General features: G+C 39.1%; 6 protein-coding genes and 1 long non-coding RNA gene across 8 annotated transcripts; 2 read left to right on the forward strand and 5 right to left on the reverse strand.

The window, feature by feature from the left end:
• Positions 1-1275: 1275 nt before the first annotated feature.
• LOC103974998 (lysM domain-containing GPI-anchored protein LYP6) lies at positions 1276-4921 on the reverse strand. Its single transcript, XM_009389909.3, has 5 exons — positions 4019-4921; positions 2165-2282; positions 1916-2077; positions 1803-1834; positions 1276-1701 (listed from the first exon to the last, which is right to left on the reverse strand). Exons 1-5 carry the CDS (start codon positions 4668-4670, stop codon positions 1439-1441), a joined length of 1227 nt encoding a protein of 408 aa, XP_009388184.2. The 5' UTR covers positions 4671-4921; the 3' UTR covers positions 1276-1438.
• A 4450-nt stretch (positions 4922-9371) lies between these two features.
• LOC135649154 (separase-like) lies at positions 9372-42078 on the reverse strand. The gene is made up of 27 exons (XM_065167271.1): positions 41248-42078; positions 40983-41160; positions 40785-40892; positions 34321-34455; positions 33753-34246; positions 33474-33588; positions 33250-33375; positions 31435-31731; positions 31232-31351; positions 30918-31139; positions 30688-30798; positions 30399-30545; positions 29914-30285; positions 29724-29813; positions 25767-26024; positions 25566-25689; positions 24586-25473; positions 24197-24437; positions 23996-24098; positions 23661-23849; positions 13855-13910; positions 13527-13756; positions 13187-13433; positions 12559-12952; positions 11764-12003; positions 10257-10344; positions 9372-10137 (listed from the first exon to the last, which is right to left on the reverse strand). The coding sequence occupies exons 1-27, from the start codon at positions 42027-42029 to the stop codon at positions 9617-9619; spliced, it is 6876 nt and encodes a 2291-aa protein (XP_065023343.1). The 5' UTR covers positions 42030-42078; the 3' UTR covers positions 9372-9616.
• Positions 42079-46791: 4713 nt separating this feature from the next.
• LOC135649557 (nitrate reductase [NADH] 1-like) lies at positions 46792-50257 on the forward strand. The gene is made up of 4 exons (XM_065168033.1): positions 46792-47885; positions 47979-48119; positions 48428-48660; positions 48753-50257. Exons 1-4 carry the CDS (start codon positions 46886-46888, stop codon positions 50061-50063), a joined length of 2685 nt encoding a protein of 894 aa, XP_065024105.1. The 5' UTR covers positions 46792-46885; the 3' UTR covers positions 50064-50257.
• Positions 50258-52572: 2315 nt separating this feature from the next.
• LOC135648767 (uncharacterized) lies at positions 52573-54475 on the forward strand. The gene is made up of 2 exons (XR_010501059.1): positions 52573-53003; positions 54127-54475. It is a non-coding gene; the product is annotated as an uncharacterized LOC135648767 (long non-coding RNA).
• An 891-nt stretch (positions 54476-55366) lies between these two features.
• LOC135648391 (thaumatin-like protein) lies at positions 55367-56425 on the reverse strand. Its single transcript, XM_065166048.1, has one exon. It carries the CDS (start codon positions 56279-56281, stop codon positions 55526-55528), a length of 756 nt encoding a protein of 251 aa, XP_065022120.1. The 5' UTR covers positions 56282-56425; the 3' UTR covers positions 55367-55525.
• Positions 56426-60001: 3576 nt separating this feature from the next.
• On the reverse strand, positions 60002-63183 carry LOC103998007 (uncharacterized). 2 transcript variants are annotated; one of them, XM_065166743.1, is made up of 8 exons: positions 63075-63183; positions 62556-62753; positions 62385-62440; positions 62213-62291; positions 61996-62134; positions 60936-61049; positions 60333-60568; positions 60002-60244 (listed from the first exon to the last, which is right to left on the reverse strand). In XM_065166743.1, the coding sequence occupies exons 2-7, from the start codon at positions 62726-62728 to the stop codon at positions 60377-60379; spliced, it is 753 nt and encodes a 250-aa protein (XP_065022815.1). In that variant the 5' UTR covers positions 62729-62753; positions 63075-63183; the 3' UTR covers positions 60002-60244; positions 60333-60376. The 2 variants fall into 2 exon arrangements, with proteins under 2 accessions (XP_065022815.1, XP_065022814.1); XM_065166742.1 differs by having other exon boundaries at positions 62213-62294.
• A 5790-nt stretch (positions 63184-68973) lies between these two features.
• Positions 68974-70949, reverse strand: LOC135650056 (auxin efflux carrier component 1a-like). Its single transcript, XM_065169144.1, has 6 exons — positions 70076-70949; positions 69780-69996; positions 69610-69695; positions 69346-69503; positions 69141-69217; positions 68974-69043 (listed from the first exon to the last, which is right to left on the reverse strand). Exons 1-6 carry the CDS (start codon positions 70947-70949, stop codon positions 68974-68976), a joined length of 1482 nt encoding a protein of 493 aa, XP_065025216.1.
• Positions 70950-71091: the final 142 nt, after the last annotated feature.

Raw genomic sequence — 71091 nt, forward strand, 5'->3', positions numbered from 1 at the left:
GAAAGATCATATATTATAGTTATTTATTTATTAAGGTATTAATGAAAAAGTATAAGGCGAAAAATAAAAATCTATGTTTGATTTTTATTAACATAGCGAAAGCAATTCCTAAAGATTTATTATAGTATATTTAAAAATATATATATCCACTAATTATATTGATATTATATATATATATATATTTATTTATTTATATATATATAGCTATTAACATTAGAGTTATATGGAGTATATCTAGTAAGTTTTTTACTAGTATAGGATTACACTAAGAATTCTTAAAGTCTTACTGTTTCATATTGATAATGGATAAATTTACAAGTCTCTACTGTTTCATATTGGTAATGGATAAATTTATAAGTCATAGTGTATGTATGTTATTTGCTAATAATATTATATTAATTAATAATAATTAAAAAAATTAATTATAAACTTAAGTTATGAAGATAAACCTTAGAAACTAAAGATCTTAAATTAAGTATGATCAAAATTTAATATATAAAATATAATCTTAATGATTCCGAAGATAGATAGGAGAATACAATTAAGTTGGATAGATAAAAAATTCTTTTAAATAAAAACTTTTGATATCTTTAATCAATTATATAACAAGATGAATAGATCAATAAATATATTATTTATAAAATAAAAATAAGATATTTAACATAACGAAGGACATAAAAAATCTTGTGTGATCTTTGAGTTTAATTTTTTTTTTTATATAAAACAATTATAAAACCAATAATACTTTATGGATCTAAATGTTAGACAAAAAAATAATACGTACAAAAAATTTGTATTATAAAAATAAGAATGTTAAGATGGGTGTATAATGTTGAAAAAATAAAAAAATACTTCTATTTGTGAACAATTAAACATCATTTCGAATAAGATAAAAATCATTTAAGATAATATAAACATAATATTAAAAGATTCTAAATACGATGATAAAAAAAGATAAAATGATTAATATTAATGATAAAAAAAAAGTAAAAAAAATACATCAAAAGATTTTAATAAAAATTATAAATAAAAATTTAAATATTTTAAATTTAGCTAAATATATTACAAAATGCATGTGACCGATACCAAATAGTTAAGACTCACTATTTTGTTATTGTTGTTATATCAAAAAAACAACAACTCTTCTTCATATTTACTAGACGGAATACAATGACAATATCAGCCTCTTCTAGTCTTTTTCTGCAACCTGATCTTTCTAATCCACAAGATTTCAGACTGTAACCTTTGACTATAAATACTCGTTACAATAAGAGATGGAAAAATTAGGCAGTAGACAGCTTGAGAAGAATGGTACAACCATCTGTTCCAGCTACATGCAAAAAATTAGGTCTTGGAAAGTTAAGATAAATCATACAAGCTCGCCAGTGGACCAAGACACGGCAGTACTGACATATTAAATTAAAAAAAAAACAACAATTTAATATAGGAAGTTGAAATGAACCAAAGAAAAGGCAAACAAACATAAAATACAGCAGAATGGACTAACGATAGAAGCCTCAGATGTGCTTCCAGCAGGACCAGAGGCAGGAGCAATACCAGGGAGGCCAAATGTTCCAGGCACGGAAGACCTTGGATTTGTAACTGTACCACCAGCTTGGGCTGGCGATGGTGATGGAACAAGAAACGAATCATGCAGTACTGTTGTCGGTGGGGGTATGACTGGAGGAAACTGATGTTTTCCTGAGCAAATAAAACCAATCGCAATATTATGCTGCATCAGCACTTCGAAATCAAATGTAAAATAGTGTATAAACTTTAAAAACGGAAGTAAAAAAGATTACCTGGACACTGAGGTTGAAGAGATGTGGTTAACCTGCTCGATTAATCAAAAGTCACAACACACATCTTGAAAAAAGAAGATTAGCAAGATTAAAGAATAGCAGAAGCTGCTTACCTAGTGACAATAGACCCATTTACAAAGCCACCATAATTACAAGAAGTGACACTACAACCAGCACTAGTTTGTTGGGAAGTGAAATTTCCAAGCATAAGATTGCTGTTACTACACTGCATGCTCGAACATGATACTGCTAGGGAGGCTGGTGTGCAGTACAAACTGCAACAATTTACAGTTAGCTGGAAGTGAATCAAAATTAAGAAACATAAAATGCATTAATGGGTAACAAAGCGAGTTAATGATTACTTGAGATTTCCTGGCCCACAACTGCATTGGACACAGTGACTAGCAGTAATGGCATAAGTCCCATTAGCCACAATCATACCATAATCCGAGGCGCTATTGGGAAACATTGAAGCACATGCTATACAAAGGGGAAAACAAGTCACAAGCTTTAGCACACTAAAAAGAGTAATAAAAACATCTTCTGAAAATGTTTGATGTAAGGGCAACCACATTGAGTATAAATTTACAATTGGGAACTCGTAAAATTTCTTGGAGATCTTTGATTAGTAAAATCAAATATCACTGGGTTGTCAGACAGATATGACATGTTTGATTTTTCTAATTTGGAATTGTTAAAAAAATAGACCACAATCATAGGTTATACTACCAATAAAAACATTTTAAATAACCAAAGATACATAATATTTGTGTTATGTATGATGCGAATTATCACATGTAATATGTCATCTAGCATGCCGAAATCTCGGTCTGTGTTAACTTTGGTTAACAAAGTTGTATCATATTGTTTATACCCTTGCTTGTTAAATTGGATCTACTAAGTTTTTATATTTTTGTGATATCCTGTTTTTACAACTTTTTTCCTGCATAACAATGTATTATGGAACTCACATTACACAATGTCAATGTTGTCAAAAACACTAGGCACTAAAAGGCGTCGAGGTCTCAAATCACCTGAGGTGCCACACACTCGCCCAAGCAAAGCAAGGCTTTTACTTTTTATTCATTTATTGACCAAAACTTTTGGATTATAATTCTTACACAGGTGTGTCCTTTGATGGTGCCCTTTTCCTTCTTGCACAACAATAAATAAGAGCAAGATTAATATCTTAAATATCAGTCCTAGCAAGCAAATAGGTATTTTACTACAATATGACCATTATTGATAATCTTGTTAAAATCATAAAATACTTCTGATGATGTCTAGTTGTGATAAGTCTACATTAGGAGGTTTTCCTTGACAACTATAACAGTAACAAAGCTGTGGCAGTCACCATTCCAAGTAATTCCAAGTACTTGCGGAAACACATAGAGATAAGTTGCCAACAGTGAATATTGAAAAATGAACACCAACAGGCAATAGATTATCCCATGAGAACTAGGTTTGATCATATTAATACTGCCCATAAACCAATTACATTTCGACCAACTTTCATGAACAGAAAAAACTCGATAGAGAAGACTGCTTTACCATTAACATTAATTGAGAAGCATAAACCAGTAGAGTCATTTTTCAAGATTCTGGATACATGTGGCAGGCATTTAATATCTACTTCATTAGCAACTTCAACAATTCCACCGGGAAATTCTGGTTATTAATTAACCAATCATATAGCATTCAAGAGTCGTCACCTAGAAGGTGGCGATCATCAACACAGCCCCACTGGATCAACTCTAACGAGGTATATAGATGGGTACTCGTAGTAGTTCATTTAACTTTCCACCAATAGCCTGTTTTTACTCACATTTATTCTAAGTCTTAATAGGACTCTAAGCATTGGACGATCCGGTTAGACACATTGCATGCCTCTCCTGTTTCTTTGGAGGTCAGGGCTCCGTGCTTCAAGTTGGCCTACGGTGTAGCCCTTATTGCAACATGGTGCTTGCTTGATCTAAGGACAAAGGGTCAGGTTGAATCTAGCAGCTCATATCAGCCCGATGACCAGAACGAGCATCATCATCAAGATACTAGAATGATCAACCAAGCAACCAACTTGAAAGCAACTCAATTGAAACTCAACTTAATCACACGCAGCAGATGATCCATAGAGGCACAAACAACAAAAATTAATAGGCTGGTTATAGCAACGATCTGCATCCCCCACTATAACAACAACAACAAAACAGAATTAGTACCTGGCAGCGGTACGGCAAGTATGTCCCCTGGCCGGATCGAAGGGCTCGCCATGGCGTTCACGGTCATAATGTCTGTCACAGTGGTGGCGTAGCGGGCGGCGATGGCCGGCACAGAGTCGCCCTGTTGGACGACGTAGGAGAGGTAAATGGCAGGGAGGAAGTTGTCGGTGGAGTTGAAACAGGTACAGGGGAGGGGGATGACGAGGGTGCTGCCGGCGTCGAGGTCGGCAGGGTCGGGGATGTCGTTGGCCTCCCGGATCTGGTCGGGGGACGTGAGGCCAGCGTAGACGGAGCCGGCGATCGATCCGAGAGTGTCGGCGGGGCGGACCGTGTAGCTGGTGGAGATGGAGCGGCGGATGCCGCCAGAGCAGGAGCAGGAGGCGGGGACGCGGAGGAAGAGGCCGGCGGGGAGGATGTGGTTCTCGGCGTCGGGGACGGCGATGTCGATGGCGTTGGCGGCGAGGAGGGCGACGGGGTCTGTCTGGAAGAGGGCGGCCACCTCGGCGACCTTGAGGTCGGCGTAGAGGGTGTAGCCCAGCAGCGCGGGGCAGGCGTCCGTCCCGGTGCACGGCTCGATGGTAGACTTCGCCATGGCGGCACCCGCCAGCAGCGAGAGCGAGATGAAGAGGAGCAATAGATGCTTCTCCTCCATCTCTTCTTCTTCTTCACCTTCTTACCTGTAGCGCTATAGGTTTCCCTGCTCCTTCTGGGAAGCCAGACCGTGGAAGCACAGTTTCTCTTCAGCAGCAGCGACGGATATAGAGAGAGAGAGAGAGAGAGAGATGGCCGGAATGAGAGCGACGAAATGTGGGCTTAGCGGGGAGTGGAAGAGAGGCAGAGAGGAAGAGGGAGACAGCTACAGAGTTGAGGGCTTTTCTGGGTGCAGCGCCAGATCCCATTTTCCACTGAAAATAAAAACGAAAACTACTTTTGGCGCTGTTTCTCCGGTGGTTTTTCTGCATAGTTTTGAATCATAATATGACATATATGTCCCCCTAAATTGCAAGATCCAAATTAGACACGATCAATATGAATATATTAAATTGAGTAAACAATATAATATAATAATAACATTTAAGATACTATGAATATATATATATATATATATATATACATAGGAGTGATATGTATATATATATGTAACTTTAGAGGGATGGATATGTAAAATTACTCATTATTTTTTAAGGATAATTCATGACAAAAGTACGAGTGATGGAAAGGGAAAGAGGAGTCGACAAAGCCGAGTGCAGGGATTTGGAGTTTTGTGAGACAGGTGGGGACGGGTTTGGCATCTCGGAGTTGTTCTCGTGATGCCTCCGATCCGCGGATCAACACCCGTTATTTGGATGCTAGACGGATCCGATCAAAATCCGACCCAATAGCATCTTCATGTTTGCTATGGTAATTAGAGAGGATCTCGGTCCTACGTGGACACACCAGCACAATTTCTGATTGTCATGACTTGATTGGTTGATGAGATAATTAATTCACTAATTCTATTGAGATGCTTTGATATCATAATGTGGATTCATAGTACTTACACTAAGTGAAGGTGGAATCATTGTAATCACTCATTCCCTAATAATTACTATATAACTACATTGAATCATTTTCTAAAACAAATATATTACTAAAAACAAAGGGGACCTTTTTGCACTGAACTTTAAGAAGCTATTTGTATAGAATAAAAATTGCAAAAAAAAAATAAATAAAATTGGGCAAAACCAATTGTTTCATGCATATTTACTAATATCAACTCAGTAATTGTTAGATTTAAATGGTTCCATTGTTATCTTGATTCCAATCCAAGGACTTAATAGATCATACTAATTTAGATCTAAGCTTTTATTTTTTTTTTTTATAATATCTTAATTAGTCTCAAATAAAAAATAAATAAGATTCGACTTATAAAATTTTGATGGGTATATTATTATTAACTTAAATATAAGTTATTTTGATTAGTAGTTTAAGTCAAATAAATTAATGGGTCTATTAACCCATTAGGTTCGAATTATGACATTTGATACCAAAGTTGATATAATGTTTAAGCACAATAAGAGAGTTCAAGTAGAAAAAGATTATTCGTAAATAAAATCAACTCATTATAATTGTAAAACTATCGTTAGACTATGTTTCACAAACATAATGTTATTTGATTTGGATTATGTTGGATTTTAACATGAATATTTTCGAAAAAAAATATATATATATTTTTTATTAGTCAAAAATAAATAAAATTAAGATTAACTTATAAAAATATTATAATCAATTTAGGTTAAATAAAATTGATAGGTCAATCAATCCATTAGGCTCGGGTAGTGACATATATAATAAAAAAAAAATTCATACTTTTAACGTATTTAAAGCTCAATTTATAGATCTTCCCATTTGATAAATATGATAATTGAAAATGTTTCTAAAAACAAAAACAAGTTGTTTGTTAGTGTTTATAAACATTAAAAGAACAGATCCTTAGTTCTTTAGTACTACTATTCACACTGCTTGCAGCCGATGAGACTGCAACAAAAGAGCACAATAAATGTCATCGTACAAGCTCGCATGACGGGCGAGGGTCGCCCTTCTCGAAGCCGCAGTTGTCCGAACGCTGCCCGACGCCTGACTTAGTTCAACTCCCCATAAGCCTCCTATCACCATTAATGCCGCCTCAACCCTCTCTCGCTCTCGCACAGAAACAAATAGCATAGCAAGTAAAGCTCTGAGAACAGTTGTAGAAGGTCAAGGAGCAGTGACTTGTTTATTTGACGGCCTTGCCTTCTGTTGTTGGAGTTGTGTGTTTGATGATATCAACTCCCATAAAGTCATAGGCCAACCATGATGTGCTACATCATGAAAGTGGGGCTAAATCTGTGCCACGGCCAGCTGCCATGGCTTTCCAGAGCTATTTCTGCTATTGCCATGGAAACATGTTCATGGTTCTTTATAGCTCTAGTAAATGCATGCACCGTTCCATCTCTCTCTCTCTCTCTCTCTCTCTCTCTCTCTCTCTCTCTCTGGAGTAGTAATCTCAGAAGCAATTTTGAATGCATGTTATTGATTTTGATGTTTCTTGTGGGACTTTGTGGTGCAGCTATCACAGTGACTAAAATGACTCGGAAGAGAGAAAGCAGCTTCCTTATCGTGAAAAATCTATCTATGGCATCTCCATTCACTCTGCCCACATGAACACTGCGTCAGAAGAGCATTTATGAGAGCCCATATAAAATCCAAAGCTCATTAATTTACGTCAGTTACGAATAAGAGCTTGAGAAATATGAATCACGTGAGAAAGAGAAGAAAACAAAATGATCGCGTAGTTAGTGCTAATGAAAGCAAATGTTAGGAGAGAGTCGAGTTGACAGTGGAAGAAAATGGCAAAGCTGTTCTGAGATAAAAGAGGCTCCGACATGGATTTGCCGGGATCTAAAGTCTATGTTGGGGGTGGAAGAGATAAACCTATACTAAGTAGAAAAAGAAATCAAGCAGCTTACATTTGAACAAACAAGAAACCCAACATGGAGAAAGAAAAGCTTCGTCGACACATGTTTAGCAGCACCCCATCGATGATTTTTGTAGGTTTCGATGACTTCTACCCCTTGAGCACAAGAAAAGTAAACAGGTGGTGGAAATGCTTACCATCAGGCTGTCAAGCTTCAATGCAGGGCAAATGTTGGCTGAGAGGAATGAAGCCTGGTCCGAGTTCACTTAGCCTCGGCTAAGAAGGAGGTCTACTGAGTCAGGAGACAGCATGTGTGCCTAAGTGACCTCGAGCCGGGCAACATTCCCCTTAACCTAACCTCGCCAAAGTGCTAATTCCTACGAACACATCAACATCGAGAAGTTCCACAGGAACGAAGCGCAGTCCTATGTCTTCACACCTTCGGTAGTAAAGATAAGAGGCAGAAGAAGAAGATATAGAGGAAAAGAGAGAGAGAGAGAAGGGGGATGAGGTGATGGGGAGAGTGAGAAGTGGTTGCTAGTGCTTGAAGAGACGCAAAGGTAACTGCACAATTAAATAACGTTCCCATTTGGCACGAACTGCCCAACTCACCATTAAATATCATTGCAACTGGTTCCTCTCTCTCTCTCTCTCTCTCTCTCTCTCTCTCTCTCTCTGAGTGAGATATAAACCAAGCCATTAAACTGTCTTTGTCTCTCTCTAAACCCCAGTTACTGAGACTATCTTTCTTCCATTTCCCAGGAGGAGGCTATGGACTCAGTTACTGTTCCCGGTTGGTGTCAACAGGTGATACCTAATATGCACGCTTTTTCCCCATAACCCGACAAGGGACTGTAGCACACATTGTTGCTTCTCAAACTCCGCAAGCCTTTCATCATTGCCTTATTATTTGTTCCTTCAACCATCCCACTCCCCATAAGTACACGTCTTTGACTGTTCCCGCTCTTCTTGGATCTTAGGCCGTGGGTTTGTTGTCTAGGGTTTAGGCTGTGAGTGCTCTTTTTCCGATAAAGAAAGAAGGGTGGGGAGTTCTGTGCTGCTTAACAACCACATCACTCGTAAGATGAGACTCATCAGATCGAGTCCTGTGAATGAACCTGTCTCCTGGACTGCAGTTTGGTCAACAGGATCCACTTTCGACTGTGGGTCAAACATATACATCTTGTCTCGTGGATATAGGAGAGCAGCATTCGGCTATAGGTTGTGACACTCTTCCCCAAGCCATCCTTCGAGAATGAATGCATGAGGTCTCATCTTACTGTCTCTGTCAACGAGGAAAAGAAGAATAGGAATTAGTCCGCACAGATGTTCTTTTTCTCATGAAGAAAAACCCGGAAAAAAGTCATTTAAGAGACACATAAATGTCTCAGGGCTCAAAAACATATTCACCAATAATTTGCTGACTCCAATGATATAATTTATCTTAGAACTACATTAAAAGGACATCCTTGTTATATTAAAATGTAAGGACAAATACATTGCTTAGGAACTTTGCAAAGATAGATTCATATTAATCCCTATCTTACCACTAAAATATAAGTAAATGTACTTTGTCTTGACTCATTAGTATTAAAAGTTTCCTATACAACCACAATTCAAATTTTTTTTGTTATATTCTCCAATATAAGTGAAAAGACCAGATAATGGCATCTTAGTCAATAGGAAAAACTAAGTCAAAGAAAAGATTAAAAAAATCCTAATGAACATTATTCTTGTGGCTCTCGAGCCTGTTGTTTTATAATGCCCCGTTGCATGATTTCATTGTTGTAGCAGAAACTCTAGCAAGAGATTTATGATGGCATTTCATTTCTAATACCTGTACAAAGATACAAGGGATATGTTCCAAATTAATTTTCCTAAAAACATGAAACACCAGATGGATGTAGGAAGCAACAATAGCACCTTCTATACAATTCAATGCAATATGCTACAATTATCGTAACATGCTTTAAGTATACAAGGGTATGTAAAATTTGAGTGTGCTAGGGTGCATACGCAGGAGTCTTTTTTTTGTCTCAGTGCCGAAACCAAGGCGACTGCTTAAGTTGATACGGCTTGAGACATACAATGCAGCATCCAAATGGCTAGGCTTGCCTGGAATATTCCTTCATGTACAAGGGCGATATTGCTCGGAGACCACTTCATGATGGTGATTTCTTCCATATAACTGTTGGTACTCCATAACAAACAGGAGATGCTCCAATCAGCATAGGGAGTTTGCATGAATCTCGTGCTTGGCTCATGAATGACGCAATCCTGTTTCTCCTGCAACCCCGGTTGCTGCCATCAGATAAATTACGCAACTTTCCATCGGACACTTTCCTTCTAGTCTTGACAGAGGTCAAAGTGACATCGTCGTCCATGCTCATGCAACTAAACTGTTGCACTAACTGACCATCCCTAGTGGAATTGCTAAGGGCAACTAATTCTTCGTGCAACCATGACTTAAGCAATGCCTTTCCGAACCGGTCAATATCCTTGTCTGTCACATCCCAAAGGTTCGCAATGACAGAAGGCGAACCAGCAAACAAATAGGAGAGAGGAGCACCTTGAGGAGCATAACACCCTCTATGCAGAAGTGAACCGCTGCTACAACCCATAAGAAGAGTGGCTGCACAATGATGCAATTTCTGAACTTCTTTTTCTGGAATATACTGGGTACCTGCATAAAAGAAGTTTTCAGGAATTAAGTCATTAAAGTATCCACCCCAAAAAGCTGGGGACCTGAAGGACTGTTATTGTAGTAATAGTAGTCATTGATGTAGTCTCAAATCAACATACCACTTCCATGACCAAAGTAAAGGAACAGATCATGATTTTGCAAAGCAATAATTAGCTCTTTAGTATCAGGAAGGTTTCCAGCTTTCCCCTGTAGCAAATTTATATGACAAAATTCTTGGATTACCAAACATAAAAAATCATGTAGACAAAGTACAACATGATAAATGATTGATCCAATACATGAGAGACCATAAGAAGTTTAATGATATTTTGGCCTGAACTTTATCGTTGGTCAAAAGAACAAACACAATGCAGCGGAAAAAAGGCTCCAAACCAACAAAACAAATCCATATCTGGAAGAAGTAAATTATGTTTTACATGTAATCTAAGTTCCACAATCATTCTAGACACAACTTAATTGAGTGCCAATTAAGCAATCCCTATTCATTTTGCTGCATCTACAAGCAATTATTTTATATGAAAAAAATCAAAATATCTACATGTTTACTTCCACTCATTAAAAAAAGATGCCAAAAAAATTTAATTCAGCCACATGTATGTCTTTTGCATTCAACATAACCAAATCAAACCATTGTAGTCACTAGAGCATAACACCAATGATATGGACATCGAGGCTATCAACTTCCTTGTGCAGCTCAACTGAGCCTCAAACAGCAAAAAATTGGCTGATTGCACAACATGGGTGAATTTCACTCCATTGCACTAGAACACAGTTTTTGTAATCAGGGTATGAAACATCAATATGACCTAAACATGAAAAACTTGTTTCAATGCCAGTGCATATGGAGTTGTTCTGGCCTCAATTCCAATGTCACAAAGGTCTTATGGATCTTCGAAGGAAAGAGGCTCAATTTTACTGATCTTCTTTATTGCATAATTTATTCTATACTTCATTAGAACAGAAATCCTTTTACAATTAGGATTTGTATTTTTTTTCTATAAAAAGAAGGCCAAGCCCAAGTTTTACGATTAAATTTTCATATATATAGTATCATTTTTTTCTCCCTATTCAAGTATTCATGCCTCTTCTCTCCTCTGTTTTTTTATGTGTGGGGACTAGAGCGAAGTCAGTAGGCATCAGAACGAATATTTGAAACTTGTGGAGAGGTTTTTTTATGGTGTTTTTATGCCTCTTCTTTCCCACAGTGAGCATATTTTACATTGTGGTGAGATCAATGAGTTGACACAGATCAGGAACTTCTGTGAAACTAGCATAGCCATCGCCAAGAAGAGGGTTAGTTACCAACAGTGTGAATTTGATGTTCCAGAAATGATATGCATAACAGTTAATTGTAAGAATGCATAACTATGCCACATGGATTTAAAATTTGATATAAATAATGTTTCCCAAAAGAAAAGGACAAAAAACAAATGTTTATGGCTCCCTAGAATATCAAATATAGTGACAAAAATCTGTCAAGATTACTGGAAAATAGAAAATCTTTTCTATTTTTCTTTGCAGTGCAAGGTAGGGCTCAGTAGGCATTAGTTAAATTTCTGAATGAACATGTGAAATCAAAAATAGAATAAGATTTGATCAGATTACCTCCAACTCTTGGTTTCTGAACCATTGCTCAAACTCCAATTGTGTATCATTGAGATCTCCACTAGGGTTTAACAAGTAGTAAGCATTTAAAGGGTCAACAGCAGGAATGATGGTGCCAAATCCGCTGTCTCTTTTGTGATGGGAACAGCTTTTGTCAAGTGTTAAAAAGATACTGCTTACGGATGGCATGCGATAAACTTCCTGACTCCTCAATATTGGTAGGTTTTCCCATGGCAGCATCTGCAATCATTTGTCAAGTGCCATCCAGCTTAAATTATTAAAAACAAAAACTGTCATTGATAAAAGAATAAGTTTATGAAGTCATACAACGAAGTGGAGTCATGTAAAAGTTTGCTGATGGATACTACAAAAGGTGCATCAATTGTGAAACAAATAAAGTTCATGGACACTTTTAATTAGTAAAATGTACAAGTTAAAAACAAGTATAAGAAATGCTGTTATTGCAATATTTGACGATGTTGCACAGGTTTGTATCCAGCTTTTACTGGTTTAATGAACAACCTGTTGCTGAAAGTTCCAAGAGTGCTAAAAAAAGAAGCATTCCTTTTGGACAGTATCACAAACATGTCCTTTGAAGATATAAGAGGTGCTTAATCTGCAGCTCTATTCTGAAGCATTTTAACCAGTAAACAGTATTTTATAGGGATAGGGCTCATGCTCAGGAGACAGCACAGAATTGAGCTTTCAAGATTGAAACTAGACAAGGGTCGATGCAAGAGAACATTAACTCACAAATCTCTTATGTAAGAAACAATTTTTATTTAGATGAGTCACCTGAACATCTGAATCCAGTACTATAATTACTGGCTCTCTTGCAACTTGTTCTGCATATTCAGCTAATGCTTCTTTTATTAAATCATGAATGAACTCAGTTGCAAGTCCTGTCTGTGCAACAGCAGAGAAAGCCCTAAACCTTTCCTCCCCGCAGCATGCACCCCGACCAAAATATCCCTTGTATAATAATAACTGATTGATGCACGATTCTGCATCAGCTACAGACTTCGCACCACCAATGATAGCACTGATGAGAGTATAATTTATTTCAAATCTGCCTTCAGATTTCAGAACACTGATTAATTTGTGAACCAATTTCTCAACACGGTCTGGGACTGAACGCTCACCCAAAAGCAAACAACCCCAGGGTCCCAACCATGAAATTTCCATGCTTCTGTATTAAAACATTTGTAGCAATCAGTTTCGTATAAACAATAACTATTTGGGGTGCAAAGTGTCAATGATGCAAGAAGCTTCCATGATATTATATAATTTAGTCACGCAAATAGTAAGAATTATGCTCATACTATTGCAAAAAAAAAAACACAAGGTGCAAGATAGAGATCAACAATAAAAGAAATGAAACAAATAAAAGGAGTAATTAAGAATAACTTATTCATAGTCTTACTTCAGCAATTTGTTTAGGCGGTTGTTAAGCATGGTTCTTTGAGACCACCAGCTAGCATTTTTCATCTGTACATCAGCTGCTGCAAAGGTCGTATTAGATAGTAATAAAAAGTTCTCTTCCAATAGCTGTTTATAAGATGGCAATATACAGTCTATAACAGTGTAACCCCAAGGGCAATGCCAGTGCTTGATAGATCCTGTGTCGGCATCACTGAATTTTTGGTCAGAAATATCTTCAAGTTCAACTTCTGATGAAAGGTAAAACAGAAATACTTCAGTTATATTTTCTTTTCTGGTAAGAAGTTAACATCTAATATTTTGTACATAAAGAACTAAATTACCTTCCTGAAGGAGATTCACAGGTAGTAACATAACAACTGGTTGGCTGTTAGCAAGCAGTCTTGATAGAAGTATCCAAGCCGGAAAAAAAGAAGGTAGAAGTAGCATTTCACCAATGAGGTTTGCATAATCACTTCCGAGCATACTTAAACAGATGATTGGGATAGTAGGGAGACACTTGAAGAAGCCAGTTACATGTTCTTCAAGATCTTCAAGTTTTTCTGGAACAAACCTACAACCAAAACAGGGATAGAAAAAGAAATATGATGTTGTAACCATGTTAGTGTTGACATGAGTTAAAGAACAGTTTGCTGGTTAAAACATTTAAACCTGAAGAATTTGGATGCATCAGCAGTGTTCTCTGTCATGCTAGCATTAGGAAAGACCTGAAAGACGAATGAGATTTCTAGTTAAACAAAAAAGAAATTTTTCTCCAAGCTGAAGAATTGATTTACTTGTACAAAAAGCTGTGAAAGGGACAAGTTAATGTCATCCTCACAATTTGATAATACCTAAAAAGTTAAGGAACCAAGATAAATGCATTCAGTAGACAGATACACCAGTAAACCATAGAGTAAAGTTCTTAAAAACTCAAGGCACATTGAAAGTACCTCTTGGAACCTAGATGCAAAGCGACACAATTTATTGAAGTATAAATGAAATATAACCAACATTAAATATTTGTAATAGCCAAAATATATATTTTGGTTCATTAGCCCAAAGATCACATAGTTATAATTGTGAAATATAATAATTTTGTGCAAAAAATAAGCAGGAAGGAAGCTTAAGAGACCATAAAACTGGTAATAAAGGAGAAATAACAAATAAAGAAATAAATACAAATATGAGGCAACAAGTTGAGATTTAAGCCCACATGATCAGTTTCTATTTCCCTTCCAATAGAGGGAAATTTTCTCTTGTGGTTGTTTTTTCATCTGTCCTCAAGAAGTTCAAAATGTACTCCTTACCCATAAAACCAATACAATCGCTTGTACCACAGAGATGTCATAGCAAATAATGAAAAGATAACTAAATATTGCAAAGGTGCACTAGGCCTTTTGATAAAAAAAAATCAGATAAGATGCATGCCTTAATAAAACTGGTGAGCCTCATGAAAGCAAGGCCCAAAAAATGTGCTTTAGTGAGACATTTGCCATTGATCCAACCATTCCACCAGATTACCTGTTCATGTACAAGCTGTAACAACCGCTGCATGAAAAATGGCTCCTCCATCCCACCCCTTGTGGACTGTTATTTATCACAAAATATCAAGGTGAAAACTTCTAATCAAATTACAAGCATTTGCACTACTTATTTTAATAATCCTCTTGTTTGACACCTCTACTATGGCCTTTCTTAATAATTGTATTGAATCAACCACTTCCATCACTGTGATCTCTATTGATATGAGTAGACTTTCACTTCAACTGCTGATGACAATAAAAACATCCTGAAAGAGCACCGTTGTGTCACGAACGGTCGTCGCGCACCCGCAACAACTCCGTTCAACGAACCGTTCGTCGCTCACACCTGCATGTACAGCTGCTTGGCAGCATGTTTTCTCTTGGTTTTGGGTCATTTTGCTTGTAAATATGTAAGTTCGAACAAGCTGTAGCGTTGCAAAGCGACCGCTCACCGAACCGAGCAAAACAGCCCCAAAACAGCTCCATTTTCGCGTGCCGCGGGAGGTGAGCGGAGAACTGCCTCCGCTCACCAAAATGTCAGCCATCTCAGACCCCAGGAACCCCCCGGGTGGCACAGGGCTGGATGGGGCTTCGGTTATATACCGGGCGTTGAGATCTCTTTCGCAAGTTCGCACGTGACCTTTACGGGAACTTGTCTTTGCGCCCGGGACCAGGTGAGCGGCTGTTTGTGCGCTTGCAGCTGTTCGTTCATCCTTGAAAGCCTTGTTTTTCTCCCTCTCCCTCTTTTCTCTTGTGCACACAAGGTGTTCGTCGAATTGCTTGTAAAGCTTCCCTTTTCGCGAGACTTCGGGACTTGTCCGTTGCTCGTTCTTTCGAACTAACTTCTTTCTCTTTTACAGGTCCTTCGGGACCTGCGAGAGGTTACAAAGTGGGCTGATCCTTGCGGAGCAACATCGCAAGGGCGAAGCGCGACTTAGGCAACGCAAGCTAAGTTCGCGTCTTTGCCACAAGGGTAACTCGCGACTTAGGCAACGCAAGCTAAGTTCGCATCTTTGGCCGCAAGGGTGCCTCACGCCTTAGGCAATTCCAGCTAAGGTCGTGACATTGTGGTATCAGAGCGGGCAAGCTCTTCGATCGAACAGCGAACGAACTTCGCAACTTCCCCATGGCAAAGCATCGTGGCGAATCAAGCAAGACGAGGCAAGCCGAACCCTTGCCCCAAGCAACCGCAGGTGGGCTGCATGTGCACACTCGCTCTCATGCTGTTGGAGCCGCTCACGAGGAGCACGGCAGCGAACAGGATGAGCGAGAAGTTGGCAACTCTCCGCGAGCGGAGGAAGCGCAATCTGGTGCGCTAACTGGGAAAAAGAGTCATAAGGAGAGACTCACGACGGCGGAAACCTGCCTGGATGTTTTGGAAGCGACCATGGAGGAACTCTACCATGGCCAACAAAGACTTGTTGGGGTAGAGAGCTCGCAAGAGGAAGCGGAGTCCAGGATCGACAAGGTCGAGGCCCTAGTCGACCGACTGTCTGATGACACCAAAGACTCCGTGCAACACTTACAGGATGTTGTGGCGGAACTTACTGCAATGGTGGCCATGCTCACAAGAACACTAAATGCGAGAGGAGGCAACACCCGCGTTGCACCGCCACAAAATTTGAGGGCACCTGAGCCTCATGGATATGGAGGGGCCAGAGATGCCAAGGAGCTCGAGAACTTTCTGTTCGACATGGAGCAATACTTCCGAGCTACGAGGCCCGATTCTGAAGATACCAAAGTTTCTATAACAACAATGTATCTGAACGGAGATGCGAAACTTTGGTGGCGAACGCGGTGGGAAAAGATCCAACAAGGTCGGTGTCGAGTCGACACATGGGAGGACTTGAAGCGGGAGTTGAGAACTCAGTTCCTACCGGAGAACATAGAGTTCGTCGCAAGGAGGAAGTTGAGACAACTCCGCCAAAGCACCATCATCCGAGACTATGTGAAACAGTTTTCTGCACTAATGCTGGACATACAGGACATGTCCGAGAAGGACAAATTGTTCAGCTTCCTCGATGGTTTGAAACCATAGGCTCAACAGGAGCTGAATCGAAGGAATGTTACCGATGTGGTCGGGGCAATTGCTGCTGTAGAAAGGCTCACCGACTTTGTTTCCTCTGAAGACCCAGCAAGAAGGAAACAATCTTCAGGCAATCGCCCTCCAAAACATTCTCGAGGGAAGGAGCTCGGGGGCGAACAAAAGAAGAACTCCCACAAAGGGCCGAACCCAAAAGGCAAGGCCTCCAAACCTGGAGGATGCTTCTTGTGCGGAGGACCGCACATGGTAAGGGAGTGCCCACAGAAACAGGCACTCAATGCTTTGACGGCTTCCATCCACCCTCCCCGATCGGACAAGGGCAAAGCTGTTGCTCTTAGTTCGAGCAGTTCAGAATCCAGCAGCGACGACGAGGAGTCGCAAGGACCCCGAATGGGAGCAATGCAGTTGTTGAACGCTATGCGGGGTCAAGTGGGGGAGAACATGAAGACGAAGACACAAAAAGCAGGAAGTAGTGAGCTGATGTATGTGGACATCAAGCTAAATGGTCAAACGACCCGTGCAATGGTGGATACGGGCGCTACCCACAACTTCATAGCTGATCGCGAAGCACAACGACTTGGGTTGACCTTGGAGAAGAGCCCAAGCCGAATGAAAGTGGTGAACTCGGAGGCCAGGCGAATCTCCGGGTTGGCGAAGGGAGTTCCCATCAAAATCGGGACTTGGAGCGGAAACACCAACATGATGGCCGTGCCACTGAACGACTTCCAAGTGATTCTTGGAATGGAGTTTATGCACGCGGCGAAGTTGGTGCCGATGTCGTTCTTGAACTCCCTATGTATAATGGGAGGCGATGACCCCTGCGTGGTTCCCGTCTCTCGAAGAGGAACCGAGGAGCCCTAACACATTTCGGCATTACAATTGAAGAAAGGGGTGCGAAAAGGCGAACTGACATTCGTGGCTGCTATGAAGCTAGAGCCACTCAACGAGGAGGCCATTCAAGAACCTGCTGTGGTGGCGAACGTCCTGAAGGAGTTCAAAGACATTATGCCACCCGAGTTGCCGAAGACTCTTCCACCACGCAGAGGCGTGGATCACAGTATCGAGCTGGAGCCAGGAGTGAAGCCTCCAGCGAGACCACCCTACCGCATGTCCCCGCCAGAGTTGGCAGAACTCAGGAAGCAGTTAGGTGAACTGCTAAGCGGTGGTCTCATCCGCAGCTCTAAAGCACCTTTCGGAGCTCCAGTTCTCTTCCAGAAGAAACAAGATGGGAGCCTCCGATTATGCGTCGACTACAGAGCCCTCAACAAAGTAACAGCGAAGAACAAGTATCCCATCCCGCTCATCGCGGACTTGTTCGATCAATTGGGCAAGGCAAAGTATTTCTCAAAACTCGACTTTCGGTCGGGGTATTGGCAGGTGCGCATTGCTGAAGGCGACGAAGTAAAGACTACCTGTGTGACCAGATATGGAGCGTTTGAGTTCTTGGTGATGCCTTTCGGCTTAACCAACGCTCCGGCCACATTTTGTACTCTCATGAACCAGCTATTCAAAGAGTATTTGGATAAGTTCGTGGTCGTCTACTTGGACGATATCGTCGTCTACAGCCAAACGCTCGAGGAGCACGTCAAGCACCTTCGGACGATTTTCAAGATTCTCAGGGAGAACACTTTATTCGTAAAAAGGGAGAAATGCTACTTTACTCAAACTGAGATCCTATTCTTGGGGCATCGAATCGGTGATGGCTCCATTCGGATGGATAAGTCGAAGGTGCAAGCAGTTGCGGAATGGCGAACTCCAAAGAAGGTGCCAGAGTTGAGATCCTTCCTTGGTTTCGTCAACTACTATCAACGCTTCATTGCGGGATACTCGAAGCGGGCAACCCCACTGACGGAGTTGCTGAAGAAGGAGCAGCCTTGGAAGTGGTCTGACAAATGTGAGATAGCATTCCAAGATCTGAAGGCTGCTGTTCTAGAAGAACCAGTACTCAAATTGCCAAACTATGGAGAGCCCTTTGAAGTCCATACAGATGCTTCGGACTTCGCTATTAGGGGAGTACTCATGCAGGAAGGTCATCCGGTGGCCTACGAGAGCCGCAAACTCAACGAGACCGAGAGGCGGTACCCAGTGCATGAGAAGGAGATGACAGCAGTGATCCACTGTCTACGAGTTTGGCGACACTTCCTCCTCGGGTCGCGATTTGTGCTGAGAACAGACAACATCGCCCTGAGCTATTTCCAAACTCAGAAGAAGCTCTCCCCAAAGCAGACACGGTTGCAGGACTTCCTGGCTGAATTTGATATGGCAATGGAGTACAAGCCTGGGAAGGCGAATGTCGTGGCCGATGCGCTGAGTCGGAAAGTGGAATGCGTGAATGCTGCACAACTGGAGGGAAGAGGCCAAGCAAGCCAGTTACACTCCAACATCCTTTCCCGAATCAAGGATGGGCTGTATAGTGATCCCCAGGCAGTTATCCTGATGCAGCTCATCAAAGAAGGCAAGGCACGACGATTTTGGGTCCAGGAGGGACTTGTCTACACAAAAGAGAATAGGGTTTATGTTCCCCGAGTGGACAATTTAAGGCGTGAACTTTTAAAAGAGTGTCACGATTCCCTTTGGGCTGGACACCCAGGTATTCACAAAACGTTGGCTCTCGTGGAGAGGGCCTTCTACTGGCCGAAGATGGGGATTGATGTGGAGGAATATGTTCGAACATGCCTTACTTGCCAACAAGACAAGGTGGAGCAGCGGAAGCCGGTGGGACTTTTGGAGCCGTTGCCCGTACCAGAAAGGTCGTGGGAGAGCATTTCCTTATACTTCATATCAAGCTTACCGCCTGTAGGGGGACTTGGATCGATACTCGTGGTGGTCGATCAATTTTCGAAGTATGCAACTTTCATCGCTGCACCCCTACACTGTTCAGCAGAGGAGGCGGCCAGGCTGATGATGAAGGATGTAGTGAAGTATTGGGGAGTCCCGTACAATATCATTAGTGATCGAGACGCTCGGTTCCTGGGACGATTCTGGACCGAGCTATTCAAATTGTTGGGGTCAAAGTTATACTTCTCTACAAGCCTCCACCCCCAGACGGATGGTCAGACTGAAAGAATAAACTCGCTCTTGGAGCAATATCTCCGGCACTACGTGAGTGCCAATCAACGAGATTGGGTGAAGCTGTTGGACATTGCCCAATTCTCCTACAACTTGCAGCGGAGCTCTGCATCCAACAAGAGCCCCTTCGAGATTATCACAGGACAACAACCGTCGACTCCGCACACCATGGCAATTGGGTACACTGGGAGTAGTCCATCAACCTATCATTTCGCAAAGGAGTGGCATCGAAATGCAGATATTGCGCGGGCTTACTTGGAGAAGGCTGCAAAACGGATGAAGAAGTGGGCAGACTTGGGAAGGCGACCACAAGAGTTCAAAGTTGGCGATTTGGTGTTGGTAAAGCTCCAACCAGCATCACTCCAATTCTTCAGGAACAGAGTCCACAAAGGATTGGTGCGTAAGTATGAAGGGCCCTTCCCAATTATCAGCAGGGTAGGCAATGTTTCTTACAAGTTGCAGCTGCCGGCGTGGTTCAAAATTCACAACGTTCTTCACGCCAGCAACCTAAAAGCCTACCACTCGGATCCGCAAGATGCTTCCCGAAGTGTTCCAACTCGGCTACCTCCCATCATAGCCTCCTATGAGAAGCGAGTGGAAACCATTTTGGTGGATCGCAAGATAAAGCTACCCAACGGAGCTGAGCAAACAGAGTACTTGGTGAAGTGGCGAAAGCTTCCCCGAACTGAAGCCAGTTGGGAGCCTGAAGACGCCCTGCGACATGAAGAAGTCATCAACAACTACCAACAAGCGTCGACGAGGGCGTCGACAGTTTAAGTGGGGGAGAATGTCACGAACGGTCATCGCGCACCCGCAACAACTCCATTCAACGAACCGTTCGTCGCTCACACCTGCATGTACAACTGCTTGGCAGCATGTTTTCTCTTGGTTTTGGGTCATTTTGCTTGTAAATATGTAAGTTCGAACAAGCTGCAGCATTGCAAAGCGACCGCTCACCGAACCGAGCAAAACAGCCCCAAAACAGCTCCGTTTTCGCGTGCCGCGGGAGGTGAGCGGAGAACTGCCTCCGCTCACCAAAATGTCAGTCATCTTAGACCCCAGGAACCCCCCGGGTGGCACAGGGCTGGATGGGGCTTCGGTTATATACCGGGCGTTGAGATCTCTTTCGCAAGTTCGCACGTGACCTTTACGGGAACTTGTCTTTACGCCCGGTACCAGGTGAGCGACTGTTTGTGGGCTTGCAGCTGTTCGTTCATCCTGAAAGCCTTGTTTTTCTCCCTCTCCCTCTTTTCTCTTGTGCACACAAGGTGTTCGTTGAATTGCTTGTAAAGCTTCCCTTTTCGTGAGACTTCGGGACTTGTCCGTTGCTCGTTCTTTCAAACTAACTTCTTTCTCTTTTACAGGTCCTTCGGAACCTGCGAGAGGTTACAAAGTGGGCTGATCCTTGCGGAGCAAGATCGCAAGGGCGAAGCGCGATTTAGGCAACGCAAGCTAAGTTCGCGTCTTTGCCACAAGGGTAACTCGCGACTTAGGCAACGCAAGCTAAGTTCGCGTCTTTGGCCGCAAGGGTGCCTCACGCCTTAGGCAATTCCAGCTAAGGTCGTGACAGTTAGGTGCATTGGTAGTTGGAGATTGAGAAAGCATTCCACATAATCCTAAGTCCGTAGGGACTTAGGAATATGTGTCAAAAGGTTCTTAACAGAAAACTTGTCCTCCATCTACATACACTTGTGTTCCTTTTCTGATAATAAAAGCTTCGCTCCATTCTAAGGACCTCAACCCTCCTCTAGACTAATCCTCATTTAACAATACTTGAGGCAAGGACTTACCTTGCAAAGATCACCCTTTTTGGAAAAAGTATTCTTAGTCTTGCCTTGCTGTTAAATTTGTGAACATCATCTTCCATTTTATAAAAAAATCATAGTGGACTTCTGTCATTCCCACGAAAATCAGATTAGGGACTATTATGTAATCCAAATTCAAAAAGATATAATGATTATTCCTATCATGATTAGGGACTATTATGTAATCCAAATTCAAAAAGATATAATGATTATTCCTATCACAGAAACTCCTTAACTGTGATTAGAAATGAACTGGCTCCAATATATTTTTCTCATCTTCTCTTCATGTCATTTCAGTATAAGCTTGCCTGATAAGCAAGATGCAAGGTCAGCTTTGTTGCTGCCTCATTCTAATCTTTGTCTCGTCGTTAGCTTTTGGTTTCCAACTTATGCTTCTGTTAAAAGACTACCATGTCCCCCTTTTCATAAAATTAGATAAACAGTAAACCCCACAAATCCAAACTTGGTTATACCTTTCTGACAATTTTTGACAAACATGAGTATATCATCAAACTGGTGAGGAGTCATGTCCATTCACAATCAGATTAAATTTGACCTCAAAAGCACTTAAAAAGATTTAATGAAAGAGTTGCTGGCTGTTCTATCCAACAGGGCCCCTGGTCCTTGTTGCTTTGCATACATTGATTTTTTATTTTTATTTTGCTTTACAAGATCAATAATAACCTCTCTTTGCATCCAACTTGCTTACAAATGGTTTCTTTACAATTTTGCATATCTTATTGTTCAGTGTTGCGACTAACAAATGGTTCACCAATACGAGGAGAAGACTCCAAGAAATGAAGTGAGAAATTATTTAACAACTAAGATACCTTTATTGCAATAGATCAGAAAACACACAAGCATGCCCCTTGAATTTACAGAGAACTCAAATATAGGAGTTGTGAAAGAAAAGAAAGTAACATTAAAATTAGACTTTGTAGACTCCATAATGTAGATACAAGAATTAACTGCAAAAACCAGCTTGATAATCACCCAGAAGAAAAAGAATAGTCTATCTCATTCTGCATAGAAGTTGGGTTGAGGACTTTAAGTCTTCCTTCCAATAATGAATTAGATTAACCTTTAGTTTCGGATTCATACCCTTGATAGGAAAGCATTTAACTCTTCTCTCCAAATCAGTGTAGTTTCTTTTTCCTAATCCCATTAGCATTTAGAATTATTTGGCTGGAAAATTTATCTCCAACCTGTCTTGGGTTTTCTCCTTGTTTTGATCTAAGTCATAAGGGAAGAAAAAAAAATTCCCCAGGGATAGGTAGGAATCATACAGGCCCTTCTGGGACTCGTGCAGTATGAACAATGATTAACCAAGGTGGCATTATGCCAAAATAGACCCAGGGAAGTCATGGGCTGAGCTAGCAAGTTGGTAGGCCTGAATTGTGACACATATCTAGGAATGAGTCAGAAGGATTGTAAAGAATTTCTAAATTCAAATTTGCTTTTTTGACAAAATTCAATTGTCTAAAATTTAGTAATTGAATTTCCTAAACATTACTAAAAGTATTTTGAAATTTGTCAACAGTAATCCTGTTGAAAAATAGCATATAATAGAATACATTTATAGATACATCAGCATTAATTAAGGTGTGACATCTCATTCAAGAAATAGAAGTTAAAATTGATATTTTTAAATTAGATATCTTACCATGTTTTCTGTATAAATTAAAAGAAGAAAAAAATAAGGAGAAAAAAATGGGGCTAGGAGAGAACTAGTAAAACTTGTGGTGCAAGAATCATATAACTGATTCTTCATAAACACAGCTAAGTGGTTACCTCAAAATAAGAAAAGAAAAGAAAATGCCCAGTCAACTGCCCACTAAGAGAGTTATGGATTGACAGAACCATGTTTAAGATTAGTTTACAAAAATTATCAACAAATATTGAAAAGTCAAGCTATCAATGTAATAGCCATCTGAATAAAGTATATGCAAAACAAGTTCTGGCATATGGAAAGAAACCCTGCACAAACAGATTAGATCCATAATATCAAGGACACTAAATAAATCACCAACAAACCTCAGGAGTCTTAGAGCTGCAGGCCTTGTCCCTTGAATAATATTGGCAGTGTAGATACGTACCAACTGAGACTTGATGGAAATATGCAGCCCAATGGTTTAAAGAGATAGAATTTTCAGTTTGCAAAGGTAAAGAAATTGAGCCATCAAGTGTCGTGAGCAGAAATATGGAAGAAAGTAGTCGAGAGACCTGTACCATAAAGGAAATAAAAAAACAAAACTGTCTCAAAGTGAAAAATCGTTGACAAAAAATGAAATATTGCTCATGAAAATGTCACCGCAATCAACTGATAAACAAGCTTCCATGGAATATAAAGTTAAGAATATCCTGAAAACCTTCTGAAAAAGCAAAGGGCTTTCTTGGCAGAGTATGAAGGCTCTAAGCAACCACCGAAGGACGGTGGACATCTGGATCTTGGAAAGACTGCAGCAAGGGATCCTAATAAACACACAGAAATAGATTAGAACAGTATCAGTCAACTCAAGCAATAAATATAGTAGAAACTACCTATATACTATTATCTAGTCCAAGCTCACCTGGGATGCTCTGATATGATGTTCTTCAAAGAATACCAACTCATGTTATACAGTACTGCTGCACGTTCAATACGAAAGAAATCACCTAAACTTTCATCCACAACACACTCAATTAAGCTGGAATCCGGCATTCCACAATGCTTTAAGGATTTCCAATTGAACATCACCAAAACACATTGCCCAAACACTTCATGTACTTCATGCTCGCCATGCTTTCCATTGTGAGTACCTAAACACTTTGCTAAACAAAAACCACATACAAATAACTAAATGCCTGAAATGCATATTGATGAATGAACAAACAAATGGCATTCAGCAACTTCAAGGAGCAAATATGTCAAGATGGTGAACCATCTCGTAAACAGGCTTTTTTTTACCAAGTTCAGTACCTATCTTAAGGAGCAGCATCAGTACAAGACGCCGACGATGACATTCCCAATGCAGATGAATGATATTTTGCATGAATCCAGTTTCCATCACTTGATGGATTAGGCACCTCCAACACTCCATTTTGCTGCATTTCCATTCTTCTTTATCTCCACAATCAGCTACAGCAGCCCCATTGTGTTCCTTCAAAAGTTCTCCACAACTGAATGCTTCAGTACAAAGCTCATGATTTGCAGACCCATTGAACTTGCTATATCCTACAGATGTGGCATTCATGACATTACTGTCTTGGTTACTAGAACCATTTCTCCTCGCTTTAGATTGATGATTAAGATTTTTTGTTGAGCATCTTAAAGATTTTTTAGATATGTTCTTGACTTGTGATTTTCTGTTTACAGTTTTCAAAAGGCTTATCTCATCAGATTCCTTTGGCACTTGCCGAGTATGAAAAACACTTTTATGGCTATTCAGTGAGCGGCAGATGCTGCATACAGATGAGTTTTCTTCCTTGGTAGATGAGCATAATTTAATTGTCTGTTGAATTCTGTTACTGGCTTCCTTAATAGAATCATCATTTTGTAATATGCCACCATTAGCTTCTGGTTTCTGACAGATGTCAATGCAACTCACCATCTCAGCAAGTTCCAGCTTTTCAAGAGCTGATCTATATAAACCCAGAGCATCAGATAAGCTTCCTGTGGACTTGATCTGAGTGCCTTTGTCAAAGAGACTTCTGTATAAATCACCAACTTGCATATCGATTGTAACCTCAAAGACCATTTTGCAGCGAGTGCATGAGATAATGTTGTCATACTCCACAAGCAGCTTCTTAGCAGATTTAAGCTCATTTTCGGCCAAGTCCCATTGATGTTTCCTACGATATAATTGACCTGACAAGAAGTTCCAGAATTGATGTCCACAAGCGAAAAAAACATAGATGAAACATCAAGGACAGCTAAAAGAGTATAAGAAGAAAACAAACCTAACAGCATTGTGAAAGCAATTGCAAGGACTGGGAAACCTTGTAAACAGGATATGTTTTTTCCTATTCGAAAAAGGCATTCTGCCTCAGCACCATTACCAGTTGATTCATGGATAATCCCGACCTGAGAGTTAAATTATTTGTGATATCTAAGAATAAACAGATGATGCTAGATTATAACTTAAACAACAAAATATGAACCTGAAATGTACTTTCAAGGTAGCATCTGAGAACACTCCATGGACTAAGAAGAGAGTCATCTAAGTTCCCTGATTTATTAAAATCTGGCCATACGTCAGTGATAACATTGCTAATTGGCACAAGGCTGATGTGATCATTTCTGTATTGAGTTACTCCATCAGACTTCGATTGCGCTGACTGTTCAACAACTGTATAAATGAATTTCCTCCGTAAAATTTTGTTTCTCAGACAGAGTGCCTCTTTCGCGTATAGAAGAGCCTAAGCATCATATTCCCATTAAGATATCACAATATGCCAGAAAAAAAATTAAAATAATATACAAGATTGGAAGTATTAAGATGTATAGGTGAAAATGATCAATTCCAACTGATGTGATATAATGATGAAACCAGCTCGGCAACAAAAACTAAATGCGTGTACTATGTAGCCATTATTGTAGACAATGAACTTGGTGATAAAGTGATAGGATGGAAAGAGTCAGAAAAGAATTATAGCATTAAAATTTGTGTTAGAAGAAGAGATATTGAATTTGTAAGTATTTATACCCCTCAATAGGACTGCATGACCAAACAAATGGGAATTCTAAGAAAATCTAGATGGAATTAGCCAGTTTATGACTTTAACTGAAATCTTTTTCATTGGAGAAGATTCAAATTGTCATATAAGGATTGAACAAGGAAAAAATTAAAGGAATGTTTTGGATTCGGGAGAAGAACGAAGGGAAAGTATAATTTTAGATTTTGCTATATCCTATGATCTTATAATCATTAATACCCACTTAAATTTTTTTAAAGTAATCCTAAGAAATCTTGACTCATCAACATAGTTTGATGCCAACAGATATATATTTTAGGAAATAGAAGAGGAAAATAATAACTGGTTGTCCTATGATTAGATGATGGAATTTAAAAACAATAATAATACAAGGCCTCTTAGAAGTAAGATTGAAACTGAAGAAGTTCAGAATTCGAATGGAGACAATACCAAATACCATGTGAAGATTAATGACCACCAGAATCAGGAGGATGACAAAGGAGATTCTTAAGTAGTCTAAAGGAGAAGGCAAAGCTTCAATAGAGAGTTTGCTGTGGCATGAAGAAGTTCAATTTGTGATCCAAAAAATAATAATAAAGGTTTACAAAATTGAAAAAATGAAAAGAAAAGAATATTCATTATAGCTAAAAAGAGCAAAAAAGTTATAAGTACAACAAAATACAAAGTTAATGGCCATTCTTATGATAAGCATGGTATTAAGGAAAAGGAAAATGACAATTATCAGATTATTAAAGCTAGGGAAAGGACGAATCTTAGTTAGGTTATAGAATATTTATAAATAATGAAGCCTGAAGGATGCTATTTAGTGAATGAAATGGAGATTAATGTAAGTTTGATACTTTGTTATCTTACACAATGAATATTCTACAGATATAGAGATAAGCAATAACAGTAAGTATAAAATTCATATGTCTGTCCTAAATTTAGAACAAACAAAGCAAAGAAAACTTTCAAGAGAATAAAATTAATAAGAGAATAGGACCTGGTTGGTAGAGTTAAAGGAATCAACCAAAGATTAGCCTGACTAGTTTGTGAACAAAATTTTGATAATTAAATAAATGTCTAACAAATGGAGCAAGAGCATTTTAAAGAATTGCTCAAGTTATGTAGAAGTTAAGCCACACTATGAAACTTTGAAGAAAAAAAAAACAAGATGACTAAAGGAATATTAAAATGTGAATAATTATTTTCGATAATCAATTTGGTCTATAACCCAAAATTCAACCATGAAAGGTACTTATTTATAAAGGAAATTAATGAAAAACTATAAAGAGAAGAAAAAATATTTGCATATGGTTTCCAATCATCGAAAAAAATTATGAAAGAGTTCCTAGATAATTATTATTGGTGAGTTTTCAAAAGAAAGGGTTATCCAGCAATTATATCTATATATGATAAACGACATGTAAGATAGAGTTTTGTAATAATAAGAGAAGATAACTTCCATAAATATAGGGTTGTAACAAGTATAACCTCAAGATATCGTTGATCTATTATTCAACAAGAAAAAAAGTCCATAATTAAGTATTATGATATGTAAGTTTTGTAATAATAAGAGAAGAATTGAGTATCTTTAAAATGAATAGGCAAGAAGCCCTTTTTTAAGTAAATGTCATAGATGTCTTGAATCTATTATTCAACAAGAAAAAAAAAATGTATAAAAAACACTGTTTATGAAGTAAAAATAGAATGTTTATAGTCTGTTGTGTGTGTGAACTTTTGCTTCTTACAGTAAATAAAAAAAATTTATAAGTTCGACGAGCAAGTATATGGATCAGAGTGTTAAACAATCAAGAAACTAGATGCATAAAATAAATAACGTAGTTGAGATGCATTTTCATGTTACAGGAAAAGCCTAAATAGAAAGGTTTTCATTTGTGAACAATTAGTTACAGGGAAAGGAAAGGCGTACAGGTGGCCCTCTTTGGGGGTAAAGGTGTCATGATGCTATCTTGCTTCCTTGGTTGTATCGGGAGAGACAGATCCTTCTCTAGCTAAAATATCAATACTGCTTACTGTTGACTACATAACTCTAGCTAAAAGAACTCAACAACTAACGACACAAGACATACATTAGTGAGCTCTTTCGCACAACATTCTGTTGCTTGTTTACTTGTTTCATTCATATTTGAAAGAAGGACCGCCCTAGACAATGGTACTTCATTCTTGCCCGGCACAAGATAAATAGGCATTACTGTAACAGTGAAATCAAATCCATCTATCTTGCTTGCATTGTATGGAATAGATTAAAAAACACTGTATTGCTTACTTGAACTTATTGCCCAGTGCGCAAGCGCAACATTTTCTACCTATTGCTTGTTCCAGTGACTAGCCCCAATTTCATTGAATTTAAGATAGCTACACTAATATGGGAGAAAGTCAAAAACCACTAGAGACTCACTCCTATAATATCTGATTGATGTCGGCACGCCAAAGTAATAAGCTAACGCACCCCCTCTAAACACATAATGCTTGCTCAAACTCTAGCCATCCTGGGTAAGTTCCCCTACACCTCCTACAAGTATACCCAAGCCAATATATAGGGATTCCCCACACACATTGGTACCGTAACCTAGCAGTGACAAAACATGAAAGAGACGCTCAACTCAAAGGGACTAGATAGGGACACTACACCTTAGGGAAAGACCCACTCAGAGCATCTAGCCTTTGAAAGCAACTACCATGCGCTCCCCCTCGTTTTAGCAAAGCCTTTTGTAAGGGGACGTGGCTCTTCAGGCCTTTGGCTCACTTTTCCAAGTTCCAACTTCTTCCCTAGCAGTTTTTCTTTGATCCAAAATCCGTTATTGAATTCTCTCTTCATAGGGCAGCTAGAATAAAACTTGTTGATTGAAAGGTCTTTCCAGCTTTTTGAAACTCTTCTGGGTTCGTTGGAACACTCAGGAAAGAATTCCACTGGTCGGGCAATCCTGTTTTCATTCTCCAATTCTTGTACAAGTCTAACAGAGTTCTTAGATTAGACTTGGCTCAACTATGTTCTTCATTTTAGCCTAAGAACATAGACTTGATCGCTCCTATCCTAAGAACATAGACCTGCTACTATACTGATCTTATGGGTTCAATTGAAAAGAAATGACAAAATCCCCTAAAATTATACAAACATGTTTAAAGAAATCCTTTTAAATGTTGTAGTAGATGAACCAAGTCTATTAGATTTAGCAGTACAAGAGAGAAAGACATACAAAGAATTTATTAGAAACATCAAAAAAGAGAAATTTTTGCTTGTCCCTTTCCCTTAAAAAATCCCATCAACCATAGCCATTCTCATACTCAAACATCAATGAAGCTTCTACTATCATGATTACAATTAGAGTTCAAACCTCCTGGAAAACCCTGCCTGCAGTAAATATATAGAGAAATTAAGAACACACCCATATACATTACCTCAGAAATTCTTCCATTGGAGAAAAGCCTTTCAGACAAATCATGGTAAAGATAAGCAGCAATGAAAGCAGATTGATAGGTGAAAGGAACCTAAAACAGAGAAACAAAAGGCTCAATAGAACGTAAAGTACTTTCTCCGATCCATGAAGACAAAAACGATTAGAAGTTTAGTCATTTCCAAAAGAATTACCTCAGCAACTAGGGATGTTGCAACCTCTTTAACTTCTTCGGTACTAATTTGTGCACCGAAAGGTCTTTTGGAAGAATGTCCAGTTGCTTCAGAAAGAACAAAATCATTTGGGAACAACTTCTGCAATAACATGCATTGCGATGGAGGATGTTGTTTTATGCAATTTATCCAATAATCCAAAAAGTTGACATTTAAACCAAACTGTTCTGAGATGTTCAAAACAAAAACTTCATCAATTGGAGAGCTACAAAGTGAATGGTTAAGCCTTCTGTTAGACCATAGCATGAAAATGCATTTCTCTGACAACATATTCTCCGGCATGGAGAATCTGATTATCACCTTACAGATTTCAAGTTGAAATTTCAAGCAACCCTGAAGAGTGGCATAATCATAGTAAAAGTTACTGCACAGAATTGATACCAGCAAGCTGAAAGCAAGAAAGTTTTGACGGACAAACAAGAGCATCTCCAAACTTATCATTTTACCTTTAATGACAACAAATCAACCATAGAGCATAAGAGGGGCAAAATACTCATTGTTCCCCATTGATGGTAGTTGCTACGAGAACAATAACCTTGGACATTCATTTCCGACCATAAATTCAGTGCGCAATGAACATTATGCAGGATTACCTGTCCAGACACAAAAAAGTTAAGATACGGGAAATTCTATTGTAGTTCTTAGTTCTTACTCCCCCTGGCTCTAATATCCACAAAGACAGCATCACTAACATTTGCTTCAGAGAGTTCTAAGAAATGCTCATAGAAAACTTACACCACAGTCTTGATTAGCCTCCTGGGCACAATGTGCATACAAGATGTATGTGAGGGCCAATTGATGAGAAACTGAAGCAATATCTTGAGAAGAATCATCAGATATGAATCTCTGTTACATTTAGAATGAGATGTCAACCACTTCTGGGCATAAGATTGAAAACAATATTATGCAAAAACAAAACAATCTAATAAAATGTGCAATAACAGAGAAGGAAAAAAGGAACACACAAGTAAGGAAATAGCTTCAGAAAGGCATTCAAGACACTTGCTTAAGCCTTCTGTTCCATGAGCCCTAAAAGCCCTTCCTTTGGTGACTAAAACCCTAGATCTTTGCAGGATATAATCTTTCGAGGTATACACATCTTTTAAAAGAAAATCCATAACTTTTAATTCCATTTTTTGACATAACTTTGGATTTCGAGATTCCATCAGGTTATAGGCAACAAGTTCCTGCAAGAATTCAGAAAGCACTCAGACAATTTGCAAATAAAACAAATTACCAAAAATTAAAGCAATCACAAAGAAAAAATAAGTGTCCAGACCTGCTCAAGGATTATGCTTATTATTTTCATTGACCAAGTCGAATGATAGTCCAGTAGTGAGGAATAGAGAACTGGTGCATTATCAACCGCATCAACATCCTTAAATTCTTTACATGAGATCTAAGCTTACAAAAGGAAAGTCAAAAATTTAGGCCAACCTTATAGCAGAAAGTAAAGACTATAAAATAAATTTACAGTGTTACCTTAACCCACTGTTTCATCAAGGTCAATAAGCCAGTCATGTCATGGAGTATATCTTCAGCAGCAGAGAGTTTATAAAGACTTTTAATGATGATTTCTTTTATGTTTTTGGCACCACATTTGTAAAGAAAATCAATTACTGTAGCAATCCTCGACAATGCATCATTAATGGCATCTTTATATTGAACTTCAGCCATATTATCGCTGTAGACTCCCTTTGACTTAGATGAGTACATACCGCACATGAGTTTGACATATGTCCATATTATTTCAATACACAATTGTAATGCTTTTGATGCCTGAAAATGAATGATGAAGACTTTTAAATATGCAAACGGTCAGACCTCTATTAGAAGCAAATAAGAATATCATGATTAAATGAGACGTAAATTATACAAGGACAATGATAAGAAGAAAAAACTCTTCTGAAATGGAATATAAGCTAAGGCAAAACCCACATTGGAGATACATGAGCAGCTGATTGAGCCAAAAATTGCACAGAAAATAAACCAATGCAATTCAAATAAGTACAATCCAATCAAGATCCATCCCACAAGTTGCATACCCCTGCCCCTCCACCCTTCCTTTCCTCCTCATTATTTCAATTGTCACCATCTCATAATCACAACAGGAAATGACAACTCATTGCTTTACATTCTACAGTAACATCCTTCACCTTCCCTCAAGGCTTAAAGTATCAGTTTTTTGTTTGGCCCAATCCGTAAAGTTTACCTTTTCAACATCACAACTTGAGTTTCAATACCTTCAGCTAAATAAGTTTTAGAAAATAATTAATGAATCGAAATAAGAAAGAGCAAGATAAAAAAAGTGGCCAAATGTTTTTAAAATGTGTCTATTTTCCTTGGAAAATTTTTAAGCCGCAGAAAGTATTATCAAAGAACTTCACCAGAAATTACGTTGACAACATAAATATAGAAAATTCTGAGTTATAGAGTGATCATTTTCCCTATAGAATACAAACCATATGGGTTATCCAAGCTATACCTCGAGAATATACATATTGTACAACAATGTGAACTTTTCTTGATATGGGCTCCACAATTGATGACACAGAAATACGAACTTTGAGTGTTAGAATTACATACTTAGGTGGTTTGATTGCATTCTAGTAAATAGCTTATAACACCTTGTTTATGAAAATGAAATAGTCAGAATTTTAAAACTTAATACAGGCGAATAAAATAAAGGAGTAATTTGCTCCCCTCAAACATGGGAAGCTATCACTTCATTTCTATAACTAGAATAGGAAAATCTTTGCACAGACACGTGTTCATTCACCTAGAAAAAAATAATTTACCAGAAAATCTCAAGAGTGAGAGCTGAAAATTAATAAACTAAAATCAATTAGTTTATGTGAAACTTGTATTTATGGCAGTAATTACCAAATTGCATTAAAAAAAAGAACTTATAAATTTTAGACCAAAACTAGCTGGAATTTAAAATTAATTCAGTGTTGGTCAACTATTCTGTTTTAGGCAACATGGATAGTTATCAGTCAAAACATTGAACCTTAATACAAGTAAAAGAACACTCAAACCATGGTCCAACTAGGGTTTATAGATTACAGGTGAGGAGTTTTGTGTCAATCTAGCCTTACACATTTTATTCCAATGGCACCCATATTGAATCGTTTGTTTCAAAATTGTCAAGACAACATAAATGCACAGCTTTATTATAGACATCTATACAATGAAAAAAAACACAAAGAAATTGGCGAGTATATAAAGAACTTCCGTATTATAACTGGCTAGCAAAGGGAAGAAGATATTACAGTCATATACTAAAGACATGCATACCTTCTCCAACCATCCATTATTGTAACATACAGCTCCAACATTACTAATTGCTGAAATAAGAAACTTCAGCTCTTGAGGCTCAATCCATGTACTTGAAATGATACAATTGATGTGAAGAAGACTCTTCTGAAATAAGAAAATAGCACCATGTGGCAGAAAAGTGTATGAGCAGATATTAGATAAAGGATGAATTATTAAATTTGACATATGATGATCAAAATGACCTGGTATTTTCCATCAGTTAGAAGGGAGATTCTGAAAGCTGCAACTGCAACTTGAAGCAATGTTCCATGGCTTTCATTTAACCTCTGCTCCACCCTCTCAGATATATCACTATGTCTACATGTTGACAAGTCAATAACATCACTCATAAAAAATTTAAAAATAAATGAAGAATTCTTCATAAGCTATTAAATATCATGATTAGAATATGATCCAGAATAAATCAAGAAAATTAAAAGCATGCAGATGAACTACCAAAGAGATATTTTTCATACTCTTACCTGGAGGCAGCAAGTATTATATCAGAAAACTGATGCAACACCTTCTGAACATAATTTAAGGTGTCCGAATGAAGAATAGATTCTTGTTCAGGAGTCAAGTTTTTCCAAGCTGTGTTTACATTTTCAACTATTGGCCTACATAGAAACTCCAAAGCATCTATATATGAAATTAGCGAGGCTTTTCCATGTGTCTGCATACAAGCATCAAACTTGCCAGATTCTGAAGCCACCGCCGGCAAAACCCTCGAGTCTTTGATCTCACTATTGAAAACTGTTTCATTTACATAACTTGACATGTGAAAGCTACTTGCTAAACTGTCCAGTATAATAGACAATTTTTGCAGATCAACTCCACAGTCATGAAATAACATGATAGTGTTGGCATTATTAGAACTATGGAAATCACTCACACTTTCTTTAGGCTGAATACTGCTAAATTTAAAGTGCAAGCCACTAGCATAAAGAGTCAAAATTGATGCAACAAGGGAGGACACCTGAGAAAAGCAAATATTATATTTCATTGAGTTGATGAAATTATAAACTCTGAAATAACAAAATGGTCATGTACCTGAAGGACATCTTCACCTTGTTCATATAACAGGTTTGCTGAACTCCTACATATATCTATATTGGCAGCACAAATTCTGCTAGCAAAATATGATACAATTTCAAGAAACTCATTTACAGCTTCCAGCAAATCAACCTGCATAATAATACAGGTAAGTGAAGCTAAATAATGCACTGATGTACATAGAGTAGTATAAAGCATAAATTCATTGAATTCATCTACATTAAAGACCAATAAGACTATAAGTTGAATTTTCACATCATAAGACCAATAATTTTGTACCAGCATAAACTAGTGAAATGTTTTTGTCTAATAATTGCAACTGAATTTCAGTGAAGATCAGTCAAAAGTCAGACTAAAAACAAGGACAGGAAATATTTTTCAAATCTTCTTAACTAATAAACTCTTACTCCCAAGTGAGTTAAATTATAATTGAAAAGCTTTTGGGATGGCTTTTTCATTCATGTGTGCTGGCACATCTAGAAGCATAAATCTACAGTATTCAGGGGAGGCCGCAAATAGCCTAAAGAAATCCTAGGTGCTCTTAGTTAGTTCAGAGCAAGGTTCATAATTTCATACCATACCGGAGCATTGAGCTCAACTCGGTACGAGTATACCAAGCGGTACGATCTGACATACCGCTCGATATAGATATAGATATATATATAGATATATATATATATATATATAATAAAAAGGTTCAAAAATAAGAAAAAGAGCGACGTTGCCTCGTTTATTCTCCCCGCGAAGCCTTGACGACATCACCAAGGCTTCTTCTCCCCACACGGATGAGAAGTCGCTGACGACACCGAGACCTCATCGCCTCAGACGAGGAGGAGGCGACATCTCATCTATGGCGTCTGGCGAGGGAGGGCAATGACGGATCGAGATCATCAAGGGAGAGTGACGCCGGATCTCCAGGTTCTCCCTTTTCTTCTCCCTCTTCTTCCTTCTCCCCCAGTTAATACCGCCTGGTGGCAAGCGGTGACGGTTAAAATCGACCATCACCAACAAATTTCGGATGGTAATGGGGCGGAAACAGCCCCATTCGATGGTACCGCCCGATACAGGCAGTATCATTAGAAATTAAAAACCTTGGTTCATAACTCTAAGAAATTATTGTCCCATGAGAAAAGGTTTTACCGTTTGATTCTTTTTGTGACCACCCTTATAGTTAGTGTTTTCCTATTGTCTTTCCTCTATTCTTCTCTTCTATTCTTTTGTACTTTCATTTGATGAAATAAAATGAGACTTTCTGCCTCTGCATCAAAAAACAATATTACCTTTGCCTCAAAAGGAAATAATCCAGTAAAGTACATATATCAACAGTATAAATAACAATAACAACAATCCCAAGCCATAATGTCCCAACCATTTGTTATAGACTACATAGATATTTTACCATCATGCCAGTGAAGAATATAAGCCTTCCAATAAATATTTACTATATTATATTTTCTTTAGCAAATAACAAGAAAATGCCCATGTACATAGCAACTCACACATAAATAAGTTGACTTTGCCATCTAGATTTCTTCCTGCCTTTTCTTGTCTTTCAAATATATGAAAATTAATAATAAACATATTGCTAATGGTCTGTATCGTCAAGGTTCTGGAACCAACTTATCCCGCAACAAATTAAAACATCATTTATGAATCTTAACATAACACTGGTAAGCTAAAACTTTGACTGTTGTATCATGAGTTAAACTTGCATATACAATTGTGTCAAAGGACAGAGGCGAACAAATTAAGATAAAAATATTTGGACATACGATCCAATCCTGAAAAAGAAAAGGTTGCCTTCGGCTATATTTTATTCTTAGCACTAAAAAATAGCACAAAGAGGAGTTAAAGTTTATTAAATGAAAAAACAGAGATACCATGACACTAGATAAATTGTGATAACAATAAATCTCAAGAGAGCAGACCAGATTTTACAAGGAAAAAAAATCAGAGAGAGACAGAAAAAGAGGAATAATACCTGGTGCTTGTTGCTTAGTTAAAGAATTTAATCACAAGAAAATATAGAAAATAGAGTTAACATAAATACATAGAACAGTTAGGGTAATGAACCAAAAGGAATCAATTTTCATTAGATTGAACATCTAGAAAAGCCAACTTTTCTACACAACAGCCCTGTAATATATAAACATCCAAAAACCCAAACCATAGACATATAAGAACTCCAAAATAAGCAATAGTTATGCGAGAAGAATTTTCCTCACTAACAACTTCATAATCACATTGATGGGAGCTCACTTAGTCGGTCAATCCCCATATGTAACGTGGTGAGCATCCAGTGTCAGAATTAATAGTTCACACCCTTGCCAATATCAGTCATTAGTGTTGATCCAGATGGATCGTTGATGGGCTTGCCTCATAACATTCACAAACCATCACTTGACTCATTAGCTGTACACTAACAAGGACTCTCCTCAACTTCCCTTTATCAACTATGCATTTATTTCTCCACATTCCTCAACTCAAACACCAACTTAAGTATTGGAGGACCCTGCTGAGGTTAGACTTCCTAGCTCCAGGTTTGCATTCCGACCAACTCATTCTGAAGTGATGCCCACTCAATGAAAGAATGACGTTATGTCAGATAACACATACCATGTCAAATAAATGATAAAAAAGTGCAACACCACACATAAACTTCCATCTAATGTTACATCAAAAAATTCACCATACCTGAATCCCGAAGGTTCACTTTAAATCTCATATATAGATATATCTCATATTCACCATATCCAAATACCAATGACTCATTTAAAAGGTGCCCATATGGTTATTAATAAGAAGCCAAAGTCAAGAAGTCATTTTTAAAAGTGAAAATTTTCAAAATGATGTTAGAATTGCGTTATTTAACATTCCATAAAAATGACCAAAATATACTTGTATTTAATCCTATGGACCAACAGTTAGCACATAGCTGTTTGATTGTTTGTTTGATCAATTAATGTTATCATAGACCACTGGCATATCGATACTGAATGACCACCAATGATCAATGGGTCAATGGTTATTCAATTGACACCAAGCTCTCATATGACTAAAAGAGGGTCAACTGATGGCTAATTATCAATCACCTATGATTCTGCAATAGGTCGACGATCAAACTATTAACTGTTGGTAAACAATTAAATATTGAGCAAACATCAATCATCAGTAGATCAATGGCCATCATGTGGTGATCATGGATGTTCATGATTGTCGAGGGTTAACAATCAACTTACTGTAATTACCAAGCTAATGATGGGGTAGGAGATTGTCATGCATGGTGGGTAAATAAAGAAATCGATTGAGATTAATGGTAGCTCAACAACTAAGTTTTTTGCTATAAAACATGGAACTTATATCAATATCATCGAAGCCAATCCAATTTTAGCTGATTTCTCAATCGAATAGCTAGAAATAGATTTCAATTAGTATAAATCTATTGAATTTGATCAATGTTCGCTAGTTTTTTATAGGTTTAATCAATTTGATAGGGACAAATGAAGAAAAAGAGGGGAGGTGCAGAATGAAGCAAAGGATAAGAGAGCAGTTGAGATGGAGGAGTTATGAAAGGAAATATATGACAATGCACAACATAGAAAAGAAGGCACCAGTAGTATTTCATTTGTTATTTATTGCAACCAGTGCATTGTCATTTACCACCACTGCATGGTGTTTCCACTGCTATATAAAAGAGATCGGAAAGGATATAGAGAGAGGAAAGGAGATGAACAAAGAGTAGGTTTTGAATTCTTAAGGAAATAAGAATATTATCATGGAAAAGAAAGATGTCAAACAATCTAGAACTTATCTCAAATTCCACAAGTGCTCTATTTCGACCATTTTCCTATATCTTTAAATTACTCTTATTTTAATGCTGATTATAGAAATATTAGTGAGACCAAGGAGTAAAATCTAGGTCACATATTGATATGGGTAATCAGATGGACCGAGACAGTACTGGAACCTATAGTGTAACAATATGGGTCAATACTGTTGAATTTGGAGTTAATAATGAATAAGAATATGATTTTACCATCAATGGCACACAATATATGCTGAAAAAATGATAAGTAAATTAACAAATGATGCATGTATTATAGACATCTAATCAAAAATTAAATTTCATACCTCACTAAATAGCCTACTACTACCACCAAGATTATTGATGTGATTTCAATGAGATGTAGTTCAAATCTTCAATTTACTCAGTTGTAGATGAATATTATAATTTTAACGAACCTACTGGCGAAATTGCTGACATGACTCGCTGGTGCTGATGTTTGGTGTGTATTGATGAAGTAAAATAGTAACAGTCATGACCTCGGTGTCATCAATGTAATAGTTGGGATAGGTACAGTTGTGGCAAGTATGGCAAAATGATCAATTGTTATGATATTGTTGCTCAAGGGATTCATGTTGGTAGGAAGATTGCAACCAGAAAGAACTTTTATCTGACTCAATATCTTGTAAGCATTCTCTCGTCTCCATGAGGTAATCAATTACCTTCCTTTCTCCTTGTTTTTTCCAACCATAAGTAACATTGTCCCCCTGATTCTCGTATTCATCATGGATGGATGATGTAGATGTCCATCTGTCAAGGTCCTCCCTCTAGGTTTCTTCTGCAGATTTAGGACTTTGGGCATCCAATTTTGCTCTACTAGCCAAATGATGCTTTATCCTAAGTATTTCTCCAATCTAATTATTGTAGTCACAATGGATGCTCTTGTCAACGACAATGGTAGTCTGCACTTAATCAACATTTATTATTCTGATAAAATTTGTCTAAAAAACCAAAAACTTATTCGGTGCAAGACTATAAAAATTAGATTTGATTTGTAAAATGGTTGACACCTGATTAGATCTACACAAATCTAGACAAGAAGCACAGGTGTAGGCTAAATTCATGCAAATGTATGCCTACTCTATAAGGATCTAGGTTGGGCCCAAGGAAATTTAGACTGAATTCACTCGGATAGATACTAAATTTAAACAGAGCTAAGTAAGATGCATGTGTATTTAGGCTGAATCTGCATGGGTCTAAACTACATCAACCAAATCAAGGCTGAGTTGTACAAATGTTGCCTATATTGATGCAAATAGAGACCAGATTCATACCTATCTAGCTTATATCTATGTGAATTTTGACTAAATCTATGGGGATCTAGATGGGATCTACATGAATCTTGGGAAAAAAAATCCAAGTAAATATTGGTCGGACTTGAATGGATCTTGGCTGATTCATGTAAATTTTAACTGGATCCCAGCAAATCCAACTTCGAAGGATGTACATCTATGTTAGATCTGCATCGATATGGTCTCATTTTGATGAGATATTAGGAGAGGGAAACATATAGATATAAAATTAAGTTGCTATCTGATTAAGAGAAAATAGTACAATAATAAAACTAAATAACAAAGCTTCAACTAACCGAAACTATGAAAAAATTTTGAATTTGGACTTCGGATGCAGTTTCATTAAAGAAAAAACCAGGTAAGGTTTCTCGAGTTTGATTCTCTATTTGCTAAATTTTAAAGTTAGAATTTAGAAAGAACTAATGACAGATTGGAATCCCTAACATGCCTGAAACAAGCAATAGGCCCAATTTGATATTATTTTTAAAATTTAGGCATTAAATATTCCCCTCTATCTCTTTGTCTGTTGGGCAGGAGACTGAGAAGGGCTTTTGCCTCGTGCTGCCACCCCCTGCTCATGCTGCTGACGCTCACTTAGTAGTTCTTCTCCTCCTAGCTTGCTCCTCCTCCTCCTCTTCTTCTTATTAGTCTTCTCTAGTTCTTCTCGCCCTCATCCTCCTCTTACTTTGACTCCTTTCCTCCTTCCCCCCTCGTCTTCTTCATCTCTTGTTCCTCTTCTTTTTACCCTCAACCTCCCCTCCCCTTCTTGATGGTGACTGGTATATCAGTGTACCATGTGTTGGTACGCTGATACATACCAAATCTGTATCAGTTTGGCCTCAGTGACCGAAATTTTGAACCATGATCTTAATCAAGGTAAGAAACTAGAAGTTCAACTAAGTCTCCTCACCTACTCCTACTGGTATACACTTTAAATAATCCATCTTCCTATTATATTCAAACTAGTTCCCCACCACTATTTTACAACCATTTTAAAGATTTTCTGTAAATCCTTTGTTTACACAAATCAATGTCCAAAGTTCATACATGACACAGATAGTAATAATGATATGAAGCAGCAGGAATATTTAGAATTGCATAATAGGTACATAAAAAATCAAATCTCATTATTTAATGAGAACTTAGATTTACATGAGATTTACACAAATCAATCCAAAAACAATGTGTATTAACATGAGTCAAAGGTAAGTTTCCAAGTATCTTTGGTTGCAAAAACATAGAATTTTCATGAGAACTCCAAACTTATAGCATTTATTATACTGGAAATTATTGATAAAAGAATTAACGGGAGAAACACATATCACCTTGCAGCTACACACAATAGACTCCAGAGTTAAATTTAGAATGCCAAGCAAAAGGAAGCTCCCACCAGCCCACTGCAAGTTGATAGATGAAGTGATCTTTCTCACCATCTGCTAATTGGAAATCCAATAGTCAGCATCCATTTAGACAAGCATGTTTAAACTAAGAGAATATAACCAGACTGTTATCCTAGTACATACACTTGCAAAGCGATCTACTGAACGAGATATTATACACTCCCTCAACACTCTGAGGCAAAAACGTTGCACCAGCTCTTTTTCAAAATCTGTGTATTCTTCGACTAAGAAAAGTGAACACTTGTACAAGGTATTTACAAGCAAAACCTGGTACTTCTGAAGTGCTTCTGGATTTAAGAACCTGCGATGTAATGCTTTTTTCTTCTTTTGCTTGATCCACAATTTTGGAAAGAAAACTAAACAGTATGTAATAATCTGAAAGACATACCGAAGCCATGGCTGAACCTGATCAGCCAGAGTCAAAATTCTGTCATAAGCAACTTCCTTCGTGATCTTACTCTTGTACGCACAGCCACTGAGGACGGTAATGACCTCGATAACCAGCATGGTGATTTCCGGATCATCAGCACCAACTTGTTCTGGATCAGGTAAGAAGCAACCACCACCAGCAATCTTCATCTTGCGCGACTTGGGCATAGAAGCAGCCTCGACCAGTATTGCCCCGAGGCTCTCGAGGAGTGCCAAAGCCTCCTCTTCAGCCTCCGCGTACCTCCCACAGGCTTCCAAGCAGACCACAAGCCGGCCCCTCTGGAGGTGAACCGAGTACGGCTTACCAGCGAGGCAAGGGCTAATGCACGCCAAGCAATCAAGCAAAAGCCGGTACACCGCAAGAAGCTCCACGATGCGCCGGTCGTCCACGTCGGCATTGGTCGATTTGGGGCTCTTGCGGAGGAGTGCGGGGAGGTGTTTCAGGGCGCGGCAAAGGAAGGGTAGAAATTGCTTCGCAAGGGGGCGGAGCGCCGCGGGATCTGGTTCCAGCTTCTTCTTCTTCTTCGGAGGGCCTCTCTTCTTGGGAGCGGCGGTGGCGGAGACGGAAGACGAAGTGGTGGTGGTGGCGCCCTTCTTGGTCGCGGGTGGGTTAAGGTTGTGGGAATGAAGAGGAACGAAATCGCCGAACGGGAGGAGGAAGGAAGCGAACCGATCATAGAGGCCTCGGTAGTCGCAGCTCTGCAGGGCATCAAGAAGGAGAGCGGAGGCGTCGGGCTCCATTAGCGGTGCCCGATCGAAACCAGCGGGGGGAGGAGTGGTGACGAAGGGAGCGGCCGGGTAGGAGGAATGGGGCAAGAGATGGGAATGGGCGGGAAATTTATGCGATTCGACGCAAGAAGATAATTTCCCTCGGCGTGGCAACGGGCCGTCCACGTGTCAATTGACGGCCCAAAATCTTTGAGCCGTAAAAGGTGTAAATGAGCCCTAGCAACGTCAATAGATGGCCCGATGAGATTTGGGCCTAAAATTGCTAGAAGTCTAGAATCTATAATATCCGAATAATTAATTAACTCATAAGAAATGAATGAATTGTAAGAAATCACAAGAAGTAGGGCATCGACAAATTTCCTCTTCTCATCCTCGAATCATCCATCAAGTATTCAAATACCCAAAATCAGTATCAAATTGATTTATAATTTAACAGCTTAAAATAAAACGATTTCATGACTTCCAACTAGCAATTCTTTTTTTATTATTTTTTCTTTTTTGGGGGTGATAAAGTATTATAGTATTAGGACATACTCCTTAGACGGAATCCAAATATAACACGTATTTTTATTTTTCAATAATCATTTTAATACTAATTAGTAGTTACTTTAATCCAACTTATAATATTCGTACATGAATTATATCTTATATGTATCTCATGGACCTCCAAATCAACATGTTCACACTTTCTAATTTCTCGAAGATAGGAGAAATAAAAAGTCTAGAAATAAGCTATGAAATTTTCTTTTAGGTTTAATTTGGAGAGTGAAGATAGTTTTTGGATCATCACATGACCTAATAACTAATCCAAAGGGGTACATATAAGGGCCCATCGATCCACCAAAATGTGAGGTATGGGATAATCAATTTACACAACCCTACTTCTGCATATGTGAATATTATTTCTATGAATTTTCATTATCACTGTATTTGAATCTACTATCATTAATGGAGTCGCCACTTGACATCTTGTTATGCTTTCTAAAATGTGTTCAGACTAAATTATGTTGCAGTTGTTTGATTTTGGAACATTATAGATTTGATTAGTGATGTCCCTAAAACACCTATATTTTTACTAGTGCGTGTGATTTGGAGTGAGTTACTTTGGAATTCTAACCACTCTCGCTTTAATGCACGTTGGATTTCGTCGTTGGGCATCATAGATAGATTTGCTTAATGGTGTCGCTCACTTCCTCCCTAGGTTGTCACCTCCACGGGATCTTAAAACCTCTGCTGATAACGTACTTGGAATTCGTTTCACTTCCTCCCTTGGTTATCACCTGCACGAGATGTCGAAATCATGCATGACCACGGCGACGACGAAGCTTCCGGGCGGCAACTCACGTTGTGGTCATTGCACTCTCGCCAGAAGTGGCCGATGGATAATTAAGAGAGAGACAGAAGTGGATGGTGGCTGAACATCGGCTAATGATGTAATTATTAACTCATTAATTTTTCTTTTTATTTGAAGATTTAGAACATCATTGTATAAATTTTACATGTATATTAGAGATAATTTTTTGACGGTGCACAAGTGTTCTTGTCCTGACTCCATTTCCTCGCCAAGAACACAGCAAGGCCACACCACATACGAGGGAAGAAGGATAAGACAAGGTAACCAGTGGTGGAGTTCATGGCACATGAAGACCGAAGACTCTCGTCCTCGAGATACGAACCCCAAATCTAAGCTAAACCCAGCGGAACCGGTGATCCAGATCCCCGGGCCCCACCCATCAGACGACGACCGGCCGAGCCAGGAGAAGACGCACAGGGACATGGCCCCTCCGGTACCACCCCTTGTTCTGGGCGACACAATGGGCACAGAAACAAACAACGGCGGGCGAGGAGGGAGAGGGGGCAACTCGGCCGATGGGTGACTGAAAAGGGAGCCAGCGTCGTGTTGACCCTTCGGCGCAGGGTTGGGGTCTGGCCCTTCGGCGGAGCGTTGGGGTCACCGAAGCGCTTGGAGAACGGTGAGCCGCTTCACAGTCTTTGACTCAGAAGCAGCTGCGTCTCCTTTTCCTCGTTGTTTAGTCTGCCTAATGGTGGAAAGCTCGTGTTAAAGAAACACCGCGACACACTTGACCGTGAACATGCATGCATGACTGCATATGCTGTCGAGGGCGATTAGAAATGCATGCTAGAAAAGATCCAGCTGTCTCGGTGTCCACTATTGGTTGCAATTTAATCTTGATGCTTTGGTTGCAGCTTTAATAGTAGGATCATTCTTAAGATCGGATGGTAAGATTAACCCCTTTGATTTAAAGGTACATTACACAGTATCTATTATGTGATTTGGTTGTCTCTTTATTTATCTGCTAGTGAAATCACGTATAGTTTACAAGAGGTAGTGGTCAAGTTGTATTTGTGGATATCACATCAAAGGATTAAATGCCGCAAATGGAGCAGTAAACAGCTCAGTTGCAGGGAACCAAACATGAGTAGAGTATTGTAAAAGAGTGGATTCAGAGAACCCATGGTTTGGAAGGTTCTCGCCAACCTTACAGGCTCAGAACTTTTGACCGAGAGAGGCCGGAGAGGGAGGCTTGTCAAAGCATCAAAGCTCAAATGACTCACGGTTGTCATGGGATTTGTGAGCTCCTCCTCCATTAGCCATTCAAAGTGGGTGGTGGTTGGCATGGAATTTCATTAACAAAAGGCCATGGAAATGAACCTTTACACTGCAGAGCAACCGGTCCAGAAGACATCCTCAAAAGTGAAAGATGCAAACATCCCCTAAATGATGCATGTCCAACATAAAGCTGAAGCTAATCAATCATAAAGTGGTAAGTATACATTTGCAGATATTCTTTCATATGGGCCACAAAGAGACTCCCATCGTGCAAGGAAAAAATGTCTGGTCTGATTAAGTTAATGCAGCTAAGCTTATGAGAAAATGAATTTGCTTTTGACTGTTGGATTCTGCTGCGCTTTTAGAGGGCCCCAAGTACGAAGGAAAATTGCATTACGTTCGACCTGTGGGCTTATCTCGATCTCCTCCCCTCACCAAGCTGACATTGATATTTTATCTGTAGGCTGCAATATCTCAATCTTCAACGCGCGATGCATGTCCCATCAAATCATCTTCACCACTTGCCATTTGTGACCTTGAGAAATCTCCAGCATCCAATCTAAATCCACAGTGGGAACAAGCCAAAGAACAGAACAGCGCAGTGGAAACTTGAAGCCATTGGTGGAAATATCAAGATATTTATCGTTGTAGAAATTAAGTCAGCCTCTTGTTTCAGAAAAAAAAAAAGAAAAAGAATTATAAGCCAGCTGCAAATGTTCTACATATCCCAGGAGATGATGATTTGGATGGTAAAAGTTTGAGTCAATTCAATAAGCAAGCCATGTAATATTGATTTTATCTTTAGATTCGATTACAAAATCCATACAAAAATAATATGCTCCCAAATTTCCCAAACACATGCATTTCTACTAAGTTGAAGTCTGTCCACATATGCTTCTCTGGTGTCCCTCTTTTATGCCATTAAAAAATTTGAGATCAACAACTCCAAATGCAAAATATCTATGTTGTGTCCCGAAACATTGAAATAATTCTAATGTCGGAAAACCCATGGTTTATCCATTGTCGGTCAGTGCAGTAAGCTTAACTAAAACCAATGTGTTCAAGCAATAGAGTTGATGAAGTGGTGTCGATCCGAAGGTCAAAAACGAAAAAGATCAAAGGTTGAAAAGAGACGATTCTCCTCTACGAGGCACAAATCAAATGAAATGTCAAAATATACTTCTACAAGAGCTATGAAACGTAGGAAATCGGGTCACGTCAACATGAATTATTTTTTCTCTTGCACGTATAGTACATGACATGCATGAGTGGGTGCATGTACGTAGTGTTTCCATGCTAATTTTTCCCAGCACGGAAACAGCGACGTTGTAGCCAAAGGAAAACTGGATCGTCTATGCATGAGAAAAGTCATGAAATAAATCCAGTAGCCAACCGGAGGTGGCTTTTCTATGGTTGGTGAAATCTCACATCGCAGTAATCCTCACGCAGGTAATGCAGAGGAGACGGAAATGGCCGCGACGGGGATCGTTGTTTGGACTATTGTGGAATCTAATGGCATCCCATGAGCTCGAATGATTGCGATATCTCTTCCTCTTCTACTTGTTCTTCTTTCCTACACCACAAATTTATGATGGGTGTGAGAAACGTCTCCTCTCCAAGCCCCGGCAGAGCCACCAGATTTTAACGATGGAGATGATGGTGGATCGAGGAACTCTGAAGCGCCACAAACATCTGTGACTTCTATCGGATCTTGACATCAGTCGATCAGAGCGTGAGCTTCATCAGAGACGCAAGCTCACTCCATTTAGTTTCAGCCTCGTACTAAATTTATTTGTAGGAGAAATAATAAGAGGTGGTGATGAGATTGAAATGTATATAGTTATGGTAAAGTGCATGTTTATATGTAGATTTCATACATAATTTTATGGGAATCTCATTTCTTCTGAATATTTCCATTCTCTCACAAATCGGATTTAGTTTTGGTTTCAATTATTCATAGTTTATTTTCATTTCCCATCCATCGTCCTGACAAGTATAACGTTGTATACAGTGAGAAGTCGATACACTAGCAAAAACTGAGCAAGATTCGAATACGCCAACCATACAGCTTCACACCACCATTACGCCAAGGATACTATACATAGGGCCCCGTGCTCTTCGGACCACCACAAGATCACTTTTTCGTTCTGTCTCTCAACCTTCTTCCCCACGACTCTATATATAGGCTATCTCCATGCTACTTCCAGGCTCACCCAACCAACAAGTTGGAATCTCGTTTAACCTCTCTTTCTTAGAGCTTTCCGAGTAGTTCGAGAAGACCATTCTTTCACCAGTCATGGCGGCGTCTGTCGATAACCGACAGTTCGGCCGCCTTGAGCCGGGCAATGCGCTGGTCAGCCCGGTGGTCGGTAAGACGTTCGGCACACACCACCGCTCCGACTCCCCTGTGCGCGGCTGCAGCTTCCCTCCCCTCGTGCCCCTCTGCCGCGACGATGACGACGAGGACGAGGAGGAGGTGGCGGTCGACTGGAAGAAGCTGTACGGCGGCAGCCACCTGGAGGTGGAGCCGTCGGTGCGCGACCCGAGGGACGAGGGAACCGCCGACGGCTGGATCGAGCGGAACCCGTCCCTGATCCGGCTCACCGGGAAGCACCCCTTCAACTGCGAGCCACCGCTGGCCCGGCTTATGCACCACGGGTTCATCACCCCGGTGCCACTCCACTACGTCCGCAACCACGGGGCCGTGCCCAAGGCCGACTGGCGCACCTGGACGGTGGAGATCACCGGCCTGGTGAAGCGCCCGGTGCGGTTCACCATGGATGATTTGGTCCGGGACTTCCCCCCGGTCGAGATCCCGGTCACCTTGGTGTGCGCCGGGAACCGTCGCAAGGAGCAGAACATGGTGCAGCAGAGCATCGGGTTCAACTGGGGCCCCGCGGCCATCTCCACCACGGTGTGGCGTGGCGCCCGGCTCCGGGACGTGCTCCGCCGCTGCGGCGTCATGGGCCGCAAGGACGGCGCCCTCTTCGTGTGCTTTGAGGGCGCGGAGGACCTCCCCGGTGGCGGCGGCTCCAAGTACGGCACGAGCCTCCGGCGCGAGGTGGCAATGGACCCGTCCAGGGACGTCATGCTCGCCTACATGCAGAACGGCGAGATGCTGACGCCGGACCATGGCTTCCCTGTCCGCGTCATCATCCCAGGCTTCATCGGCGGCCGCATGGTCAAGTGGCTCAAACGCATCATCGTCACTCCGCAGGAGTCCGACAGCCACTACCACTACAAAGACAATCGTGTTCTCCCGTCCCACGTCGACGCTGAGCTCGCCAACGCCGAAGGTATTGGATTTTCACTAGCTTTCAAACGACGCATTTGCTTCCGAATAAAGGGTTCGACAATGGGACTGATCAAAGACCGGTGTATGTGTACAGCTTGGTGGTACAAGCCGGAATACATCATCAACGAGTTGAACATCAACTCGGTGATCACGACTCCGGGTCATGATGAGATTCTTCCCATCAACGCGTTCACGACTCAGAGGCCGTACACCATGAGGGGCTACGCTTACTCCGGTGAGTTATGCGGACGGATCCAGATGGATTCCAGTTCTCGATTTTGTTTTAGATTTTTAATTGATTCATGTGTTCGATTCTTTGTCTCGTTTGTTTGCATCTCCTTTATGAGATGTGATGAGTATAGCTGGCAGTGGACGAGATGGTCCAAACCTGCCCAATAGTTGGGCGAGAAGCGAAACTTCATCTTAGGACCAATTGTTTCAGCGATTTGGATCTAAGTTGGCGTCCAAACAGAGAATAATATATTGTAATGGTGCAGAGGAATTGTATGAACACAGTGATGCGAACTCGTTTCCGTCAAACAGGTGGCGGAAGGAAGGTGACACGTGTCGAGGTGACACTCGACGGCGGCGAGACGTGGCTGGTGTGCGCCCTCGACCACCCGGAGAAGCCCAACAAGTACGGCAAGCACTGGTGCTGGTGTTTCTGGTCCCTGGAAGTGGAGGTCTTGGATCTGCTGAGCACCAAGGAAGTAGCTGTTCGAGCTTGGGATGAATCCCTCAACACCCAACCTGAGAAGCTCATTTGGAACGTCATGGTAAGTTACTGCATTACTTTGTGTTTGGAGAAAGATTCATCTGAGATAAAAAACAGGGGAACATTATGAGCTAAGAACTGGCGGTGATGCAGGGGATGATGAACAACTGCTGGTTCAAGGTGAAGGTGAACGTGTGCCGCCCCCACAAGGGCGAGATTGGCCTCATGTTCGAGCACCCGACGCAGCCCGGGAACCAGTCCGGGGGATGGATGGCGCGGCAGAAGCACCTCGAGACGTCGGAGGCCCCGACCCTGAAGAAGAGCACCTCCACCCCCTTCATGAACACCGCCACCAAGCAGTTTACCATGTCGGAGGTGCGCAAGCACGCGTCGCGCGAGTCCGCCTGGATCGTGGTCCACGGCCACGTCTACGACTGCACCGGCTTCATCAAGGACCATCCCGGCGGCGCAGACAGCATCCTCATCAACGCCGGCGGCGACTGCACCGAAGAGTTCGACGCCATCCACTCGGACAAGGCCAAGGCCCTCCTCGACACCTACCGCATCGGCGAGCTCATCCCTTCGGGCTACATCTCCGACACCTCCGTTCATGGTGCGTCCGACCTCTCCCACCTCTCCACCATCCGCGAGGTGTCACGGCCATCGGCTCTCGTGAACCCCCGTGAGAAGGTGCAGTGCAAGCTCGTGTCCAAAACGATCGTATCACACGACGTTCGCCTCTTCCGCTTCGCGTTCCCCTCGGCGGACCATGTGCTGGGCCTCCCCGTCGGGAAGCACATCTTCCTCTGCGCCACCATCGACGGCAAGCTGTGCATGCGCGCCTACACGCCCACGAGCCCCGTCGACGAGGTCGGCTTCTTGGAGCTCCTCATCAAGGTCTACTTCAAGGGCGAGAATCCCAAGTTCCCCAACGGCGGCCTCATGTCCCAGCACCTAGAGTCCCTGCCCATCGGCTCCACCCTGGACATCAAGGGCCCGCTCGGCCACATCGAGTACACCGGCCGCGGCAACTTCGTGGTCAACGGCAAGCCAAGGTTCGCGAGGCGGCTCGCGATGATCGCCGGCGGGACCGGCATCACGCCGATGTACCAAGTGATCCAGGCGGTGCTGCGGGACCCGGAGGACCGCACCGAGATGCACCTGGTGTACGCCAACCGGTCGGAGGACGACATACTGCTGTTGGACGAGCTCGACGGCTGGGCGCGGGATCGCCCGGAGCAGTTCAAGGTGTGGTACGTGATCGACGAGGCAAAGCGGGGCGAGGAGTGGAGGTACAGCACGGGCTTCATCACGGAGAGCATCTTAAGAGAGCACCTCCCGTTGGGCGGCTCCGACGACACGCTCGCACTCGCCTGCGGGCCGCCGCCGATGATCCGGTTCGCCGTGGTGCCCAACTTGGAGAAGATGAAGTATGACACGGCCAATTCACTGCTGCAATTCTAAACGCCACCACCGTTCGATCTTCCAGTCTCTGCTACATGGACCGTGGAAGAACCGGACTACGCAATCGCAATGTACTACCATGTATATACGCATTATTCCTCCCTGGTCGCTGCCATCATTCGTTAGATTTTGTTGTCGGAATCACCGAACCTAATCATCTATTGAAAATAAAGTTTTGCTAGATTTCGCCGGCACGTCTCCCTTGCTTTTATACGGGAATAATCACCTGCAGCAGCAGCAGTTCCCTCTGCTTTGGAGACAGGTGCTGCTCCCACTGGTCCACCTTCCGTCCATTTTACTCCTTCCACTTGCAAGAGTTCATTTATGCTTCGGTAATATCTTTGGAAATGGGTTAACAGCTAAAATATTCGTGGGAACTTCGTACAAAGACTACCGCAAGGTTTGTCTCTCAAACATGCGTCGGATTCAAATTATGTGTCGAAGTTACTTCGGATTTATACAGTTTATTAGACGAAAGTGTTTGATGATGACCTAAGCTTTTGTCCTTCATTGGTATCTACTCTACTTGTTCCATAATTTTGATTAGTTATTTTGGATTCGCAATAAGAAATCCAGCATCGAGATAGCTACTCATTACTCGAGCGTTTCGCCACTGTTGTTATTGACTCTTAATGTACGGTCCCGACTAAGCAAACTTGTCATTGAGGTTGATGCTCCTGTGAAACGGGAAGTACGCTTGGACTGGAACACCGATCTCAGAAATGACATAACTAATGTACGTCAAGATGCTGACCAAGTGATAAGCTTCATAAATATATGTTCTTTTTGCTTGACCGGCATATTCATAGATTAAAAAATCAGATAAAATAGCATGGCTCACGATTTCCACTTACTTCCTTTGGTTTACTAATCATTGGACCTTTAATCAATTCGATTCACTAATTGAACCGTCTTTTATTGGTATATTATTGTAGTATCGTATATATATATATATATACACACATATATATATATACATATATATATATACATATATATATATATACACATATATATACATATATATATATATACATATATATATACATATATATATATATATATGTATATATATGTGTATATATATATATATATGTATATATATGTGTATATATATATGTATATGTATATATATGTATATATATGTATATATATACATATACATATATATATATATATAAATGTATACATATATATATATATGTATATATATATATATATATACTATTAGTTCTTTTAGTTTTAAGGATATTTTAACATTTTCAGGAATAAAAAAAGGTCATATGCTTTTTTTTAAAGCCCGTATTATCGAATCATCCTTTCAATCAGTCTCTCTCCTCTATTTTTTTTTTTCTTTCGTCATTTTTTTCTTGTTGTCTCTCTTATTATCTCTCGTCACTGTTTATAATTTATCGCCAGCATTCTCTTTGTTTTATTACAGTCATTTTTTTTGTTATCACATGTAATATGTTAATCTATTTTTTTATCTTTGGTGAGTGTATTGTGTCACAAATAATATATATTAGTTTTAAATTATACCATTCGATATAATAAAAGTTTCTTCTTGATAGGGCATATTCTAGTATCGCTCTTGTGAATGATGGAGCCTTAGGACTGAGATAGAGCATCGCATCGGATGTGCCACCTCGAACTTTGGACGATGGCCACCCCTTCTTGCATCGTCCAAAGCCGCACAGGACAACGTCGTACGATTGAAGGCCGCTCCGAAAAGCTCAGAACGACATCGCATGACATCGTCTCGTGCATCTCGATTGGCGGTCACCCAAAGGTACATTCCAATCGCCTAAGAAGTTGGTCATCATCGTTGGATCGCGTACGATCGACCCTTAAACGTAAGTATAAAAGCTCCCTGATCAGCATCAGGTGGGGGGAATAATCTTTTTACAGAAACTCCACTCCATACTTGGAGCAGCCAAGTTGGGAAACCCCTCCCCTCCCGACCTAGTCCCATGTGCAGGAGTCTGAGGATGACAAAGTAGACAACGTGTCGATCAAAGAATTAAGTACGGAGCTAACCTCAAGCTCAACTTGACTCAACGAAGGCTTAATGACAGGGACGATCCTGAACAATCGGCAATTGAAGTCAGCCGAACTGACACCTTGGCCTCCGCTAGAGAAGTTCATTAACACTTCTATTTTTTAAACCTATTTTTCCTATAAAACCATCTCTCTGAAAATTAATTTTATGAAACTATTCTATAACAAAGCGAGATTCACAACTACTCTTGGCTATGAATTTTTGAAAATATTATTCTTATAAAAATAATTTATCTCTTTTATATAATAGATATACATAGATATATTTGTCCCAATAATCTAACTACACCGTCTTTGATGCAGATATGATAGATATCTATGTTAACGTTGCTTTCAATGGATACCAGCGGAGGGGCGTTGCAGACTGGAATACATATGTATCTGATGCAGCAGTAGGAGCGGCGGCGAATGTCGATTCACGAGCATCACATCGATCCGAGAGTAGTAATCATTGACAGCACCAAGAGATCGCACCGCGGCCGCTCGTAAGGGTCGCGTGGCCCTTCGTTGCCCCCAACGGGCGTGGGCGCAGTGGAGCGCATGGCCGTCGCGTACGTACGACGACCCCAAGTCTGCATGGGCTGGTGACCCTTTGCTATCCTTAGCAGCTGGTGGCGGGGGGGACCGGGGAACCCCCAACGAGATCCGTAGGACAGTAACGCGGAGGCGACCGTCGACTCCACAATGAGGAACACATGGGCGCCGTTTGCCCATGTACGAGGGACGGCCGTGAGCCATGGCGTCCACTGGTCGGTGATCCACACGACATATGCGTGCGGCCGGGACGCGTACGGCTGCGTTCCGGAAGTCGAGGCAGCCAACCCTCTCCTCCGCAGATCTATCTGAGCCCTGTCGTCCGACGAGATCCATAATATTTTGACAGTGAGTAAACATTATGATTGATTTATAAGAATCAGCTGAGTATATTATTATAAATCTAAGTTCAAGTATTTTGATTAATGATTCATAATCAGTGAGAGGTTGATTCATGAGGTCCAACTTTATTATAATGGATATTTTTTCATAGCAAGCTCATAATTATGTGTATGAATGTTATTTCTTTGATGAGATCACATAGAAGTTTGTTGCAAAGACAAAAGATGCATACTGTTTACTTCATATTTTCTAGCATATATATAGTTCCAACTTGCTTGCGGAATCACATAGGAGATTGACCAACGGATGTATCACATCATAGTTAGGAAGACAAATTCAATGATATCAATAATGAAGCAATCATATGAGAGGGCTGTTCTTTGATAGCTCAGTACTTATGTATATACATCAGTATGTATCACATCATAGTTAGGAAGTCATATTTTTATGAGCACCTTTTTTATTTATATATGTCTATAATTTGATTAGTCTCACATTGCTGATAGGGTATACATTGCATATTATAAGATAACAAAATAAAATAATAATAAAAATATCATTAGTATTTTTTGTTTAGTAAGGAAATCAATAACTTATAAACATCATATTTACTCTCGAATAGGTAAAATCATAGATAATTTCTTTCAAATCTTCATATTTAAACTATTAAAACCGTTTCTTTTACCTTTAAAGATATCTTTCGAAGATTATCATTTATTTTTAATTAATTTAATATTATTTTGAATCTTCTGAGATGACTCGTTGACTTAAATATCGGAGAGGTTTTGTTAAGTTTTTTAAGGTCTCTATTCGATGAGACAAGCATAATCTTAATTAATACGATTCAAACTTACAATTTACTCTAACATCATGATAAATATTTTTGATTGGATAATAATAAATGTTTAAGGCTTGAGTTATTAGAAAGAATGCATACACTGCACCCTTAAGGCTACATGGGAAAGGATTGAACCCGGAGATACAATAACTTGTTCTTTAGCAACGAAAATAAGTGGATTCTTGTAAGTCCAAATCAAAAACAGCCCCAACCAGTAGTTAATTTGATGTTTAGGTGCTTTAGATCTTGCTCTCGGATTCTTGTCAAGTCTAATCAACAGGATCAAACTAGTTCACAACAGGCCTGCAGATCCAAGATGAGCTGGAGATTCCCGAGGAACTGTGATGACACATGGCTAATGGAATCCAAATGTGTGCCAAGAAGATACCGGCAGATGAACACCCCGAACTAGAGGAGATTCCCTCTTGTATCTTTTCATAGATAGCTGCTCCGTGACATGGTTTATGATTTCCAACTTCAAGTACATGTAATTGGCCAATACAAACTGCACTTGTAGGTCCATAGCATACGAAGAACCATCGAGATAGCAAACTGGATTTGTTCATGGAAGAAGTTGGTCTTGAAACTGTTAGAACGTACGATTTCATAAATGGATATTAATTTTTTTGGCTTTGTTACATCTCCCTTATGAATTGTTATGATTTCTCGATTACAAAGGTCATATTTTCTTGATGAAGTGAGATATCTTTAGTTTAATCCCATGTTGAAATTACGAGAAAAATTAAGCTGGTTCATAAGAACTAGATTGATTTTAGGTTTTTAATGCTCAATCATCTTATATTATAAGAGATCATAATAAAAAAAAATATTATATGTCATGAACTTAGTTGGTTCATCGGGATTAACAAATAATTATTTCGACAAACACATCATAGATAATATAAATTTACTGTATTCTTGTGCAACAGTATCTTATGAGAATTTTTGATTATATAAAGGTATGATAGCCTAATATAAGGAATTCAAAATCTATTTTGTTCTAACAGGCACAGTCCAACTCAAGGCCTAACACAAGACTTACATGGATCTTCTTGTGCTGGATCCACTTAGAACATGCCATGCCTACAAGGCTTAGGGTCATTGGCAAGCTAGTTTTCCTTTGGTCTTGATAAGAGTTGATTACGAGAATTGGGTACCATAAAGAGATTATTAGATGCAAGACTTTGTGATAGGGTTTTTGACGGAGGGAGAGTTCATGGAAGAGGGAGGTGTAGGTATCACTGGTTGGAGTTGCTGCCATGGGAATTAGCTCTGCTCATTTCTTGTAGGGTTTCCATGACCCCTGTGATTGATCTGGACTCTCCAGTACTATAATTTACATTCACACAAGTCTAAACTTGAACCAAACTTAATTTGTCACTACATTCTATCAAAGTTTACTCATATAAGATTAATTTTTAGTCTCTCTTTGATATCCTCCTAACGGGATCTATAATTTACAAGCGTTGATATGGTCATTCTCTAACTCATCCCACAAATAATATCACAATTATTGAGAGAAAACACCAGATTAGTGACTGCAAGCCTTTTCATAATAACAAGAACGTACATGGCGGAACATCGTGGGAAGGAGAAGGAAGATCATATGACATGCATCGGAGTATCCTACTGAGATCATCATTTGAAGTCCGAAGGTAACGAAGAGTGCTGCAGGAGGACAACACAATGCTTAGCGTTGAGGGCAGAAGGTGATGAGGTAGCTGGCGCCGGTGCAGGTGAGGATGCTCGTGGGGTCGTCGTAGGCGTACGAGTACGCGCGCGGGCACGCCGCCTTGAACAGCCTCGAGTACGCCGTCGGCTTGCACTGCTGCGGGCCGCCGAAGCTGCCGGTGCAGCAGTACCGGGGGGAGCCGAAGGCGGAACAGGCGCTCTTGCAGGCCACCACCCGATGGTCGCTGCCGGCGCGCACCGCCAGGCCTGCCGGGCACACCTCGTTCAGGTCGCTGACGCACCCGGCGCGCCCGCACTGGCCGCTCCCCCGGAACGGGGCCATGGACATGCCCAGGTTGTAGCCGTCCACCAGGCTGACGTCGTAGAAGTCCTGCTGCCGCCCCTCCCCGAGCGTGATCTCCGCGAGGGTGGCCGGGGGCTCTCCCCCGATGCCGTTACAGTAGAGAACGCCGCCGCAGTCGCCGGTGGCGCACCGGCCGCGCCCGGTGGCCGGGTCGAAGGAGCAGCCCTGGCGGCCCCAGACGCGGCCGGACCACCCCTCGGGAAGGCGGAGGGAGTAGGCCTGACTGGGGAGAAGCTGGAAACCGCCGCGGGCCAGAACGGCCTTGCCGGCGCTCGGCTGGATACCCGGCCACACGGTCTCCCTGCACTTATTGTAGAAAGCTAGCGTGGCGGCCGACGACGGCCCGGCATTGGCGAGAGCTAAGAACAAGAGCACTACAACCGAGAGCCTTCTCAACCCGGAGTACCCCATCTTCACTCTCCTCCCAACGACTCTTCACACTAAAAGGTGCGATGCCAGACGAAAGACTGCAGTGAATGGGAATGCAAGTGAGACAATGGCAGCTGCTCGAGGAAGAGTGTTGTCAGAGAGACGTATATTATGGTGTAGTGAGCGTGCCAGCTACAGACGCATGGAAGAAGAACAGATTGGGAGCTCACGTGATCGAACGCTTCCAACCCCCCCCCCCCCCCCCCCCATCAACAACGATGTAAAAGAGCTTTGGAACGGGCACCGTCGCCGAGGCTGCAAAAGACATGGTGGATTCTGACACTGGGCCGAGAAAAGAAAAGGGGAGCACGTCAAGTAGCAACAGAGGAAGGGGTGGTCGCCATGTGACTGGCAGAGATTCTCTCGGCAAAGTTGTCGTCTTGTCTGCTGTCTGTAAAAGTTCTGCTGCAGCTGTGTCATCTCGTGGTAGGTAGTGAGAGAAGTGTTCTTTCCTGCTTCCTTCCTTCCTTCCTGCTTGCCTTCCTCCTGAACAGTTTAACATCACCTGCCATGAATCAGAAGGCAAAGCAGGCGGCTATGTACATACCCGAGAGATCAGCCAAAACTGAAGGAGAAGACCTTTGCAAAGCGTTCTCGTACGTTGCATTGGAATCCGGGACCATGGACAGCTGCAAGCCCGTCCATTTACGCCATTGTATGTGATCTCAAGCTGTTCGTTCGTTCCTATGCACAAAGTACCGCATGCCTATTACTCACCTCTCGACGTACTTATGAATCATCAACTTATACGTCAAGGAACGCACAGGCTATCAAATCAACAATGGTAAATGTTGTGACGGACATGAATCAAAGTTGTGCCAACTCCGTCATTTGTGTAACAATGGTATCTGTTATAACATTTGTGTAAAAATATTAAATCGTTAATCTAAATAAATATTTAGTAAAAATATAAAAAATAAAATTATAAAGGATAAAAAATGTTCCAAGGTTAGATCTCGTCTCACCTACTTAGTTACTCGAGAGAGTTTTTTTTTTTTTTTTTTTTTGTGTAAAGGATATATGAGGATGTGAGATTCAAGTGATTCAATAACTTTTTCTTAATTTTGAGTTATAAGATATTAATAAAAAAATTATAAAACTAATCATATATTTTTTTATATTAATAAAATTATTATATAATAATAACAATGATAAAATAATAAATCTCAACATAAAAATTTAGATATTTAATTAAGATCTTTTTAGATCTTCCTCTAACTCTTTTTATACCATTAATATTAATTATTTTATTTTATTTTATTATCATATCTGGATATCTAGTATTGGTTATATCATCTTAAATGATTTTCTCTCATCTTATCCTCTATCGAAGTACTACCTAGTTATATAAAAATAAAAATATTTCTTTTACTATCTTTTCTAATAACTTCACATATCTATCTCAATATTTTTATCTTTGTAACATAAACTTTTTATATATAATTATCCAATAATCATATCCATAAAGTATTGTTAGTCTCATAATTATCTTATAAATTTTTTATCTTAATCTCTAAGATATCCGATAATCACACGAGACTGATACTCATTATCATTTTAACCATCGTATTTTTACTTTATAAATAATATATTCATTGATCTTTCTATCTTATTAAGTAATTGATCTAAGATATCTAAACTTTTTTCTTAAAGAAAATTCTTATCAATCCAATCAAACTATAACATCTTATCTATTTTTAGATTCACATAAATTATATTTTATATATTTAGTTTTACTTTTATTTAATCTAAAACATATAGTTTTTAAAACTTGTCTCCATAGCTCAAGTTTATAATTAATTTCATTTATATTTTCATCAACTAAGATAATATCATCAGTAAATAATATATATATTAGGGAGGTCTATAAGTGATTAGTAATTTCATCTATTAATAATATGAAAAGATAAAGACTTAAAATATAACCTTAATGTAATCCTATGCTAATAAAAAACTCACTAGATATACTTCTTATAATTTGAACATTAGAAGCTATATTATCATATATATATTTTTAGGAATCCTATTATAAACTTCATCTAAGTCAATAAGAATCAAATACAAATCATTTTTTTCTCCCTATATTTTCATTAATTACCTTAATAAGTAAATAACCTTAATGGTTGATCTTTTAAGTATAAAATCAAATTAATTTTCAGTAATATTTGTTTCAAGTCTTATCTTATTTTTGTTAACTCTTTTTCAAAGTTACATAATATGGCTCATTATTTTAATTCTTTTGTAATTTAAATAATTTTGTATGTTACCCTGATATTTTAAAAATTGATATTAAAAAACTATTTCTCCATTCATCAAGTATTTTTTTTAATTTCATAATTTTATTAAATAAGTTTGTTAACTAAGCTACTCTTTTGTCCACTAATTTTTTTATACCTCAATAAGGATATCATTTGACCTTATACTCTTAGTTATTTTTATCATTTTTGATATGTCGTTTTACTAAAAAATCTATTATTATTAAATCTACTATAATTTATTTATTATTAAATCTAAGTTTTTTGTAGAATATTTATTAAATAATTTATAAAATATTTTTTTTCATCTTTGTCTAATCTCATTTTCATTAATAAGTATTCTTTAATCTTCATCCTTAATGCATCTAATATTTATTTTTCTTATGATCATAGTGTTTATCAATTCTAATCCTTTCTCTAAAAGTGTGTTCATATATTCCAAGTTAGTAACTCATTTTTTTATTCTTGGATGAACTTTTCCACTCTCATGGACTCAAAACAAACATTTGAGTACCAATATAATGGGTCATTTTTGGGCAACCTCCTATCCCAAAATTTATAATATGGGACACTTAGATAGTAAAAATATCTCACATCATTTTCGGGTGATGATCTATCTCTATAGTGAAATCAGTGTGAAATCAATTAAAATCTATGTTCATGAGATCTAATGTAATTTTACGTTCGTTATCGGTGACTCAACATAACTCTCTATCATTTTCATCTAAGATTGGGACCAACATTGACGGTATTTGCCAAAATCATTATATAGCCTTTAATTTTATAAATGTTTTGAGGAATAAAAATTAAGCATAAAAACAAAACAATCAAAATGATCGTACAACTAAACTAAGAAGAAATAGGTGAAATGGGTATGATATTTAATCGAGTCAAAATGAATGTACCATGAAGATGAAGCGAGAAATTTTGAGTTTGTTCTCCTATAATTATAACAATTTCAGAATCCTCATCTAAAATCCATGGCATAACCTATAAGTCAGTCATCTCTTGATGTTGTATAGAATGATAAAGTTAGGGAAGCATGACTTTTTATTTATGGTGCTCAAAGCACACAAATATATATATATATATATATATATATATAGTGATGTATGAAGTATCAACAAATGTAGTCTTATTTTTATAATTAAAAAAATTATAAATCAAGAATTCTTGATGATTGATATGATAGAAAATGATCTTGTAGTGATGAGAGGATCATCTTCATAGAAACAATATAGCAATATGAATTTTGTTTTTGGATACAAAATAGGTGAATTTAATGTTCTTAATTAATAACATGAGTCTAATATGGGGGGTCATCGAACGAGTTAAGAAGCATTCTGGATTAATATGGTAAAAAAAAATCCATCATCAACAATAATCGTCACAACCTGGAAATAATCAATGATATCTTAAACTAACATTGTTCCTGTTATTCTCCATCTAATCAATGGCCATTCTTTTCTTTTTATTCTGTCGAGTTAAAGACTGGAAAACAATATGCATACGCATGGAGAGCAGCACCTCACAAGTTGACGTGGTTGGATGTCAGCAATCGTTTTGAGCTTCGCGGTGACAAGCTCAGATTGAATAGAATGGCATAATCCCAGGAAGAAGCAGTCTTAGAGAAGTAAACATGCTTGAAATTGCTTTCTCCAAAGGTATTCAGATTGAGCATAATCAGATTCTACACCAAAAAAGACAGTCATTGATGTCGATATCAAATACACAAGTGTCTCATGCATTGATGTCGGAAGACAAATTGCTGGTGTCACCTGCTCATATAGAGAAAGAATTGCTTGCAGGGTTGCCATGGATATCATTCGAGAAGCTTGTTGCATGTCCCCACACCAACTGCTGCAGCAAGGTGCCAAGCAGCATGGATGTAAGGCGTTTCTGGGAAGAAATCATCAGCTACAAAAAGTGCCCCTCCCAGTAGAGAAGATAAGGTGTGCAGGTTATGTGCCATCCTCAACTCTGGTTTTATCAATGCCCTTCTGGCAAATGCCACCTGGAAATAGCCAGTGGGATCTACTTAGTTCATAATAATGCTAATTAGACTCGACGAAATTGCCTACTCGGCATGCTGGTGAATTCTGCTCAGTGCAGAGCTGGTCTGATCGAAATTGGAATCCTTAGAATTTACATTCACAGAATATACTATGATAGGCAAATTAACGATCAGTATTTAATTTACCAATACCGAGACATAAAGTTTGATACTGTTCACTGTAATCTTTTTTTTTGCTTTTTTATCGAATAATTAGCATAAGTCGACATAGTGGTATCAATATCAGATTCATGTCGGATCAACATCTTGCAAAAACTTGTTACGGACTCATAGCAAAAATACCACAAGAGTGTTTCAACTTAATTACCTCCATCAACCCAGTGTGCATAGCTGAAACCATGAAAGGCTGAAATGGCAAGAGTATTGTAGATGCCGCCATCAGCAGTCTTGGATTTTCATTTCTGACTGCTCGAGACAAACACTGCGAAAGAGGAAGTGAGTTTAAGCTGCCACAGAAGGATTGCAAGAGATTTATTAACCTTCCCAAAAAGAATAATAAATTACAATTGTCATTATAAAAGGCTGTCAAGAACTATGCTGAGACAAAAGGAAGACAACAGGAACAACTAAATGCATGGTTATGCAAACACTGCACAAGAGGAAGTGAGTTTAAGCCACCACAGAAGGATTGCAGGAGACTAAAACTTCCCAGAAGGAACGATAAATTGCAATTGCCATAATAAAAGGTTGTCAAGAACTATATTGAGACATAAAGAAGAGAATACAAACAACTAATTGCAAGTCAGTCCATATAACACACAAGAAAAACCACAAGTTTGAGTACAAACACATCGAAAAGGTTTTGTTTGCACAGGTTAATTTTTCATCTCAAGCATCAGGACGTACCAAGTGATCGTGCCACAGCAAGGAACGCTGAAACAATTAGCTGATGTATGAATGTCTTCTAAAAAGGTTTTCATGCTTTAGTTTAACAAACACACAAGAAATATCCAAATCATATAAATTTTAGTTTTCACACATCATAAAAATCATAAATTGCATTCGACACAGCTGATCATTCGTAAGAAAATTCTACAATTGTTTCTGAAGTGATATGTTTGAAGCTCAATTTTCCTAATAGGATATGAGACAGCAAAGTTCTTGAAATCTAACATAACTAATCCAAAGCTAAAACACATAGATATATGATCTAGGAACGTCAATACCTTATATCATCTCTCTACAAAACACAAAAGAACTGTCTTCATGGTGAAGACATGGTCTCTATAAAGAAAGGTATATGTCCAGTGTATCATGACATACTGCCTAGTAGTTGTAATCTATCAGTTAATATGGATTCTTGTTTGTCTTTCACGAATAGCTTATGGTTTCCTCTACTGTGACAGCAACAATTTAAATTAACTTACAACTGTAGTTGTAGCTATCATTGTATAGTCTGCCCATCTTAGAAACCTTCTGGCTTGTCCTCTTGAAGAATGGTACAGACTCGAAGCAATACCCACACCGATCAAAGAATTAGCATATAATGCAGCATTCAGGTTCTTCCTGCAGGTTCAATCAACAAGTTCGAGGTACTGATCCAAACAAGGAAGTCCTACGGATTTATTCCTTGGAGAAACTTGCCTTGGAGCCTGAAGTCCGAGAACGATGAAAGGCAATGAAGTGATTACATTGGCAATGGTTTCAGCAATGTTCTGATCACCTACTACAAGAAAAAGACATTATTTACTTTCTATGAAGTGAAACATAAATTCTTTTCCTTTAAAAAGTGAAGCGTAAAACATGTTCAGCATACCATGAAGGCTACAGTGAATCGGCCTCAAGCATGATGGTCTCTGCTGCCATATTCTTCTGAGAACAAGTAAAACGAGTCACTCTGCTTGCTCTGCAAGTATGATGTACCCAACCCGCTGCAGGCTGATGAAGTTTGCAGGTGCATTGGATCAGTGCATTTGCTATGACTCACCGAATTACCAATCGTCGGCTTGATCCAACAATCTCGGGCCCTTCGCAGGTCGAGAAGTCCAACTCCCCACAACGAAGTGAATCTTCTCTTCCATACGTTGACTGATCCACCAGCTGCACTCCACGAATCCCCTGTAGCAACCCACAGGGACCCCAAGGTCGATTTACACCCATATTCAATATCAGCTCGCTCCCTCACCTGCAAAGATACTAATTTGTGATTATTATCTGCGAGTACAAAAGAAAGAAAAAAAAAAAAAGGCACTTCGCATAAGAAATATACTCTTAAGCAAAGAAGAGCAAATTAAAGATCTCATGCGCTCAACAATTTCAGCACTAACTTCACAAACCAATTCAAATGAGACTGAAAACCAGAACTAATGTTACAAGAGATGTCTATATGAAATCAAATACCTCCTTAGGAAGTATTGGATAATCAAAATAGTAGTAGCATCAATTATTATGAAAGTAAGAAGAAGAAGAAGAAGAAGAAGAAGAAGAAGAAGAAGAAAGAACCCACCTGGCCAGGAGCAGAGAGAAGGGGTGGCCACAGTCCAGCAAAATGGGATTGGTTTGGGCACGTATAAAAGAGAGAGGAGGGTCTCCAAGGAAACGATGGAAATGGATGCCGATTCCCGAGTATCTTTTCGTTGGGATACGAGCATATTCTATACGTGGAGCGAGAGAGCAGCTTCCGTCACCCCAGGAAAGAATAAACAACACCCTCCTACCCTTTTATCAAGTTCCCCGTTGTCTACCTGCCTGTTGACTGGAGATTAACGTGGAGAACTTGTGGGACCCAGCATGAGTACCACAAAGCAGTAGGTGTTATACGTAGAAACGACGTCCGACGAGAAGAAGAGCACAACCCTCACGCCATAGTGTAAGGTCGAATTTCCGGAAAAAACTCTTTTTGATTTTTTTTGTTCCTATAAAGCGCATCTTATTTTCAGAATTCTCAGATAATATATATTTTTGATACTTAAAATAATATTTTATTTTTCTTTCCTACAAACTATTCGTAGGATATACCAATCTAGTTATAATTTTTTTTATTATATTATAATATTTTAAATAATATTAGAAAATGTTATAGTATTTATATATTTTTTTATAAAAAAAATATTTATAGCGTTTTTACACTGCATTATAGCGCTTTTAGTAAAAATATTAAAAAAAAATACTATCACTCACTATAAAAATACTATAATAAAAAAATATTGTAACTAAATCTGTTCACATATGAAAAAAAAAGAGAGAAAAAGGTAGGTGACTATAGATATTTTAGGGATTAAGTAAAAAATAAGATATTATTAGAATTGATCGGAGGACACCAAATATAATCCAAAAGCTTAAGTTATTAAATTGTAAGTCAAATTTAATACATATAACTTGACTCTGTTTCAATTTTCTTCCCATACATAAATGATTTCTTAATTTACGATTATTCATAGTCTCCTAAATTACATGAGATCAGCCACCCACCGAAATTTTCAAGTAATTATATTTATTAATTTGTCGTTATTGACCTGAATAGTATTTTTTAATTCACGAAAATGTATTTTGAATAAACTATTCTACATGTTTGGAATATTATCTGTTTATTCAGAAATTTTCAAGAATTTTTAGGTATTATTAACTTGAATAATATTTCTTAATCGATGAAAAATAGTTTCTGAATCTCATTGATCATATATCTATATCGAATAATTCAGGATATATTTTGAAATATGTTCACATGATTTTATCTGAATCATTCATTATTATTGAATTTTTGAATTTGAAAATTACTAGTTATTGGTATTTAATTCATGGAAAACATTTTTGTGTTCTGATAAATTATGTTTTTTTTTTTTTTTAACTTTAGTTAAGTTATTCTAATGACTAAAATTACTGTTTAATTATTATAAAATTTTTGAGTTATAATATGATTTGGTTTAAAAAATTTCTTTTTTTTAAGTTATAAGATATACATTAATGAATGTACATGATAGCATCAGTCTTAAGATTAACTTGAGATATAAGATCGATATAATGATAGGACCTTGATGATTCCAGAGTTACTATATCGGAGAACGATTTCCTTCGTCGATTAATATGTTATTAGCTAGACGATTGCTTTATTTTGGGAGTAATGCGCTCCAATTTGACGAGGGAAAGACATCAATCCATGTTGAAAATAAAAAAATTAAATCAAAATTGAAATTGATCGGACTAAGGTCTGACCCGAGTCAGATTGGTCGTTAGATCCATACAGGTCTAGCCAGCCCACTGCTCACAGACTAGCTTGATTTAGAGTTAACCCGAACTATAGCTTGGTCCAGCGTGATCTCGAGCTCGTTTCTTTTTCTCTCTCCCTTGTGCATGTGCAGAGCACATGAGTCAACTCTGGACTAGTCAAAAACCAGTCCACCACTATACTCAGCTGGCTCGACCTAATTCTAGCCCGGTGTTGCTATGGATTTGGATCTTGGTTGGCCGATAGCTCATCGATTTTGAGTTTGGGCTCGATCGATCCTTAAGTTAGATTTGAATCAAAACAGTCTGATCCATTTTGATCGGGTCAAGGTGATCAATTCAAACTTGTTCTGCTCGAATTGGACCTAACAAAGTCTAAGTTAAATCAATTGGTGATTTCAAACTAGGTCGGTTCAATTAGGTTTTGACTGAATTAAGTTTGGTTTAGATTAATTGGATCAATTCTTTCAGGTCAATTAAGAGTTAATTATGATATAATTTCTTATATTCACGATAGATTATTTACGAATTTTAAATTATCGAGGCTAATTTATAAGTTTGATTGTGATTACCCGATAAATGAATAATGTAATGAAATTGATCTTACATAACAGTAGTTTCGAGCTCATTATATAGCAAGTAGTATTTACTAGATCAAATCCCTCGTATAATCCTTCCGATACAAATGTACGTGATAGTACGAGATATGAGATTGATATGATAAAAGTACTTAGATGATCCCTATCAACTATAAATTTATTAGTATATTGGAGAAGAATTTCCTTCGAGCATTGACATGCTATCAAATATGATAGCTAGATAATTACTTAATCTGTTTTGAAACAAATTTTGACACGTAAAAAATATCATTTCATCTTTTGTTGTGAATGAATTCACGAGAAATAACATCTTTATTTGTTGTTGAGAGTATGTTCCATGGAATCGAATGTGATACATTCAATAAAGGTTTAATGGGAGCCATGTCCTCTCGAAATATTTAATTAAATAATTAACATATCATATTATAAAATTATCAGTATTTTATATGTAAACATCAATCAATCATAAATAATATTATAAAAGCTAAAAAGCAAAAAAAAAAAAAAAAAAAAAAAACAAAATCTATCTAACACATCCTCTTGGGGACGATGGATCAGCTAAATTTTTTTTTTTTGAAGCGATGATAAGATACAATCGGGTAAAGCATTTTCCAACACATCCTATGTCAGCAGCATTTGCTAATCATCAACATCTTATCTTGGAAGACACATATGTCGTACTTTCTTCCTTCTTGTGCATGCACTGCACTTCTTTTCTTCATTAATTGACAAGCATGAAGAGGAAAAAGTTCTTTAATTGACAAGTATGAAGAGGAAAAATAATAAGACAAGCAGAACAAAGAGGAAACAAAGGAGCTTTGAGATTGAATTGTTGGCTCTGACATCAAACTTATTAGCTGTTGACTTTTCTATAAGATTTTCATGGGAAAAAAAAAAGTAGAAGAGGCTATGAGTACTTATAATCTATAATATTTTGGATTGACTGAAGAACACATATTTATATTGATTACAGATTAAAAAATATATATTTTTTTAAAAAATTATCATATCCCAATAAATATTTCATTATCATATATTTATTTAAATCTATTTTTTTTCTTTTATTTTTATCTAATCCTAATTATTTGAATTAATTTTATCATACTTAATTCAAAATAATTGAAATTAAAAGTTATCTTCGGAATAAAATTTTTCTGTCATCAAAGTTTTTGTGAAAATATCGGTAAATCGATATTCGGTATTACAGTAATTCATTTACATTTTTTATTAATGAATTTTATAGATTTATATGTTTTTATAATCTTTGAGGGTTGAAAGTCATTCTTTTGAAGTTTTAATTAATTTTCTAAAGAGTTTGAGTGTATTCCTGCTTTCACATCAAACTTTTACCCTCACTGTATGTATGCGTAAATGCTTTGCACTCATCTCTTTTCTTGGTTCATCACGTTCATTTGTTTGGAGACAGCAAGTGTCCTCAATTACTTCTCGTATAATTCAGCTTTCTCGAGGTTGGTGTGAGTTGTAGTTGTTGGGTTAACAGCCCATATGTTTAGTCGAAGGTAAGCTTTATCAACCCATAGTTTATCCCCTTTGATCTAATCCTAGATTAAAAGTTAGGGGGTGCGGAGTTCTCATCTCACGTTAAATCAAATCTACAATAGATTCTTGCTGTGATTACCTGAGGAGAATTTAGATATTGTGTACAGTAACGTGATCCTTGTATTTCAATTATTCTCTTGTGATTGTTGCTAGGGTCTTGGGCAAGAGATTGAGATTTATATATTCATTATTCTTATAATAGATTATTTCTAGTTTGCCCTATAACTTTTACCCTTCATATTAGAAGGATTTTCCACGTATATCTTGGTGTTCTATTTGATTGTGATTCCATTTAATTCCGCTGCGTGTTATGGCCTGCTAGGATTTATTCATATATAAAAGTTTATTTCTCTTTGTATCTCATTAGTCGTCATTATGAGACCCAATAAGGCTTCAATATTCTCACGGCTCTCGACTAGTTTTTCATATATTTGGAAGGCTTCTTCCTCACGTCCATGATCGAGCTTATAAGATGCAACTTCATACATTATCAAATCAAGTTTATTTTCTTCGGTCATGACATTCTTCCACTATTCAATTGTAGCGTTGAGTACTGTATTAGCACCACCAAAGATACGAGTGTTCACCGTTCTACCACCCATGCACTACGAGTATCGCAATAATTACAAACATGTTTTAGATATTAGTAACATTTGATAGGGACTCATAAGAGATCTGAAAATGCATAGCGGCACAATTAATTTGAGCATAGGCAACATCAATCCGTTTTTATTTTTATATCATTAATTAAATTACTGATATTTTTTGTTTTAAACAAATAAACACCACATTATTAATAATTTTTTTATTATATTTGGTGTTCATAATAATTATTTATTTTTAACCTTACTATCATTTCTTATCTGCATTATATATTTGATTGAATCATTAAGTTTTTGAAACAAATTCGTATCCCTGTCATATGATTACTACATCCATCATCAAAAAATCAAACAGATTTACAATAAAAATAAAAAAAAACATTGACAGGTTTATTTATTACCTTCATTTGATCTATCCTATTGTTTACTATTTTGAACTCTCTTTGAAGAATTTTTCTTTTGCTCCTTCTTCTGAGCATATTTTAAAATCCTATCTAAAGATCTATTTATTTTTTGTTCATGATATAAAAGAGAGCCTATTAATTCATAAATAAATAATATACATATATCTTTAGCTTCTTTTATAGCGGTAAAAATTATTTTAAATTTTAGAGATAAACTTCGTAAAATCTTTTCTACTATAATTTGATATTTTAAGTTTTCGCTATAAGATATCATATGATTTACAATAGAAAAGACTTCTTATAATAAATTAATGATAGATTCAGAATCTTTCATCATAAAAGTTTCGAATTCACGTCGAAGAATTTGAAGCTTTGAAAAATTTATCTTGTTTGTACCTCCAAACATATTTTTTAATATTTTTTGAGCTTCTAATGATATTGATGCAATCATGATTTGGGGAAATAAAGAATCATCTCTTACTTATTATAGCACGTAGAGGGCTCTTGCATCTTTCTATATATATTTATTCATCTATTTTTTTTTTTTATCTTTAATAATATTATAATCATGAAGAGTATACTCAACAAAATTATCTTTTATCAGATTTCATAGTCTTTGTAAAATAAATAGAGTTTTCATCTTAATAGCCCAAAATTGATAACTATTACTTTTGAAAATAAGAAGTTAATTAGGAACACTCACTTCTTATTTCGACTTTAGGAAGCAAAAGAAGAAAATAATAGAAGAGACTAGGAGTACTTCTATATGCAATGTTTTTGATTGATCTAAGAGTTCATATTTATATTGATCAAAGGATAAAAATATAATTTTTTTAAAATAAAAAAAATACCATATCGCAATAAATCTTTCACCCTCATATATTTATTCCAATCTAAATTTTTTATCTAATCTTAATTATTTTAATTAATCTTATAATAAATGAAGAGTAATTTTACAACAGAATATCTCAAAATAACTTTATTCTGGCCTGTGGGGATAACCGTGCCTTCTTCCATCACACTAGACCAACTATAACGTAATACACCAATGTAATGGGCAGCGCAATTATCATCCCAAATATCACCCTGTGACAAGTGGAACACCAATCAGTCACGCACAGTAGAGTCTATGGCCAAAGCTCTCATGGCAGAAAGAACAAAACGTGGGCAGAGATGGACTCACGCTGTGCTGAGGATCTCAGCATGCAGGTTGTACTCCTCTGCGAACACAAAGGGGACAATGCCTTGAGGGAGCGCCGCCTGCCGCCGTTCCAACATCCGAGAAATGCAGATCGTTCATAAGGTCAAACGAGTCGCAAAACTTAAGACGAGAGAGCGAGCTTGGGATGGGATGGGGTGTTGAGAACCGGTTAGGAATAGAATAATACCTGCACAATGGCGATGCGCAGGAGCTCGCCGCGGATGCCCACGGCAAAGGAGGCGATAGCCATGAAAGCAGGCCCTGCTAAGAATCTGATGGCCATGGCAATAGCTGCTGCCAAATTCCCACATGCTATGATCCTCGGCTGCAGCCCCATGAACAGCCCTGACCAACCCCAAACAAAGGAACCCCGTTAGTAGAACGATCCTCCATACCTAAAAAGAGCCAGTGATTGGCACGGGAGGGAGGGGTCGGATGAGTTACTACTGACCGAGGCTGAACATAGCCATTCCTAGGCCTGTGTCCGACATGATGGAGATGGATTTCGCCACAATCACAGGCATGTTAACGTGCAATCTACAGCACCAACAGCAAGAAAAGATTAAGACGTATCAAACAGTCGTGCTCGTTACTTGAAGGAGCGGGAGTGGTATGAGTTACTTGAAGGAGACGAGCGACCAGGCGAGGCCGATCAGGCTGGCGTAGTTGTTGGGGTTACGGATCAGCTTCCTCCACACCACGACGAGGATCAGCTTCGTCATCACGCTCGCCGGCGGCATTGTCGTCGGCACTATCGTGAGCGCGCCAATGGCCGCCTCTTGGACCATCTCGTCGCCGTCTTGGGGCCCGCTCTCCTGGTTCTCCTTCCGCCCGTCCGCTAATAGAATTGACCACAATCAAATCTCGGTAAGGAAAACATCAAAGAACGAGGAAAGTAGTGAGTGGTCGGTTAGTACTTTGGCGCGGAGGAACTTCCACTCGGATTTCTTGAATTTCCGATGGACCGGCGACGGGGAACACAACGGAGAATGACGATCTGCGTGGTTGGACGTCGGCGTTGTTGAAGCTGGAGCCTCGGGGCGTGAGGTTCTTGGACGACCGCCTCGAGTGGATCTCGGGGTTGGTGAGGTTGGACGAGAAGCGCATGGCGTCGGAGAACTCCATGGACCGCCGCGAGAGGCTGCCCGACAGCGACGAGCTCGACTTGCGCACATTGACGTGGATCTTGCCGTCCTCCCTGATCGTGCTCTCCGTCTCCAGCATGTCACGGTGTCCGTCCAACGACGTGACGTCGGGGTCCACGGTGACGGACGCGACGTCCCCGGCGTTGACCGGGAACTTCTCCGCGATCAGCAACCGGCCGGCCCGGTACTCGAGCAGCAACAGCATGAGGGTGTACCAGATGATGCACTGCAGCACCACGATCTGGACCATGAGGCTGCCGGAGTACTCCCCGTACATGCCCTCGAGCAGCGGGATGCCCATGACGAGGGTGTTGGGCAGGGTGGCCAGGGAGAAGATGGTGATGGCCCAATCGAGTGACATGCGGCGGCTGAGATTGCTCCAGACGGCCAAAATGACGAGCACGATAACCTTGGACAACGTGTCAGCGCCGATGAACCGATAATTCATGTTATAAGGATCGTTGCCGGCGATGAAGTGGAACGACAAGAGCGGCACCGCAAAGAGCGCCACGAAGCGATTGATCCCTGCGCACTGGTCCGGCGTGAAGATCTTCCACCACTTCACCGACAAGTACGCCAGTATCATAGCCACGTACAACGGCACCATGCCCGTCATCACATGGTAGAAGTCCGTACCAGTAATCATCTTCTCCTGCTTCCTCTTCTTCTTCTTCTTCTTCTTCTTCTTCTTCTTCTTCTTCTTCTTCTTCTTCTTCTTCTTCTTCTTCTTCTTCTTCTTCTTCTTCGATCTCTGTGTCTTCTCGGTGTGTCAAGAACACAAGTCGCAT

This window comes from Musa acuminata, chromosome BXJ3-9 (assembly GCF_036884655.1).
Source record: "Musa acuminata AAA Group cultivar baxijiao chromosome BXJ3-9, Cavendish_Baxijiao_AAA, whole genome shotgun sequence".
Lineage (NCBI taxonomy): Eukaryota > Viridiplantae > Streptophyta > Magnoliopsida > Zingiberales > Musaceae > Musa > Musa acuminata.

Bases quoted from the DNA above. Each gene is read 5' to 3' on its own strand.
- LOC103974998 (XM_009389909.3), bottom strand. From the start codon at position 4,670: ATGGAGGAGAAGCATCTATTGCTCCTCTTCATCTCGCTCTCGCTGCTG. The intron at 2,078-2,164 runs GTAATCATTAAC...AAATTGTTGCAG, and splicing joins TGTGGGCCAGGAAATCTCAA to TTTGTACTGCACACCAGCCT. The intron at 1,702-1,802 runs GTAATCTTTTTT...TTATTTGCTCAG, and splicing joins TCTTCAACCTCAGTGTCCAG to GAAAACATCAGTTTCCTCCA.
- LOC135650056 (XM_065169144.1), bottom strand. From the start codon at position 70,949: ATGATTACTGGTACGGACTTCTACCATGTGATGACGGGCATGGTGCCG. The intron at 69,218-69,345 runs GTATTATTCTAT...GAACGGCGGCAG, and splicing joins TGCGCATCGCCATTGTGCAG to GCGGCGCTCCCTCAAGGCAT. The intron at 69,044-69,140 runs GTGAGTCCATCT...CACTTGTCACAG, and splicing joins GCTGAGATCCTCAGCACAGC to GGTGATATTTGGGATGATAA.
- LOC135648391 (XM_065166048.1), bottom strand. From the start codon at position 56,281: ATGGGGTACTCCGGGTTGAGAAGGCTCTCGGTTGTAGTGCTCTTGTTC.
- LOC135649557 (XM_065168033.1), top strand. From the start codon at position 46,886: ATGGCGGCGTCTGTCGATAACCGACAGTTCGGCCGCCTTGAGCCGGGC. The intron at 48,120-48,427 runs GTGAGTTATGCG...TCCGTCAAACAG, and splicing joins GAGGGGCTACGCTTACTCCG to GTGGCGGAAGGAAGGTGACA. The intron at 48,661-48,752 runs GTAAGTTACTGC...GCGGTGATGCAG, and splicing joins AGCTCATTTGGAACGTCATG to GGGATGATGAACAACTGCTG.
- LOC135649154 (XM_065167271.1), bottom strand. From the start codon at position 42,029: ATGGAGCCCGACGCCTCCGCTCTCCTTCTTGATGCCCTGCAGAGCTGC. The intron at 31,140-31,231 runs GTCTGGACACTT...GAATTCTTGCAG, and splicing joins TAAGCATAATCCTTGAGCAG to GAACTTGTTGCCTATAACCT. The intron at 30,799-30,917 runs GTGTGTTCCTTT...TAAATGTAACAG, and splicing joins CTGAAGCTATTTCCTTACTT to AGATTCATATCTGATGATTC.
- LOC103998007 (XM_065166742.1), bottom strand. From the start codon at position 62,728: ATGGGTGTAAATCGACCTTGGGGTCCCTGTGGGTTGCTACAGGGGATT. The intron at 62,295-62,384 runs GTATGCTGAACA...TTTTTCTTGTAG, and splicing joins GATTCACTGTAGCCTTCATG to TAGGTGATCAGAACATTGCT. The intron at 60,569-60,935 runs GTAATTAAGTTG...GGCTATTTCCAG, and splicing joins TGCACACTGGGTTGATGGAG to GTGGCATTTGCCAGAAGGGC.